This window comes from Urocitellus parryii, chromosome 3, assembly GCF_045843805.1.
Source record: "Urocitellus parryii isolate mUroPar1 chromosome 3, mUroPar1.hap1, whole genome shotgun sequence".
In the NCBI taxonomy this organism is placed as follows: Eukaryota; Metazoa; Chordata; class Mammalia; order Rodentia; family Sciuridae; genus Urocitellus; species Urocitellus parryii.
The window spans coordinates 155,869,992-155,940,085 of NC_135533.1; the positions used below are offsets into that span (position 1 = coordinate 155,869,992).

The following is a 70,094-nucleotide window of genomic DNA, read 5'->3' on the forward strand; positions in this document are numbered from 1 at the left end:
GTTTAGTGTCACAGGAACTTAAAAAAAAAAAAAAAGTCTTTCCAGAAAGGAGATTTTCTAAGCACATAAGGCCAGGTCAAAGAGAATGATAATTTTTATGGAGATTACTGACAACCTTCAAAAGCCTAGCTTTACTTAAAGCAAGGATAGAAGCCAGATCAAGAAGGTGGGCAAAAAGTAGGTGATGAGGAAATGGTAAATCTAGCTGTGAAAAGGAGCTAGAAAATCAAGTGGAAAATTTTCTCCCCATCCACGGAAAGATCTGCTCACACGTTAAGACTATGGAGGTAGAGGCCCAGGGAGAGAGTGAATAATAGTGGAAAACTCTTACGTGATGCTTAATATGTGCCAGGCATTATTCCAAGCACTTTTCATGTATTAGCTTGTTTAATACAGTTACTTCTACCTAGGAAGTGAGTGCTATTATTATTGTCAAGATGAAGCAAAGAATGATTTAAGTTACTAGTCCAAGTCATCCAGCTAGTCAACTGACTAAACCAGGACTTGAACTCAGTAGTCAGCATCAATGTTATTGGTATTTAAATTGCACCTGAGATTAATACAATATGAAAGCATCTTTGTGGATTCACAAAAAGGCACTATGCCCTGACATTTCCCTTTAATTTACCCTATAATGGACATCACCTATCTTCCTACAGTCTAAAATGTGTTGAACCTGGAAGGATGCCAGTGGCCAAAGAAGTTTCATTGGCAGAGGGATATAAGTTATGATTTGGTTCTCTGGCCTCTTCCCCTTTCTGGGCATGCTTTCTTGTTTGTCCAATTCAGGGATGTTTATTACCAATAATCGCACACCAATGACCTGATGATTTTCACAACTCAGTCATTCAACAAATATTTGAACATCCACTTAGGGCCAGGCATTGTGCAAAACAGATAAGAAACCTGGTTTCTTAAAATTTAAGTTCCAGTGGGGGTTGAGGGAGGAGACAGTTAGGAGGGCATAGCTGGAGGTGCGTAAGCAAGGGTGAATGGGAGGAAATTAACTGAGGGAAGCAGGCAGAATCCGGAGCAGGCGAAGCCTTCAGGCCACTCCCGAGGCGTTTGTATTTTACTTGCAGCGATTCAGAGCCTATAATGGACAAGTTATACCAGGCTGTAGACTCGTGAATGCAATCTTCGCTTTCCCCATCCCCCATTTGTGCCAGCTGGGTCACCTAACCACCCAGGGTCCCTTAGACTATTAAACCACCTAGAGCACGCTCCATTCAGTAATCTATGGGTCAGCTCGCTCCCGGGGTCATCTCCTCTGTGAGCAATCTCGGCCCTTTAGGGCCTGTCCGCCCTTGAATGTCCCTTTGGCCACTCGGTCGGCCAGGTCACCTCAGTGCCACGCCTCCCTGGCCCGCGATTCAGCGAGCACGTTACGCTTTGTTCCCAGAAGCAGGTTTTCGGAACGCCGCTCCCTCTCAGCTCCAACTATTTTCCTGCCAACGCTGGAAGACTCCTCTGCGGCAGCGCCCCCGGCGGCGCACCGAGGCCCAGGAAGGGAGTGCCCGCGGTCAACGCCTCCTTAAGCCTCCTCCCGGAACGCGGGAGCGGGTGCTAGAAGCCCACGCCCCGGCCACCGCAACCGTGTTGCTGATTGGTTATGACGAGCGACGTCACGGGGAGGGCCCCGACGGCCGCTGGGAGCCGGGGTCCCGCGCGTGCGCAGACAGAGTGCGCTGAGACGAGGGGGAGGTGGCCGGCTGCTTCTCCCGCGTCCGCCATTTTGTTGCTGTGGCTCTTGGGAACAGGCTGGGCAAAGCCGTCCCGGAGGCGCCACGCTCCCTGGAGTCCGGTGCTTCGTGGTCGGCGGGTGTCAGTGCAGACCCGTACGGCTGCGGAGCCGGAGCTTTCCAGGTCGCGATCCACTGGAACCACCCCCGGTACGTCAGACAGCCCAAGAACCCCAGGGCGGCCTCGGCTGCGGCTCGACTTCGCCCACCCCGACCGGGGGCTCTGCCCTGCATTCCCTGGGCCGGCTCTTTCAGTGAGGCGGTCCCGGAGCAGGCGGGCGGCGGCAGAGGATGCTGCGAGCCCGGAGCCGAGAGGCAGGTGCTGGCCCGGCCCTCTAAGCTTGCCTAGAGGTGTGCCGAGAGGTCCCTTTCTCGGCCCCAAAGCCGTCTGTCGGGCAAAGGCTTCCAGAACAGGCGAGAGCAGCCGCCGCCCCGACTCGCCACAGAACCCCGGCCGGGCACCATGTCCTCCGCCAGGTTCGACTCCTCAGATCGCTCTGCTTGGTACATGGGACCGGTGTCTCGCCAGGAGGCGCAGACCCGGCTCCAGGGCCAGCGCCACGGCATGTTCCTAGTCCGCGACTCCTCCACCTGCCCCGGGGACTATGTGCTGTCTGTATCCGAGAACTCGCGCGTCTCCCACTACATCATCAACTCTTTGCCTAATCGCCGTTTTAAAATCGGGGACCAGGAGTTTGACCATTTGCCGGCATTGCTGGAGTTCTACAAGATCCACTACCTGGACACCACCACCCTAATCGAGCCAGCGCCCAGGTACGCGAGCGCTTGGGGTTCCCGGGCGTGCAACCGGCCCGACTGCTGAGGAGGGTCGAGAATGGGCTCTGTTGAAAAGAGAGTGTATATAAGGGGCGGGGGTGAATCGATTCTGAACCTGAAGGCGTTTCGAACGAACAGCTCATCTTAGGGTCTGGGTCAGTGGATGAACGGATGCTTTTTAAACACATTTAACAGTGATTGCATAGTCCCATGCATACCTTTTTTTTTTTTTAATAACCCTGTTTTGGCTCGTAGACTTCTTTAAAAAAAGATTGCCGCTGCAAGCCTTCTCCCCATCTCCCCGAAAATTCTTATACATACGTTTTGCACACCATTCAGTATTCTTGAACCCCCAACAGAACTCACAACTACAAGGTTAAGAAATGGACTACAGCCTTTCAAACAATTGCTTTATTGTTCAAGAATAATAATAATAATATCTTTATCTGAAGTATCAGAACTATTTATTGATGTTCTGATGCCAGGTTTGAAGCAGGCCAGACGACCTCTTTTACTATACACTTAGAAACGAAAACGTGCATTGGTTTCAGCAATGACATTTTCAGGAAAATTTGTATTTCCTCCCCAGAGGTGAACCATTACTAGGCTAAACATCATTTTGGTTAATTACCAAGATGGAGTGGCACTTATTCTTTTACTAGTTCAATTTCATAAATACTTCCTGTATTGAGTCTAACAGTTTAACAACTATTTTAAAGCTAAGAAAGAAGTGAGAATGATACTGACCATCAGGCTTTCTTTTTTCAAAGTGAAATACGTTATTTTATTTGATTATTTGCTTCAATGGGTATCTTATCAACGAATTCTTTTATTTATACCAAATGTCAGTTGAAAAATTACCTAGAAATTTTTTAAAATTAATTTCTATGGTGCTGGGGATCAAATTCATGGCATGGCACATGCTAAGAAAGTGTTTTACCACTGAGATATGTCACCATCCTAGAATTTTAAAATAAAAGGTATTTTCCTGCTCAGTGTCTTTCTTAAAACCTCTAATTAAAAAGGATCAATATAGATTTTTTTAGGGTGAGATTCACAAACAAGGTATTATTCTTAACTTTAACATTAAAAATTATTATAATTAAGAGCACCTATTGTTTATTTGGGAAAGAACTAAAGAAGCAAGCCATGACTGTATTATAGACTTCAAGATTAACTACTGATCAAAATAGACTTAAAGAAAGGGGGGGAGTGATTGTAAGTCAAATTCTGTATAACAAAGACTAGGACACCAAGAATCTGACTGGTGAAACTTGGTTTTAACAGCTGCTGGTAGGTGCTATCAACTTTGAGCACAGTGTAATTCCTGTATGAGGGATTAGACCCTCTGTAATGAGATTGGTAGTATATTTAAGAAAGTTACTTCCTCTAATTTGTTAAAGTGAATTACGTAATTAATTTCAAGTCTTTATTAAGCCATGCTGTGTGCAAGGCATGTGCTTACATTGAGGTGACAGATCCTAAATATTGCTGTTTCAAAAACTGAAGTAATGGCTTGATCCTCTTATAGAAGGAGGAAAAGGAATATGCTGCAGTAGCATCCCACTACCCACAAAATCCAAAATTATCCATAAACATGTCTTCTCAGATATCAGATATAATTTTCTTTGTCTCTTTTCTTCTTCAGTGAAGCTCTACAAGGCTGCCTACCCATTCCCTCTTAGTTTTCCTTACCTACTTATACCTTTTTTGTACCTTTGCTAGGATATTCCTCATTGCCTCATTCCCCTTTACTTTAGTGTCCTCACAAATAATAGGGTTTTTCCCTGATCCTCCTCTTCAAATTCAGCTTTGTTTCTCCTCTATTCTGTGCTTTCTGCCCCAGACATATTGCTGTTTTTCATTTTCACTGATAACGCTGAAGATGGTCACAATTCTGATTGAATTGGACCCTATTTGAATTTACTTTGTCGTACTGAATTATTGACATGCTACTCCTACGTCTGAAATTCGGGAATAGATTTAACATTTAGTATAAAGCTAGTGGTTAGTATATAAAGCTAGCCTTAGTATAAAGCTAGTGGTTAAGCTGGGCAAGGTGGTTATACACTCATGGCTGAGGTGGGAGGGTAGCTTGAGCCCAGATGTTTTGAGATTAGCTGGGGCAACATAACCTTGCAAGATGCCCTATCTCCCTCTCCCTTTTTAATTTTTTTTTTCTTAGTATTTGGGGGTGGAACCCAGGGTTGATGTACCACCGAGCTACATCACCAACCCATTTGATTAATTTTTTTATACTGATCTCACTAAGTGGCTCAGGCTGGCCTGCAACTTGGAATACTCTGCCTCTGAATAGCTGGAATTACAGGTGTACACCACCATGCCCAGAGAGACTGTCTCAAAAAAATAAAATTAAAATAAAGCTAGTGGTTAGTAGAGCCTTGGCCAATAGAAAACTTAATGCAATGCTTCTTTATATCCCAAACAGGATAAATTAAGTAGTTTAACTTTTCAGGTATCAAAACTGAGCTTTTTTTTAATATTTATTTTTTAGTTGTAGTTGAATATAATACCTTTGTTTTATGTATTTATTTTATGTGGTGCTGAGGACCGAACCCTGGGATCTTGCACACTCTAGAGGAGTGCTCTACCACTGAGCCCCAGCTCCAACCCCCAAACCTAGGCTTTTTAAAGTCAGAGTTTTCTTGTCCCTTGGTTAATAGTTCATTTTTTAATTTTGTTTAGCTCAACTTCATAACTATAGCATCTTTGTCAGAAGCTAAAGACTCGTGCTTATATTGTTCTAGAGCAGAGGTGTTTCAGGAATGCTAGCCAGGAGCTCTGCCACTGGGGCTAGAACCCCAGCCCCAAGGTTCATCTTATTGTTTTTACATTTATCTACGGTATTCTTATTATATATTTTAAATTATTTAACTCCAACTTAATTGATTTTTGTATTATTGTATATTTTAAATTATTTAATCTCTGAAGAGTGTCATGTTGGATAGCTTTTGTTGTTTTTGAATGAATCTAAAATATTCTCATTGTGCACATTAGTGTGATTTTTATATGGTTAATCAATTAATAAACAGAAATCCTGTGGTGATTTTTTTTTTTCCCTTCATTTTGGGCACACTTTTTTTAAGATTTTGTTTAGGGCCCCGCATGGTGCCATACCTCTGTAGTCCCTCTTGCTTGGTAGCTAAGGCAGGAGGATAACTTGAGCCCAGGAGTTGGAGGCCAGCTTAGGGTAACCTAGACCCTGTCTCAATAAAAAGGGTTATGTTTAAGTTGTAGTTGATATTCACCTAAGCTCTAGTTTTTTTTAATATGGTCTGTTTCCAATCAAACAATGTTTCAAAAGGTTTGCCTGGGTTTGAAATACATTTCCCCTGGTTTAAAAATTTGAAAGTGTATTTTGTATAGCTTACTTTGCTTATAAAATTTTCCAGTTCTAAAGAATGAAGATAAATGCAAGCTAGGAAAAAAACAATCTTGACAAAAATTTACCATTAAAAACAGGGAATTTGGGCTGGGGCTGTAGCTCAGTGGTGTAGTCCCTGCCTCACTTTTGAGGCACTGGGTTCAATCCTCAGCACCACTTAGAAATTATTTGTAAATAAAGATATTGTGTCCATCTACAATAAAAAAAAAAAAAACTGAGGGAATTTGATCCTTTATGAAAGTCATGTTTTGTTTTGTTTTTTGTCACTGGGGATTGAATTCGGGACTCAACCACTGAGCCACATCACCAGTCCTATTTTGTATATTATTTAGAGACAGGGTCTCATTGAATTGCTTAGTTCCTTACTGTTGCTGAGGCTGGCTTTGAACTTATGATCCTCATGTGTAAAGTACCTGAAGCTATTTGGTTTGTGACTTTCTCTTGTTTAAGATTCAAATCCAGAGAATTTTTATGTAAAGGTTTTCAATTTTAAAGCAGGGCCTGATGGCTAACACCTGTAGTTTCAGTACGTGGAAGACTGAGGCAGGAGGATCACTTTGAATATAGGAGTTGGAGACTAGCCTAGGCATAGACCCAGTCTCCAAAAAAATATAAATATATGTGTGTACATATATATACACACAAACATACACACATATATATGTAAATTTTTTAGTTGTAGATGGACACAGTACCTTTATTTATTTATGTGGTGCTGTGGATTGAACCCAGTGCCCCAGGCATGCAGGGCAAATGCCATACCACTGGGCCACAACCCCAGCCCATATATATATTTATATTATTAACTTTGATCTGAACTATTGGACTAGAATATTTACAAGTATCCTTAAGACTAAAGTATTTTCGTTTGTCTGGTAAGTAAAGTTAGGGCCACCAGTCTAGTCAGCTTGCCTGGAATGATAGCTAAGCATGTGAGAATAGCATGCAAGAATAGGGAGGTGAAGAGGCTTGGAAAGTGTACCATGTGGCACACAATGTTTCTCCTTTTATGTTTAACAAACTAAAGTTAGGTATTTGGAGTGCCTGAGCTTTTGTAATCTCAGAAGAAAAGAGAGAGCCCAAAACTACACTCAAGGCATATGGGAATAAACCATGGTTTTTGTCTTTGAGAAGCTATGTCTATTGAAAAATTGAAATAGAATGCCATAGGAGGGAGGTCAGCTTTGCGTAAGGGGTCAGAAAAGACTTGAAAGAGGAGGTTGGAAAAGACTTGAAAGAGGAGGTACTCTTTCAACAAATTCTTAAAAGTGAGAACAAGTATATGAGGTGGAAGAGTCGTAACAGTGCCTGCTGGGAAAGGCATAAGAGTTGTAATTAATGTGAGTGATGGACGCTAGGCAGGAAAGATAAAGGTTAACTCATAAATGGTCTCTTGTGCCTTGTAAATAAGTTTAACAGTGAGAACCATCTAAGTTTCTAAAAATAATTTGTCATGATCAGCTTTACTGTTTTTTTTTTTTTTTTTTTTTTTTGGTGTGTGTGTATATATGTGTGCGCATGTGTGCCCCCACTGAGGATCAGTTTTACTTTTTAGAAACTTCTATGGTTTGGCGCTGGATAGGAGACTATCTAGTGGATGGGGCTAATTAAGGGCTGTTATCAGAGAGGGTCCATGAGAAGCTGAACTGAGATCAACTGTCCTGGGAATGTAAAAGTGGTACCGACAGCCTTTCTGGGATGGTGTACACAGAAGGTAAGAGAAGAATAGTATGACTTCAGAGAGAATTAAGTAGTGGTGCCTTTGAGAGTAGAGAAAGGATTAGAGTGAGGGGATTGATTGTTTCCAGTAGGAAGATTTTTCTTGAGGAGCCTATACAGAGCAAGATGTTATTTAGCAATGGGGACTGAATAGATAGATTTGGGAATGAGCTGAGGAGGAGGAACTGTGGAAGGTGGTGGACAGTTATTAGTAGTGGCCTTGAATGCTCTGGGAAGGAATGGAAGGGAGCAGGGTATTAAATGCCACTGAGGTAGCTGGGTGATAGAGTAGCTCAGTGATAGAGTATGTACTTAGCTAGCATGTAAGAGACCCTGCGTTCATTTTCTAGCATCAAAAAAAAAATTTTTTTAAAGATAAATTCCAATGAATGGTAAAGAATGGTTACCTAAAGCAATTAATTAAAGAAATGGTTAGCCTTTTTGGAATTGATTCTTCTACCAAGTGTTTTCGAGGTTTTTTTTTTTTTTTTTTTTTTTTTTTTTTTTTTTTTTTACTGTGAAATATTTTGTACATACAAGAATGTATGTGTGCGGCTGGAGTTGTGGTTCAGTAGTAGAACACTTGCCTAGCATGTGTGGGGCACTGGGTTCCATTCTCAGCACCACATATAATTAAATAAATGAAATAAAGGTCCATCACAGTTTTAAAAAAAATTTATAAAGAATGTATGTGTGTAATAAAATATCTTTATCACCCATATATTCCCTTTTTTTTTTTTTTCTTGGTACCAGGGATTGAACTCATGGGTGCTTAACCACTGAGCAACATCCTCAGCCCTTTTCTTTATTTTTTCTTTGGAGATAGTCTCTCTCACTAAGTTGCTGAGGCTAGTTTTGAACTTGTGATCCTCCTTCCTCAGCCTCCAGAATTGCTGGGATTACAGACACGTATCACTGCACCCAGCCTGTGTATTCCTTTTGGTATACTGAGGATTGGATCCTAACTTTACCACTGAACTATGTCCTCAAGCCCTTTTTAGATTTATTTGCAGTGCTGGAATCAAACCCAGTGCTTGTACACAAGACAAGTGCTCTACCACTGAGCAACATCCCCGACCCTTTTTATTTCTTATTTTGAGAAAGGGTCTTGCTAAATTGCTCAGGCTGAACTCAAACTTTCAATTCTCCTGCCTCAGCCTTCTGGGCACTGGAATTATAAGCGTGTGCCACCACACCCAGTGGTTATTATTATTATTTTTAATACTTTTTAGTTGTCAATGGAACTTTATTTATTTATATATGGTGCTGAGAATCGAACCCAGTGCTTTTCACATGCTAGGCAAGCGCTCCACCACTGAGCCCAACTCCAGCCCCTATTTTTTTTAAAGGATTGTTTAAAAAAAAAAAGAATATGTGGCAAGAACACACATAGTCTGCAAAGCCCAAAATATGTACCATAAGGTCTTTCACAGAAGTTTTTCGACCTTTAAAAAGCCTGGGCCAGCAGAGCTCTTGCTCTGTGCCTGTGAGGAACAGTGGTGTGCTTTGTGGTCTGTAGGGGGACCGAGAAAGGAACATTTGAACCTTTGGGACTCAGGTTTATTTCTAATGCAGAACTAAATACATAATGCCCTCTTCAGTGACTTTCAACTTTAGGGTGGGGCTAGTCTTTTTTGTGCATCACCTCCTTCCTTGGTTCTCCTGGCCCTTAGCAAAAAACGTACCCCTGGATTCTGTTGACTTCTATCATGATATCCTAGGTGCTTTTCTTTTCCTTCCAGCCCTACTTCTGTTGAATTATCTTCTTTTTAGTACTGAAGATTGAACCCAGGGGAACTTTACCACTGAGCTACATCCTCAGCCCTTTTTATTTTGAGATAGGAGCTCACTTAATTGCTGAGGCTGGCCTTGAACTTGTGATACTCTTGCCTCAGTCTTTGGAGTTGCTGGGATTGATGATAGGCATGTGCTACTGTGCACAGCACTAAATTGTCTTTTGAGATCAAGACTTGGTTTCAAGTCAACACATAGTAGGACCAGTGAATAACTAGGCAAATCGATTTTATTAGTTGATTAGTCCTCACTGAAGCTGCAATATTGATCTATGTTATAGAACTTCTTTTTTGGGGTCGGGGAGGCTGGGTCTGAACCCAGGGTTACTCTACCACTGACTTACATCTTCTATCCTTTTACTTTTTATTTTGAGAAAGGATATAACCAAGTTGCCTAGGTCCTCACTGTTGTTGAGGCTGGCCTCAAACTTATATTTTTACCTCAGCCTCCTGAGTCCCTGGGATTATACACATGTACCACTGTGCCCTGCTCATAGTACTGTTTTTGTGGGGTTTTTGCTTTGTTGTTGACAGCGCTGGGGATTGAACCTAAGACCTCGTGCTTTCTAGGCAAGCACTTTTACCTCTAAGCTACATCTGCAGCCTGAACTATTTCTACCTGTACAAATTAATTATAATAAAATACCCTTGGATAAGTTCTGAGATAGAGCTAATTGTTCCTGTAGTAAATTGTCTGAAATCTGTGATACTCAACAAATTTCACAGACTTTGTGGCTCTTGAAATAGGAAGAGGGATATGCTTTCTGGGTGTGCCTGTATATGTGCTAGTTAGGAAATGTTGGGAATATTTCACATACATTATGTCATAAATTCTCATGCACCTGAAAGAAGTAGTTTGTCAGGCTGGGATTGTAGCTCAGTGGTAGAGCACTTGCCTAGCACATGTGAGGCACTGGGTTCAACTCTCACCACCGCATTAAAACAAAAAGGTATTATGTCCATCTACAACTAAAATATTTTTTAAAAAAAGAAGAAGAGGAAGAAGATATAGTAGTAGTTTGGTTAGTTGAGAGGTTAGGAGTGAGGACTCTAGGGACTACCACTGATGGTAATGGTAGAGCGCTTGCCTTGTACAAGTGAGGCACTTGGTCCTATCCTTAGCACCACATAAAAATACAAAAGTATTGTGTCCATCTATAACTAAAAAAAAAAAAAAATTATTAAAAAAAAAAAAGAATGAGGACTCTAGAATCAGACTGCCTGGGTACAAATCTAACCTCTGCTTTGGCTTCCTTATGGGTAAAATGGGGATAACAGGGCCGGGCATGATGGTGCATGCCTGTAATTCCAGGGGCTCAGGAGACTGAGGCAGGAGGATCATGGGTTCAAAGCCAGCTTCAGTAACGGTGAGGCACTAGACAACTCATTAGACCCTGTCTCTAAATAAAATACAAAATAGGGCTGGGGATGTTGCTCAGTGGTCGCGTTCCCCTGAGTTCAATCCCCAGTACCCCCCCCCCCAAAAAAAAATTTATCTCCCAGGATTGCTGCAAGGATCAAATAATTTAATGTCTTCAAAGGCTGCAAATAGTGCCTGGCAAAGATAATAAATATTAACTCTTTTTACTATTGCTACTGCTACTACTTGTGCTATCCATTTTTTGCATGTACTGATATTAAGTAGTGGACCCTTGATTAATAAGAAACAAGGCCTTTGAGGTGCTTGTAAAACTAGTTTTTGCATTAAAGAATGATTTGGGTGCTGAGGTTGTAGCTCAGTGGCTGAGCGCTTGCCTGGCATGTGTGAGGCACTGGGTTCAATCCTCAGCACCACGTAAAAATAAACAAATAAAATAAAGGCATTCTGTACATCTACAAAAAGAAAGGAAGAAATAAATATGTAAGTTTTGCACATTGTGAAGGCTGCTTTTTTGGAAAGCGTGTGGCATTATGTATCAAACTGGGGATTGAACCCAAAGGTGGTTGTACATGATGTGAATAAAAGGTTATAACAGAGCAAGTGTGTGTGTGTGTGTATGTATGTGTGTGTGTTTGTGCGTGCACATGACGTGTAATTTGAGCCACATCCCCCAGTCTTTTTAATTTTTTGAGACAGTATCTCACTGAGTTGCTAAGGGATTCTCCTGCCTCAGCCTCCCAATTTGCTGGGACTTATAGGCATGTTCCATCTTGTCTACAACTGTTCTTATTTAATCTGGTAATTTGAGTTTCCAGAATCTGGGATTTATAAAAGGTATAGGGAAAATAATGCCCAGTACTGGGGGTATAGTTCAGTGGCAGACTGCCTGGTTAGCATGCCTGAGGCTGTGTTGGTTTGATCCCCAGAACCAAAAAAGAGAAATAAGGGGCTAGGATTGTGGCTCAGCGGTAGAGCGCTCGCCTAGCATGGGTAGGACCTCGGTTCGATCCTCAGCACCACATAAAAATAAAGGCATTGTGTTGTGTCCATCTATACCTAAAAAAAATAAATATTAAAAAAAAGGAAAGAAAGAATAAAATAATGTACAAAAAGGTTTGTAACATTTATGGTTAAATATGGAGAATTAGGAAAACTAAATTTTCTTGGATGCTTCATTGAGTAGGCCCACAGAATGGAATGTGATCATGATGAAGACCAGAAATGTGTGGAGATATCTGTGCTGTGATATTAGGCAGATAAACCACAGGTATATACAGAACTCTATTTTAAGAAAGCTATAAACTGGGCCAGTTGGAGTTTGGGAACGGAAAAGATGGGAAGGATAATTGAAGTTTCCTTGGGGCAGAAACTACAGGTTTATTTCTCTCTCTTGCCTCTCCTTGCCATGACCCTCTCTTTGGGGGGGAAGGATGGACAGTGCTGGTGATCAAACTGTGGTTGCACTCTTGGCACTGAACTACATCCCCAGCTGGTACTTTGCTTTTGTAGCTGGCTCTGGGAGTGCTTTCTACAAGGCATTTAGCAAATATATACATGTTGAATCTGTAAGCCAAATAAAGGTGGTGGTGCTTGTGGACTAATGCTTACCTAAGAGTTCTTGGCTTGTGAATTTTGCAGTGAAACTTTCAAAGGTGTTCATTTCGTTTTGTTTTGTTGTTTGTGTCAGGTTTTCACTATGTTGACCAGCCTGGTCAAATTTCTGAGCTGAAGTGATCCTCCTGTCTCAGAGTCCCATGTAGCTGGGACTACAGGCATGTGCCACCACACCTGGCACAGGTGTTCGTTTTAAAGATCAGATGATGGGCTGGGGTTGTAGCTCAGTGATAGAGCACTTGCCTAGCATGCGTTTGAGGCAGTGGGTTCAATCCCCAGCACCACATTAAAAAAAAAACTAAATAAACAAAATAAAAGTATTGTTTCCATCTACAACTAAAAAATATTTTTAAAAAATAAGGATTAGGGCCTGGGGATGTGGCTTAAGCTGTGGCGGGCTCGCCTGGCATGCATGTGGCCTGGGTTCGATCCTCAGCACCACATACAAACAAAGATGTTGTGTCCCGAAAACTAAAAAATAAATATTAAAAAAATTCTCTCTCTCTCTCTCTCTCTCTCTCTCTCTCTCAAAATAAATAAATATTAGGTGATAATTCCTTTTTTGTTTTGTTTCGGGGATTGAACTCGGGCACTCAGCCCCTGAGCTGCTTAGGTCCTTGCTTTTGCTGAGGCTTGTTTTGAACTCGCAGTCCTCCTGCCTCAGCCTCCTGAGCCACTGGAATTATAGGCATATGCTACCATGCCCAGCTAGGTGATAATTCTTCTACAAGATGGGATATGTAGCTTTTTTTTTTTTTTATTTGAAAAGCATATAAGCCCTTTTCTGGAGACAGAGGTCTTTGTCATCATCTTTTTGTGTGTCCAGGGAAGTGTGCAGGATGTGAGCCATTAGATTAGGGCTGGGAGGAAGAGTATGTGATGATTGTGACAGTGAAGTATATTTTTACATAATTACACATACATGGAGTATAACTTATTCTAATTAGGATCCCATTCTTGTGGTTATACATGATGTGAACAAAAGGTTCTTATAAAATAGAGTTTGTATGTGTATGCTTATGACATGTAATTTGAAAAGCCATATTCAGAATATTAAATTTCATTACAATAAAGACTGTAGAAAGTACAATATAACAGAACCTTCTTAACTACTGGGACTTTAGAGAGGGAATTATTCATTACAGAGAAGAGTGGCTTATTAAATTTGACAGACACTAGTATAGAGTAAGATTTTTGTCTACAGTGATATATTCTCTCTCTCTCTCTCTCTCTCTCTCTCTCTCTCTCTCTCTCTCTCAAGGTATCCAAGCCCGCCAATGGGATCTGTCTCAGCGCCCAACCTGCCTACAGCAGAAGAAAATCTGGAATATGTACGAACTCTATATGATTTTCCTGGGAATGATGCCGAAGACCTGCCCTTTAAAAAGGGTGAGATCCTGGTGATAATAGAAAAGCCTGAAGAACAGTGGTGGAGTGCCCGGAACAAGGATGGCCGGGTTGGGATGATTCCTGTCCCCTATGTTGAAAAGCTCGTGAGATCCTCACCACATGGAAAGCATGGAAATAGGAATTCCAACAGTTATGGCATCCCAGAACCTGCTCATGCATATGCTCAACCTCAGACTACAACTCCTCTACCTGCAGTTTCCAGTACTTCTGGGGCAGCGATCAACCCTTTGCCATCCACACAGAATGGACCTGTCTTTGCAAAAGCAATCCAGAAAAGAGTACCCTGTGCTTATGACAAGACTGCTTTGGCACTAGAGGTAAAATATATTAAGTTTGATCTTATGGATCCTTTGATATTGGGTGTTTTTGTTTTTGTTTTTGGTACTAGGGATTAAAATCCAGATGGGTGCTGAACCACTGAGCCATATCCAGCCCATTTTATTTTAATTTTGAGACAGGGTCTTGCTAAATTGCTGGCTTTGAATTTACAATCCTCTTGCCTCAGCCTCCTGAGAGTCACTGGGATTATAGACATGCGCCACTGCCCCTGGTTTAATTTAGATTCTTTTTTTTTGGAATCCGGGATTGAACTTCGGGACACTCAACCACTAAGCCATATCCCCAGCCTTTTTTTATATTTTATTTTATTTTTTTAAAGATCTTTATTTTTTTTTTAAAGTAAGAGTGAGAGAGAGTGAGAAAGAGGGAGAGAGAGAGAGAGAACCTTAATATTTATTTTTCAGTATTTGGCGGACACAGCATCTTTGTATGTGGTGCTGAGGATCGAACCCGGGCCGCACGCATGCCAGGCGAGCGCGCTACCACTTGAGCCACATCCCCAGCCCTTTATATTTTATTTAGAGACAGGGTTCACTGAGTTGCTTAGTGCCTGGTTTTTGCGAAGGCTGGCTTTGAACTCACTGATCCTCCTGCCTCAGCCTCCTGAACCCTTAGAATTACAGGCATATGCCACCTCTGCTCAATTAAGATTATATTCATGAGAATTAAAGAACTGGGTGATTCTGGAAGATGCATGGTTAGTGTTTCTCCCAGATTCTTGTTTCCTGTTCCTTGTTTCTCCCAGATTCTTAACCTACTTGCTCTTTTTTTTCTGCTCCCCAAGCTTTATAGATTTAGTCTCACAGTAGTTGGTTTTCTTTGCATAAGGAAATTTGATAATTAGATAGAACCCCATTACCTAGAGCAAAATCAGTATACAGATACATAGCCACTTGGTTGGATCAATATTTCTAACATTTGGCTGGATGCCATGGTGTACCCCTGTAATCTCAGTGATCTGGAATACTGAAGCAGGAGGATTGCAAGTTCAAGGCCAGCCTCAGCAATTTAGCAAGGCTCTAAGCAACTTAGTGAGACCCTTTTGCAAAATAAAAAAATAAAAAGGGCTGAGAACTTAGCTTAGTGGTAAAGCACCCCTGGCTCAATCCCCAGTACAGAAAAGATTTTCTAACATTGTGATTAGCTGAGAAATATGAATAAATATCTTTGATTCTGTCTTCAGTTAGGCAGAGGAATGGTTTAAAAATATATCATTCTTCAGGCTGGGGATGTAGCTCAGTGATAAGAGTACTTGCCTAGCCTGTGTTAGGGGCTTCAATCCCCAGCATTGTAAAAACCAAACAAAATATGTGAGACCTAAATATTTATTGCTTGTTAAAGATTTTATAATTTATAGCAGGAAATAGAACTTGAACATTTTAATTACTGAGTCATTTTCTAAGTAAATATTAACTGCTATTTATTTTGCTTATTTATGGTGCTGGGGGCTGAGTCCAGGGCCTCACGCAACAAGTAGTCCACTACTGAGTACACTCCTAGCCCACATTAAGTACCTTTTCAAAAAGACTTCTAGCTGGGCGTGGTGGCACATGCCTATAAACCCAATGATTTGGGAGGCTGAGATAGGAGAGTCAAAAAGTCGAGGCCAGTCTCAGCAACTTAGTGAAGCCCTGTTTCAGAATACAAAATAAATAGGGGTGGGGGTATAGCTCAGTGGTAAAGTGCCCTCTGTTCACTCTCCAGTATCAAAAAGATTAAAAGATGATAATAAAGACTTCTGCAGCAGTGACACATGCCTGTAATCCCAGCAACTCTAGAGGCTAAAGCAGGAAGATTCCAAGTTGGAGGCCAGCCTGGTAAACTTAGCAAAATCCTGTCTCAAAATAAAAAAGGACTGGGGATATAGATACAGATCAGTGATAGAATGCCTTTGGATTCAGTGCTCAGTACCACAAAAAAACAAAAAGGGTGAGGGGAGGTTAGATGTCAGAATTCCCAGGTCTTTCATATAGTGTTTACCTGAGGGAGATCTTTACACCCCTGAGCTTCTCTGCCTTTACCTATAAAATGCAAATTACTATAAAATAATGTATGCAAATTGCTATTATTGCTATCCTCAGTAGGCTGTTGTAAAGACCACATAAAATGATGCTTGTGAAAATGTTGTGTAAATCAAAATGTTCCTGTATACACACACACACACATACACATACACATACACAAACACACACACACACACATAAATCATTATGGTATGATTATAATGAGTGCTCTTCTTTAGCATTATCAAATTACGTATGTGTTAGAGAAATAGATTGTTAGTAACTATTCCCTGTGTATTCATTTGAAGGTCAAAGTAGGGAAGGGTTCAGAGAGTCCTGGTGCATCACAGTAGGGTAATATAATGGAGCCAGTCACTTCAAGAAAGCAAAAGTTAAACCACAATTCAGTCTGCATACAGAAAAAGTTAGCTATAATTTGTTTTATGTGTATTTTTCCATTGGTTGTCCTCAATTTTCTGTGGAGCATTAGTAATGTCTGAGTGAACTATACCTGAAACTTTGTTTCAGGTTCAGTGATTATAGCCCTCTCACGTTGGCTGTAAGGAATGAACAAGCAGCAGGGATCAGAGACTGGGAAGGACCAAGGGAAGAACAGGAAAGAATCTAAAACAAGCTGCTTCCACCCAGATAGTCCTGAGCGGGCCTTCTTCAGCTTTCTTACCCCCACATAGACCTGTCTTTATATACATGTATACCTCTGGCCTGGTCCACATTTCATAACCTTTGAATATATGGATGCACTTGACACTATTTAATACCTTCCAGTTTGCTTTGTGGTTTCAGCTTTTTGAGGCATTTTCACATCTCTCATTTTAGCATGGGATTCGTAGTAGGTGTGACTTGTGTGTTAGACTGCTGATTGTTGGCATACTAGGGTGAGAACCTTGAGGTTTGAGGTGCTCAGTCAGAATTTTATGCACAAGGGTGTTGTAGGGATGAAAACCAGATATTGTCAAAATCTAAACCTTGATGAGTAGGTAGGTAGGTATCTAAGAGGTCCAGAAGTGAGAGCCTGATTAATAGTGTATATATTTTTTTTAAAGAGAGAGTGAGAGAGGAGAGAGGGAGAGAGAGAGAATTTTTAATATTTATTTTTTAGTTCTTGGCGGACACAACATCTTTGTTGGTATGTGGTGCTGAGGATCAAACCTGGGCGGCACGCATGCTAGGCGAGCGTGCTACTGCTTGAGCCACATCCCCAGCCCAAATAGTGTATATTTTAAGATAACCCACATACTTGGCCTTACACAGCTCTTCTAGTCTCTCAAACCTGAGAGAGATCTCCACACCTGTGTCCTTATGACACTAACCTAATCATGCAAGTTTTATAAGGGGCCACAGTGTTTCACCGAGTGTAAATGGGATCCAAGAAGTAGTCTTTTGCCACACTTCACTTAATGGTATTTTTCTGTATCTTTAAATGAGATTTGGCTAAAACAAATGTTTCTATAATTATGTTATCTTCTACAACTATGAGGATAGTGATGTCTCTCAGATCCTGTTTAAAACAACTTTCTTGGGAACGGATGCAATTAGGTTACCAGGAAAAGTATTAAAATGAAAATGAGTAACAGTGACACAAGTAGGACAAAATGTGCCAATAATTGAAGCTTCCTTATTCCCTTGATAAAGAAGAACAATGGCTTAGGTGAACTGTATTCCTTGAATTATTTCACAAACTTTTTTTTTTTCCCCATAAAACTCGACTCTTGTAAGAATCTTCCTTCAAATAGTGAGTGATTTAAAAACGGGTCTGTGTTTAGCCATTTTCTTTCTTCTTCTTCTTCTTTTTTTTTTTTTTTGCTGCTTTCAAGAAATGAGTTGATCCAGTTATTTATTTATTTGAAAGGGAAGTCATGATGACCTGTGTAAGGTAAATTGAGGTGGGCGTCTTACATACTAATCCCAGCGACTCAGAAGGCTGAGGCAGTAGGATTGCAAATTTAAGGCCAACCTCAACAACTTAGGCCTTAGGCAACTTAGTGAGACCCTACTTCAAAATAAAAAAATAAAAAGGGGATCATTGACCAGCAGAAAATGCTTGGAGGAAGGATGCTGTTGTTGTTTTTAAAACAAACCCAATAAAAAAACAAAACTGTAGTCAAAGTTGCGTTCCCTGACACTGAAGAAACAAGGTGATTAGGGAGATATTGTGGAACTGTGTTCAAGTCCTGGCTCTTACTTGTGTAATCTTGAGCAAATTATGTATAAGGCTAACGTAACATATTTGTTGGTTGGTACCAGGGATTGAACCCAGGGGCACTTTACCACTGAGCCACATCCCCAGTCCTTTTTTATATTTTATTTAGAGACAGGGTCTTGCTGAGTTGCTTAGGGTCTCATGAAATTTCTGAGGACGGCTTTGAACTCTTAATTCTCCTGCCTCCTGAGCTGCTGGGATTATAGGCATGTTCCACAGTGCCTGGCTTGAAGTGAGTTTTGAAGGATGAATAGAGGCTAGCTGGGTAAAGTGGGGGAAGGCATTGCTGGGAGGGAAGAGCTTGCATGAAAGTGATTAACACCACTGAGTATCTGCAAGTAGGTCAGCACATTTGGGCATGCCTGGCAAAGGCCAGAAGTAGCAAAAGACAAAGCAAGGAAAAGTGGGCTTTTGCCATACCACACGAGCTGAGGAGATAACAACTTTCTTGTAATGCCTTCATTTGAGAGATAAAGCCACCAGTTTCCCACAACTGATGGAAATTCCGAAATTTGTAGGCAGTTTGCCTTTTTTTTTTTTATATTTATTTTTTAGTTGTACACAATACCTTTTATTTTATTTCTCTATTTTCATCTGGTGCTGAGGATCGAACCCAGGGCCTCGTACATGCTAGGTAAGCGCTCTACCACTGAGCCACAACCCCAGCCCTGGCAGTTTGCCCTTTTTATTGATTGATTTTTAAATTTACAGCAGATCCTTGGTTTCCCTGTAATAATATTCTCACTGGTATTCCAATATGCTTTCTGACTGAAGAAGAAATTTCTTAGTATCTTTAAAATTGTGCTTAGTCTTGGGTACCCACACTCAAAGAGTGTTTATTGTATGAAATTTTTGTATCAAGTATTTAAATTGAAAGTGGGTTGGTGCTATGGGTTAAGAGAACAGTTGATGATATGAGCTGGGGGTTTGCAGGAATCTAAGTCAGTGAAACAGATTCTGTGGAGGGAGAATAACAGTTACTTAGGCAGCAAGTGAAACTTTAAAAGTAATTCAGGATAGAGTGATATAAATCAAGAAAAACAAGTTTGTCATCCCATTCCTTATCTTCCACCCCCTGTACTGGGGACCAAACCCAGAGGTGCTGTACCCTGGGCTATATCATTATTCTGAGACAGGATCTTGCTTAGTTGCTGAAGCTTGGGACTCTCCAGCCTGAGCCACCCTGGTTGTTGAGTTTACAGGCACATGCCGCCCTACCTGGCTAATCAAATTTAAAAATCCTTTAGGTCATTTAGCCATTTTCCTAATGCATTTTATCCATTGGCACTCCAGTCTCAACTTGAACACCTTCTAAAACATTCACTCGTTAGAGCTTTATGAAGTGCTGATTTTGAGGCAGGCTAGGAGCTTGGGATACAGTAGTGAACAAAACCAGATTTCTGTCCTTGTGGAACTTCTTGTATTTATAGTCTCATAAGGTAATTTGTTCTGAATTGTATGACTCCAGTAGTTAACAAGTTCTTATATTCTACAAGTTCTTACCATCCAAAACCATTCCCTTTCTTAGCCCAGTGTTCTTTTTGTTTGTTTGTTTTTTGGTACTGGGGATTTAACCCAGATGTGCTTTTCCACTGAGCTACATTCCTAGCCATTTTTATTTTTTATTTTGAGACAGGGTCTCCTCCTGCCTTAGCCTCCTGAGTTTGCTGAGATTACAGGTGTCACCACCATACCTGACTTAACCCTGAACTCCTAGGCTCAGGTGATCCACCTGCTTCAGCGGGCATATACCCAACTTTTGTGATTGGACTTAAGTCCATGATCTTAAGTTGGCCCTCTTGAATTTTGGGGTTGTTTTGTTTATCTGTATACCATTTATGAATCTTGTACTCCTGATTATGTCATGTAGCATATTGATCACACCCCCTTGATTTTGTGTTCCCTGCAGGTTTTGTAAAATTAATCATTTAGATTTTGGTACTAATGTCCTTTTAGGCAGCCTCACCTGACTTATGTTACATATGTATGAAAAGACAAGTAATGTTGGTCTGCTTTAGCCTATACTTTCTTATTATACTTCCAGACTCCATTTTCCATCCTCAATCCTCACAAACCGTCTGTTTGATGATCACATCCAAAATTTGTCCATTTTTTATTTCAAGCTTACCAGTTTGTTTTATAGAATTTGTTATATTCTCTGTTTTGACATGAGCCAAAAGAGAGCCCTTCTGCCAGTATCCTATGATGTAATTTCTCTGTGGCAGGAGACCAATCTTGGACTTTTGTGCTTGCCGGTGTGTTTGGCCAACACTTCAAAGATATATCTGTCCTTATCAGTCTAAGAACATCCTTTCATCTGGTTTTGATTGATTGATTGATTCTCAGGGTTCTTTGTATGAACTTACCATTGTCCTTAAGATACTTGCTCTTGTTGGATTGTCTTTGCCCAATTTAAAAACCCTTAGCCATTGTATTGCATGTGAATCTTTGTCTTTTTTTTTTTTTTTTTGTACTGGGGATTGAACCTAGGGCAATTTCCCACAGGTCTACATCCTAGCCCTTTTGAATTTTTTGCAAAGTTGCTGAAGCTGGCCTCAAACTTTTTTAAAAATTTTTTTATAGTTGTAGATGGACAGCATGCCTTATTTGTTTAATTTTTTATGCAGTGCTAAGGATAGAACCCAGTGACTCACATGTACTAGGTGAGTGCTCTGCCACTGAGCTACACAGCCCTAGCCGTTGAAATTTTGATCCTTCTGGTTTAGTTTCCTGAGTTGCTGGGATTACAGGTGTGCTCCACCTAACTGGTGTCTGAATCTTTTGAGTTTGGCTTTCCAAAGTCCTATAGTATAATTTCCTTCACTACTGGCCTGGAATTCTTAGTTTTCTACTTACCAATTAATGTTTCATTTGTTGGAATTAAATTTACATTAGCGGGGCTGGGGATGTGGTTCAAGCACACGTGGGATGCGTGCGGCCCGGGTTCGATCCTCAGCACCACATACAAAACAAAGATGTTGTGTTCCCTGAAAACTAAAAGATGAATATTAAAAAATTCTCATTCTCTCTCTCTCTCTTTCTCTCTCTCTCTTTAAAAAAAAAAATTTACATTAGCAGTTCCTTCATTGCTGCTTCTACTTACTGAGATGAAGTAGCCTACAAAGCAAATTTAGATTTCAGTGGTACTGGGTTTTTTGTTTGTTTGTTTTTCCTCACAGGGATCAACGTGATTTCCTTAAGCTGGGTGACCTTATTTCCTGTAGTATTTTAGGTCTCTACAAGATGATTACAAAGCATCCCTAGGGGCCCATTCATGATCATAGCCTTCTTACAATTTTTTGGTCTGGTTTGGTGTGGTTTGGTATCAGGGATTGCTGCTGAGCTACATTCCCAACCCTTTTTATTTTTTTGTGTTGCCCAAAGCTGGCCTTGAATTTGGGCTCCTCCTGTCTTAGCCTCCCCTGTCCTTGGGTTGGGATCACAGGTGTGTGATACCACACTCAACACATTACACCTTTTTAAGTGAGAATCTGAGAATCAGGCATGGTGGCCCAGGCCTGTAAATCCTATCATGTCAGGAGGATCACAAGTTCAAAACACTTTAGCAAGAGACCCTGTCTCTAAAAGGTCATTATGAAGCATCTTACTCATCCCTAGAGGACCATATATGATCACCCTGCCTCTAAATAAAGTACAAAATAGGGCTGGGGATGTGTTTGTTGAGTGCCCCTGAATTCAATCCCTGGTGTCCTCCGCCCCTAAACAAAATAAAAGAATAAGAATCTTCAGAAAATCATTCAGAATTTAAGGTTCTAGGTGTTTTTGTTAGTTTGTTTAATATTTTACTTTTTAGTTGTAGTTGGACACAGTACCAATTTAGTTTTTATGTGGTGCAGAGGATCGAACCCAGGGTCTCGCACATGTTAGGCGAGCGCTCTACTACTGAGCTAACCCCAGCCCCCTTGTTTGTTTTTTAAAGAGACAGAATCTTGCTATGTTGGCTAGGCTGGTCCTGAACTCCTGAACTCAGGAAATTCTCTTGCCTTAGCCTTCCAGTTAGCTGGAGCTATTGGGTGTACAACACTGTTGCCTGGCTCTTGTGGGTTTGGTTTTGTTTTTGGTGGTGGGGGTTATTTTTTTTTCATGTTTTTAATAATACATTTTTCTTCTAGCATATCATATTCTCAGTGGGTTATGAATCAGAGATAGTGGTAGGTACTGGGACTTTAATCCAGGGGCAGTCTTATCATTGAGCTACATTCTCAGCCCTTTTTATTTATTTATTTTTTTTATTTTGAGACAAAATAAAAGTTGGTGAGGCTGGTTTTGAACTTATAATCTTCCTACCTCTAGCCTCAGGATCAGAGATATTTTCCCCAGGATGAGAGGGAATTATTTTTAAAAGATTTTTGTTTCTCTTAATGTGTAAATTGGATGAAAATACTATGAAGTTGGGACTCTACTGTGTTTCAGGCGAGACCTGTTCCAGCCTAGTCTGATCATCCATTCATTCATTCTTTCCTTCTTTTTTGGTACTGGGGATTTAACCCAGTAGTGCTTTACCACTGAGCTACATCACCAGGCCTATTTTATTTTAATATTTTGAGATAGGGTCTCAAGTTGTTTAGGACCTGATTAAGTTGCTGAGGTGGGCCTTGAACTTGCAATTCTCCTATCTCTGCCTCCCAAGTAACTGTGATTACAGATATGCACCACCATGCTTTGCCAGTTTAGTCCTTTATGCTGACCTTCTCTGTTTTCTGTATCTGGTAATAGCTGTTGGGTAAGAAGAACCATCAGCAAGGGATCTCACAGTTTATTTTCATTCCAGTTCCAGGGGCAGGTGGCACCAACCTCCTTTTTTTTTTTTTTTTTTTTTTTAAATACACTTAGAACTTGAGATTTGTATCATTTATTGGCAGTCTTCCAAGTAGTATGTGGCAGAACCCCGATTGAGCCAGTTTTTTGTTCGTTTTGTTTTCTTTCTCTTCTTGCAGTGCTGGGGTTTGAACCTGAGCCTTACACATGCTAAGCAAGTGCTCTGCCACTGAGTCCTCAGCCTTCCAAGTAGGATTACAGGTGTGCACCAAGGCACCCAGATCCTCAATTTTTTTTTTTTTTTGCAATTTTCAGATGTAATTCATATCATATAGTTCATCCATTTAAAACAACAATTCAAGATTTGGCATGATTTAAAATGTATATTAAAAGACTGAGAAGGCAACCTACAAAACAGAAAAAGTATTTGGAAGTCATATCTGACAAAAATTGAATGTTTAGAATATGTAAAGAACTCCTAAAACAAAGGGCTGGGGTTGTGGCTCAGTGGTATAGAGTGCTTGCCTAGCATGTATGTGGCACTGGGTTCGATTCTCAGTGCACATAAAAAAAAATAAAATAAATAAAGGTATTGTATCCATGTATAACTAATAATTTTTTTTTTTTTTTTAATGGGCAAAGGACAGCACCATGGTGCATTCCTATAATCCCTGCAACTTGGAAGGCTGAGGTAGGAAGTTTGCAATTTTGATACCAGCCTCAGCAATTTCACAAGACTCTGTCTCAAAATAAAAAAATGCAAAGGCTAGGAATGTACCTCTGTGGTGGAATGCTCCTGGGTTCCGTTCCCAGTATTGTGTGTGTGTGTGTGATGAACTTTGAGTTTCTGTGTCTCCATATGATAATTCCATATTGTTTCAGTTAATGTGATTTCATGTAATAATTTTGAAATCTGAAATTTTTGAGTCCTCCATCTTTGTTGTTGTTTGCTTCTGAGGAATAGATCACTTTGTTGCAGGTATTTTTATTCTTTTGGATGTATTATAAATGCAATTGTTTTCTTAATTACATATATAGAATCATACCTGATATCTGTATGTTGATCTTGTACCCTGCAACTTTGTTGAGTTTGTTTATTTTTATATTTTTCATGTGGAATCTTAGGAATTTTCAGTATATAGGATTATGTCCTGTGAATAGAATTAATTAAATAGCTAATTTGTTCATTGCAGTACTAGAAATTGAACCCACCAAAACTGTATCACTGAGCTACATCCCAGCCCGTTTTATTTTGCTAAATTGCCAATACTGTCCTCAAATTTATAATCCTCTTTCTTCCATCTCCAAAGCCGCTGGGATTACAGACATGCACCACCACTCCTAATTTCACTTCTTCCTTAAAACTTACATTCTCTTGCATCACAGCATAATGTCCTATGATTCCTTTGACCTCTGCCTCATTCTAAAATAAAATTCCTGTTTTCACAAGAACTGTTAACCAGTAAGCAGCCCTTTTGAACCTTGAAGGATAATAGAAATTATTTATTTATTTGGTTGGTTGGTTGGTTGGTTCTGGAAATCAAAACCAAGTCTTTGTACATGCTAGACAAGCATTTTACCACTTAGCCACCCATTTCAGCTCCGATATTAGAAATTTTGAGGAAGAGACCCAGTTTTTAGTATTAAAAACAAGTTAGAGAGCTGGTCATGGTGATATATACTTATAATCCCAGCAACTTGAGAGGCTGAAGCAGGAGGATTGCAAGTTCAAGGCAGGCTTCAGTAACTTAGCAAGGCACTAAGTAACTTAGTGAGACCTTGATTCAAAATAAAAAGTAAAAAAGGACTGGGAATATATCTCAGTGGTAAAGTGCCCCTGAGTATAGTGCCCCTTCAGTTTAAAATTAATAAATAAATACCTGTTAGAGCTGGTGTGCCTATAATTCCAGCTATTGGGAAGACTGAAGCAGGAGGATTGCAAATTTGAGGCCAGCCTCAGTAATTTTAGAGAATGCAATCTGAGAATATCAGTATGGGATGTGAACGCTGGTAGGGAAGCATACAAACATTGTGACAACCAGTATTTTGGCCTTCCAGGGCCTTGACTACTCCACGAATCAAGTGCCAGAAGTCAGATGGTAGTTATTCCTAGGACACACTCTGGACTAGAGGGATGAAGGAAACTACTGCTGACAGCAGGAAGTGCATGCCCTCTTGCCTTCTCTTACATGGTCTACACTAGACAAAGAACAGGACTTTGTATTTGCTTCCTGGTCAACAGTTTGTTGATCCTAGAATATATGCTCAAATGTTTATTTCCCAATTTCAAATGTAGATAGACAAAAACAACCATTTTGACATTCCTGTCCTGTCCTGTCCTGTTCTTTCTTTCGAGTGCTATGGATGGAACCTAGGGCCTCACACATGCCAGACTCGTGCTCTACCACTGGGCTACTTTCCCTTTGGACAATTCTAATAATGATTTGGATTGTCCTTTGTTGTTGTTGTTGTTGTTGTTGTTGTTTTGAAGTTGTAGATGGACAGAATGCCTTTATTTTATTTATTTTTATGTGGTGCTGAGGATCGAACCCAGTGCCTCACTCATGCTAGGCAAGTGCTCTACCGGTTAGCCCCAGCCCCAGCCCCAGCCCCAGCCCTGGATTGTCCTGTTTTATATGGTGAAAATTTATAAAGATGGTTTTTCAGTTATATGCCTCCTCTTGGTCTATTGATAGGGTCAGTGACATCTTCCAGACTTAAGTTTACTCTTTGAACCAGGTTGATACCCAACCACTTCAAGATTGATCTGCCCTCTAAAGTGAGTGTGATACTTAAAAGATGTCCTGAGTATTATATAGCCTGCTGCCCACAGTTCTGTACAGGCCTGACTGTAGATCAGCTTCTTACACAGTTCTATCAAATAGTACTCAATCTCTGATTCTAACAGCCATTTTTTCTGTTCTATTCATTATTCCTTGTTCTAGTATAAGACAATGTCCTTCCTCTGGATTCATAGCAAAAAGAAAGAAAGAAACTCTTGCAAGGCCAGAATGGCCATTAGAAAACTCAAAACCATTCTTTTTTTCCTAGGTTACTCTTTGACCTCTGTTGCAGGTCCAAGTTCTCTCTGTTGAAGCAATAGCTTCTTGCTCCTGAGCTCTGTAGTGTCGATTAATACTGCTGTTTTTATACTGTGTTGCTACATAACAAACAATGAGTATCTGCCATGTCATATTTCTATAGTGGATTATTTATTGTCCATGCCACAATGGACAAAACTTTTTTGAGGATAGGAACTGACCTGTTCATTTTACAAGCAGTAGAAATTTAGTAACTCTTATTAAATTGATTAGTTAGGATTTGTGGAGAATATCCTGTAAAGAATGCCAAAGTCACCAATTAACTGAGGTATGACTATTCCTGGCAAGGTTCAATATGTAGCTCACCTTTAACTCAGTCTTCTCATTGTCTTCCTCAGCTACTGTATCACCATAATTTATAAGACTTGTGTTTTCAGGCCTCTGCCTCATCTCTCATTCACAAATGCTATTTGTCCTGTCCCTTCCTCATTTCTGAAGGCTACTTTGTTACTGATAAGGTTGATAACCTTGCTTGACTGATTCCCACTCTTCCCTTGGTGCTTCCAGAGGGCATGGCCAGCAGAGGGACCTCTATTCAGGAATCTCCACTCTTATAATAATTACCATCTACTTTCTTGGGTGTTCTAGTTAATAGTTCCCATGTGATATTTCATTTAAATATTGTAAGAGCCTTCTAAAGTCAGAAGGAAACTGACTTGGGGTCACTTAAGCAGTGTGCTACAGTCACAGAGCCACTAAAAATGGCAGAACTAGGGCTTTCAGGCAGTTCTGTCATGCTTTAAAGCTCATGATGGACTGCTTCACTGTTGCCACTTTATATTTGTTCTAAGTTTTTATAGATCTTAGATCTTATTTTTATTTAGGTATGTCTTACATTCAAGTTGTGTCTTTATGTATCCTCAGTACACAATGTAGAACATGGCCTGGGGCTCTAAGCACAGTAAACATCTTATCTGCAAAGACTACTGGGAGCTGCCTGAAGGGCCTTCATGTGTTCTTTGTTTGCATTAGAGGCTTCATGGGGACCTTTGAGTAGTCTTTAGGACTTGTTTGATTTTGCTAAGAGTCACTTAGTTTCTGTCTTCAACTGTGAAAGAACAGATCTGAGATTTCTTGGTATTAGCTTGGTGATTCCAGGCAAAAGCCAGGAATGTGAGAGGTATGTATGTATTTATTTATTTATTTATTTATTCATTTTGTCGTGCTGGGGATGGAGTCCAGGACATCATTCATGCTAGGCAAGAATTCGACTGCTAAGCTACATCCACAGTCCTGGAATGTGATTTTTAACTTCTTGAGATGTTAAAAGTATAATGGCATATCCTTGCACCTGTCATATAGTCTATATCTGGGAAAGAGCTTGGCAAGTTTGAGAAATAGAAAAGAAGCCAGTGTGATTGGACAGGAAAGGCAGAGTGGCATGTAATGAGGTGGCAGAGCCAGATTAGGCAGAACCGTGAAGATCAGAGTGTAGAAAGAAGGAGTTAGAGGGGGTTTAAATAGCAAAGCAGTGATTTAGTTTTGTTTATATTTTAAAAGATCAATCTTTTCTGTTCTAAGGCCCTTAGACCAGCAACTTGTGCCCTTAAGAACCTTTATTAACTGTTTGGCTGTTTATACCCAGCATCAGGTATATGGGCCTACTAGTTTCTAATCGTTTCCCTAATTCTTATACTTTCCCAGAAACTAGTTTGTAAGAGATTCATAACATACACAGAGTGCAGAATGATTCAGCAGTTTCCCTCCTTCAGTGGACCATATGGTAGTGGTATGTATTAGGAGTGAAGAGGTGACTGTAGAAGAGCAGAGAGAGAATGGAGCTTCATTGGGCATGTCTGCCAGAATCTTGGAGGACAAGGTCCTGATCTCACAGAAGCTTGCTTTCTACAAATATCAGTGGGAACTCAACTGGTAGAATTACTTTACAGAATTCCACACAAAAGAGGAGCAGAGGGAAAGGAGAGCGTGGGTGAAATCTTTGCCTTCAAGTGTCACAGAACATCAGAAAGGTAGAGCACTAGAATTGGGCCATCAGGAGGGTCTTGGTGAATGAGAGCAATATCCAGAGTATGATGGATGGGGTTTAGCTGGAGGAAAGGAGGTTAGGAGTTGGAATGATTGGGCTCATGTAACATAGATGGTGGCAGATGGCTCAGAGCTTGGTGGCTGGGTTGATAGAGCCAGGTAGTGAGAGGCTGTGGGAACATAAGGTGGGAGTGATTATCAAGAGGTGAGAGCACATTCACTTAGGCTGGTGGGATAAACTGACCCGAGAAGAGGTGGGAGAGGGCTGCTTGGGGTGGGGTTTTCAGGTAGGCAAGTTTTATTTTCTCAGATTTGCCATATATGTAACTTAGGTCAACTGAAATTAACAAACTTGAGGCAACATATATGTCCTTTGGGCACCTGGAATCTACCATTCCAAGTGTAGTGACCCACCTAGTAACCAGGAAAGGCAGATGTAATGCTTCCCAAGGCCTGTGTTAGAACCAATGCAGTGGCAGGCTCCTGGAGAACTGGCCTTCACGCTGTATGGCCCCTAGCTGTGGCAGGTGGATTTCTAAATTTGCCTCCACAATTGATTTGTTAGACTGGGAGCAGAAGACGACTCTTTTCAAATGAAATATTACATGGAACTCAAATTACAACATGAAAAGTTTATTTTTTTTAGTGGTTCAATGAATTAAATTCAGGGCCTCAGGAATGCTAAGTATGTATTCTGCTGCTGAACTACCCATACCTAAGAATTGCTTTAAAAAGGAATTAGGGGGCTGGGGATGTGGCTGAAGCGGTAACATGCTTGCCTGGCATGCACGGGGCACTGGGTTCGATCCTCAGCACCACATAAAATAAAGATGTGTTCACTGAAAACTGAAAAATAAATATTTTAAAAAATTCTCTTTAAAAAAAAAAGGAATTAGGGGGCTGGGAATGTGGCTCAAGCAGTAGCGTGTTAGCCTGGCATGTGCACGGCGCTGGGTTCGATCCTCAGCACCACATACAAATGAAAAATAAAGATGTGTCCACAGAAAAACTAAAAATTAAATATTAAAAAATTCTCTCTCTCTCTCTCTCTCTCTCTCTCTCAAAAAAAAAAAAAGGAATTAGGGGGAGCTGGGAATATACCTCAGTAGTAGAGCACTTGCCTAGTATGCTTAAGGCCTTGAGTTTGATCCCCAGCACTAAAAAAAAGAGGGGGGTGGTAATTTAGTTTTGTATTGGGCAGGGAAAGTTGGAAATAACATTATGAATGGTAGATTTGGTCTTATTGCCCTCAGCATCCAGTTTATTTATTTATGACTTTGTTTGTTGCAAGTGGTGGTAGGTTTTTGTTTTTGTTTACAGAACACAAAGATAGTTTTGTTTGTTTTTAAGCTTTGACCTTGCTATTTTGCAAGAAAAGCTTTTTTCCATTAAATTAACTTACCAAGACAGTATGCCAAAAAGACTATAGAAAATTTGAATGTGCTTTTTATAATAACTTTATAAAATGTACTTTTAAAAAAAATTAGAGCCAGGTGCAGTGGTACACGCTGGTAATCCCAGCGGCTCTGGAGGCTGAGACAGGAGAATAGTGAGTTCAAAGCCAGCCTTAGTGATGGCAAGACACTAAGCAACTCGGTGAAACCCTGTCTCTAAATAAAATACAATATAGGACTAAGGATGTATCTCCATGATAGAGTGCCACTGAATTCCAGGTACCAAATAGACTTGGACCCTTAAAGCACCTTCCCAGAAGTCTGTGGATCTCCAGAACAGTTTGAAAACCACTTCCCAAATCAAATTCCTGCTTTCTCTTGATGAGCAGACCTTATCTGGTACCTATCCTCTGGCAATAGATAGAATTTCCATCACCCTGCATTTTAAGATGCTCAGAACTGGGCTTCCCCCAGTGACTGCTCCATAAAGGGAGTAAGAATCAGATCAGGGAGGCATCATTGCTGCTCAGAGTCTTGGTGACAACAGTTCCATCTGATATGAATTTGAGTAGAGCAGACATACTCTTGTTGGGAAAAAATTAATTTTTTTGGATAATGCTTGTGATTTTTCATATTTTCAGAACAATACTAACTTTGTCTTCTTTCTTCATCCCTGTAGGTTGGTGACATTGTGAAAGTCACCAGAATGAATATAAATGGCCAGTGGGAAGGTGAGGTGAATGGGCGCAAAGGGCTTTTTCCTTTTACACACGTCAAAATCATTGACCCTCAAAACCCAGATGAAAATGAGTGATTGCTGTTGCCCTGTTTTCTGCTGCTTTATTGTTCTGCCTGTCATAGTCTCCTTTGAAGTGGGAAAGCATTCTCTCTCATAGGCAGGTTACACTGCATTGCCAATGTCCAGCTTTCTGCAGACTGGCGATCTCATACACATTTGGAATGCACACAGCGGCTGTCTCCTGGCATCTGTATTATAGTCGTATTGTCAGAGTAGCCGATTTTAGAGTTTTTTGGATCATAAACTGGAAATGCTGGTGGAAGCACACATGTGGAGAGAAGCTGACAAGAAAAGGGTCTTCCTTCTCATCGCTGCCCTGTTTGTACTTGGGACTGATTCTGTCGTGTTCATCAGAGAAAGCTTGAGACCGTAGTGAGAGATCCTGCATGTCGCTGTTCCACAAAGTGGTGGCTCCACCACCAACTTGTTTTTCTTGAACAACACAGGAAGTGAACATTAAGGAAGAGAGAATTCTGTCCTAGGCACCCTGCCCCCCGGCCCCCAAATCTGGCTTTTCTTTCATTTTCTTTTGGTTTGGTTTGGTTTTGGAAGACTAATTGGACTTGTGTGTTCTGAACAGATTTTTAAGTAGCAGGTTGGATTTTTGTGATAGTCCAGGGAATGGCACTGCCTCTGAGCTTCTAAATTGAAGCTGCTGTAACTAAAGGAATATGAAAAGAACAGCTCTGAAGTGTAAAGGCCTTTATTGTCTTGGTTGTCAGTAGTACCTTGTTTTACCATGTAGAAAATAACACAATAAATCAGTAGTCAGTGGTGGGCCAAGCTATGTACACAGGCCTCTTGGATTAGTTTGTCCCCAAAAACATTAGAGTCAGAGATAATTTGGGGGAAAGCCTTTGCTTACCTTGTTTGCCAGTGATGGGTGGGGGTGGGGTTGAACATTTGGCTAATTTTCTGTCCCAATTTTCAGTAAATGTACCCCTTTAAGTTATATGATTTAAATTTCTTTTAAAAGTGAGGTTAATAGAATCATTGAATTTCATTCACTGAAGCCTACCCAGTCCTTGATGCCCCAGCTCAGTCTTCCTGGGCTGCTGGAGAAAGATGGTGCTGATGCTTCCAAATAAAGGAAATGCTAACTGGAAATTGGTTCATTCACTTGAGGTCTAGTGTTATAGTGACTAGCAAGAACTCTTAACCAGTTTACCATTAACCATTTGTTACTTTATTGTTTTAAAGTATTTTCCTATTAGCTAAAAGAGACCTGTTTTTTATACAAGCCAGCTCTGGTACAAGTGTGGGACTGATGTCTGCTGAGCATAACAGATAAAAATTCTGGAACCTTTACGTAGTTCATTCTACTTTCCCTCTGGACCCTAATGAAGACAAGCTCAGCTCAAAGTGAATACTGCAGAAATGTAGCAGCAACCTAAAGAGTAATTCTAGCATTTATGGGGCATCTGCTGCAACTATAGCCCTATCTCTGGAAGCGCTTAGGTTTTGAGGTTCAGAGTAATGTATTCTGGTGACAGAATCAGCAAAACAACCAGTTTTCCATTTCTTTATTACTTTGTCTTTAAATCAGGCTGATAACTACCATATTAAAGAGTCTTCCTGTGATAAAATAACAATCAGTTGGAAAAAATACCACTGTGGCTGTCTGTCTGTGGTTTTCCTAGAAAATGCTTAAGAGATCAGCTTCCTACCCAATGAGAAATGTGGCCACCTCTTACAGTTGCCTTTTCTGGCCAAGTCCGTTTAGTGGGCTTGTTCTAAGTTCAAGCCCAGCCTTACACCCACAGGTGGTGGGAGTATGACAAAATCCCTACACTGCCTAGAAATACTGCTTGCCTTTCAGCCCATGACCTGGTTCCACCCTGCCTTCTTGGCTCCTGCATCTGAGTGGAGTGTCTAGCCTTGATCAAAGAGGGCACAAACCCTAAGACCTTTTAAAAACAGATATAGCTGAAGGGCTTGGCACCTTTTGATTGTAACAGCTGGCTCAGAGTACAAGTAGTAAATGGCCATTTTAGAAAGCAGGGTTTCCTTTCAGCCAGGTCTGCTGACCAATAGCAAGATCCACCCTGTAGGATGTGCTTCAGAATTAAAACACTCCACAAACCTGGAGTTTGTTTCCATAAAGAATTACTTTAGCCAATATAAATGTCTCCAGGGTTACCTAGGAGATTGAGAGCTCAATCCAGAATAAGTCTTGAGTTCTGAGCTCTCAAGATGTGTGCCAAAAGTAGTAACTTTTTGACTTGAGAACCTTATCAGTTTTGTTTTGTTTTGTTTTTTTAACTAGGTGGAGAAATTCTATTTTTCACACCAAATAGTGGAAAGCAGCACCTTTGCCTTGGCTTCAGTGCTTTGGTTCCCACTAGTCTAGGAAAAAATGTTCATGCTTCATAGAGCACTGCAAATTTGATGCAGAGGTGGGCTTCCTTTTTTAACTGTTCATTATTATTACCTGCTCTGCTTTCCTGTGTTGTAGAAGATGATAATGGAAAATAATTTAAATTAACTCACTATGATTTTTCACCTGGGAAGGAAACAAATTATGTACTAGAAGGTATTGATAGTCTGATTAAAAACTTACTTGTCCTGGAAAGGACCTCCACTACAGGAGTCATCCTTATTATTTGTGCGCTGTTTGGTAACCACCTGACAACATGGTTAACAAAGAGGGTGCATTGATCAGCTGCTGTTGGTGACTTTGGCCGACCAGACTCAACACCTTCTGTGCTCATGGAAAGGAGAAAAGGACTGCTGCACCCTCCTTGGATCTTTGCACCCCTGGCACTGTGCTGGCCTTCCTTTACAGCTGTTTACAGACAAGACAGGCCTGAGACAAGACGGCCACTGCTCTTGTAACATTTGCTCAGAGGAATATGAACATTTTATTTTTAGAAAAGGGATGATGTGTTTTTGTGCCAGGTGTTTATAATTTAATCCTTTAATATTATGTTCATTAACCTCTTAAAATGAGTGAATTCTTGATTGTTTTAACACAGTACCTAAGACTAATGCTTTCTGTGGACATCACTGAGCTCTGCCTCAAACTCCACCCATTGGGACCGGAGAGCCATGTCCCTGGTAACTGCTGTCAGTGTGAACACTGAGCTGGTTGTATGTTCTAAAGGAGTAGAAGGACAGTTCTCTGAGACAGGATCGTTGTCCCTGCAGGAGGAACAGTGGCCTTGCTTCCTGACGGTCTTCACTGTGTGTTTTAAAACAACAACATAAAACTCTTTTGACCTGTAACTTAAAGATCATAAACTTCAGGCAATAATATTTTCTCTGTAAGCTTTTAAAATTATTTTTGGGGATCATAGCTTGTTTTATTTTGTGCTATAAAATTAACAGTATTAAATGACTTATATTCTTAGAATACATTGAGTGTCTTTTCTTAACAGATTAGTGCCTTTTTATTTTTGTATTCCATTTTACGTTTCTGGTCCCAGCATCAAAACCCTTGTTTCCATGGCCTGTTTGTACATTGTCTCAATAAAATTTGCATCAGCCGGTGGTGGTGGCAGCTTTGGTGTTTCAGTGTCTACTCAGTCAGCTCCTACCAAGTTCCCCAGCTGTTAAGCAATGGTGAAACCCCTTGTGTTCCTCAGAGCCCTCCTCCCCCTGTGCTGCTGCCACTGCCACACAAAAGCACCCCCTTTCCCAAACTCTGATATTTGGGTCCTCTCTCCAAAAGAGAAAAAGAATCTTCTCCCATTGTATGGGTATAGTGGGTGCTATAGGAGAGCCTGGTGCTCATTCTTGAGGCAGTGGTTCCTGTGTGTTGTACCACCATGGAGAAATTGGGTGTTTTGGGGTGTTTTTCCTTCTGGGGACCCATATCTGAAGGCTTCTGTTAAGTATTTGTTGAGCATAAGCTAACCAGTATTAAATGGTTTCAAGCAGAAGTCCTGGAAAGCAAGTAGCCCTATCCTAGGCGGGGAAGGATACTTGTTCAGCTTTTTTTTTTTTGGTGGGGGGGTGGTACTGGGGACTGAACCCAGGGGTGCTTAAAACACTAAGCCACATTCCCAGCCCTAGTTGTAGATAGACACAATACCTTTATTTTACTTATTTATTTATGTTTTGTGTTAAGGATTGAACCCTGTGCCTCACACATTAGGCAAGTACTCTCCCACTGAGCCACAACCCCAGCCCCTCCCAGCCCTTTTTTATATTTTATTAGAATTAGAGACAGGGTCTTGCTTAGTTGCTTAGGGTCTTGCTAAGATACTAAGGCAGGCTTACAACTCATGATCCTCCTGCCTCAGCCTCCCAAGCCACTGGGATTACAGGCATGTGCAACCTGACCTATCCTGTCTGGCTTTCTTAAATCCAAATCCTTTTCTGTTTCTGTTAAATATGATCTTCCTGATGAACTTTGGGGGAACTTCAAGGGACACTTGAGGTGTTGGTGAGCCCTCTGACCTCCCTTAAAGACTTACATATCCTTCAGCCAGGTCTCTGTCCCCCACATCCCTGTTATCTTTGACTTCCCTTTATTCTGGTGACTATTAGTATTGAGAAGTCCATATTTTATGTGTGTGAATGTGTGCATGCACACAATACTAGGGATTAAGTCCAGGATTGTTCCACCACTGAGCCACATCCCCAGCCCTTTTTCTTTTTTACTTTGAGGCAGGGGCTCCTTAAGTGCCATGGCAGGCCTCAAAATTAGAATCCTTCTAACCTCAGCCTCCCAAATTGCTGAGATTATAGGTGTGTGCAATTGTGCATGCTGAAAAATCCAAATTTTCTTATGGTAAAATCTCGGTGCCAGTCTGTATGCTTCTAAAATATAGGGATTGAAACCACTGAATTACCCAGTTTTTGTTTTTTGTTTTTAATAGTACCAGGGGTGCTTAACCATTGAGCTACAAATCCAGCCCCACCTCCCTTTTTAAAAAAAAAAAGAATTTAAATTTTGAGATAGGGTCTTGCTAAGTTGCTCACCTGGCTAAGTTGCTCTGACTGGGTTTGAACTGGTAATCTTCTTACCCTAGCCTTGTGAACCAGTTTTTTTGTTGTTGTTGTTTTGTTTGGTACTGGGAATTGAACCCAGGGGCACTTTACCATTGAGCTATCCCAGCCTTTTTTAAAAATTTGAAACAGGGTCTGGCTTAGTTGCTGAGGTTGACCTGGAATTTGTGAGCCTCCTGCCTCATCCTACCCAGTTGCTGGGTTTACAGGTGTGTGCCACTCCAACCAGAAAAACATGACTTAAAATCAAAACTGTGAAGTTATTCTGGAAGAAACAATACTCCAGAGACACCTATGAAGAAGTTTGTTTGGAGAGGTATGTCTTGGCCAACAATGTTGGGTTTCCTGTATGCCAATCCCTGGAAGTGGATCTGATGTATGGCTTTCCCTCCACCTGTCTCCCTGCTGCGAGGTAGCATTAACTTCAGAGGCCAGTGACCAGAGTTAGAAACCTTGACACCTCTAGGCTTCTCACAAAAACCATACAAACTGGTTCTCCCTTGAGGGCAGGTGTATCAGTGGAGGTTCACAAGAGCTGCACTACCCTAAGCTCTGTTGTGCTCTTGAGATCCAACAGCACCTTGTCAAAAAGAAAAAGGGCTGGGGATGTAGCTCAGTGGTGAAGCACCTTTGGGCTCAATCCCTACTATTGTGCCTGCACACATGCACACTGCAGTGAGCCCAGTCCAGTTCCGGAAAAATTCTTGCTTGCACATAAATGGGAAAGTACAGGGAATCCAGGCCAGGAACTGCCTTGCTGTCTTAATGTGCCTTTTTCTTTTTTTGATCCAGATTGTCAGGACCTCACCCCTCTGCCCTTAACACCACTGGCCCTCCAGCAAGCACTGTGTTGATTTCATGAATCTGGGCACTGGAGGTTTTTAAAAATGGCAGTGAGGTTTGAGAACAACTGTGCCAGTGAATCTCTTCATTCTATGCTGCTTTAGGCTCCTGGAAACTATCTCCAAGGGGCTGTAGTTCATATTCTGCCAGATGATGTTTTAGGGCACGGCTGAGATCTGCAGGTCTCTGAACTAGCCCAATCAGAGAACTGGGAATGCGGCCACTGTTGCTGGATCCTGGCTCTGCGTCAAGGTACCTGTCCAGGCAGTTCTCCTTATTCCCACTTGCCTGTGAGGGCGAGAGGAGGGGACCCCAAGGTCCGGATGGACCTGAGCACCATCCATCTGCAGTGCAGTGTGCCAGCTAAACTGGGATGGTATGAGGAGGACTGTGCTGAATGTGGGCTGCCACATGCAGAGTCCTTGAAGGCGTGCTCAGTACCTCCACTGATAACACCTATCCTGGCACTGCTGCATCACCTGGACTTGGACCCCCGAACTCACTGGTTGGTTCTTGTGCCAGGCTCCTTGTCCTCCAGCCCCTTGGCCCCAAATTGACCTGTCTGTCCCTGCTGGTGGTAGTCAAGATGTGGGGACCTCAAGAACTTGGTACCAAGAAGGCTGACTTTGCATTTGGATGGGGTGAAACAGAAGGACCCTGGCCTGGACTGGGGTGGGGAAAGGGCAACCCTACGTAGGATGGAGAGCAATCAAGCTCTGGAGGCCCCGTTCTTTCTGGGTCTGCCTCAGACTCCAGAATGGATTTGACTGGTCTTGTGTACTCCAATGCCCTTGACTCCTGGCGTCCACAGAACTGAAGGACCTCGGAGATGGGGTTTTTCAGGGTTCGGCTGCCTCTGGAACCCGGCAGAACTGGCACATCTGCCTATCTCCTGGTTGAGGGTCCCAGTAGTGGCTGCTGGGTGGGTGGGGGTGGGGTGGAGAGTAGGAAGTGATGGAGATTGAGGTGAGGCCCAGTAACAGAGTTACCCTTCTCCCGCGCAGTTCCTGGGACCATTGCATTTGCCATTTCAGGTCTTAGACTTTTAGCCCTAAGTAACCTGTGTCCTTGTAACCCAAAGAGAGGCATAGGAGTGCCAGGCTCTACAAACGGGCATGGTGGCACACCAGCATCTCTGGAGGCTGAGGCAGAAGGATCGCAGGTTCAAAGCCTCAGGAATTCAGCAAGGCTGTAAGCAACCTGGTGACACCCTTTCTCAAAAATATTAAAAGGACTGGGTCTCGCCAGCTGCCCGCACTGACAAGATGAGCTGGGTTCAAAAGAGCTGGCTGCAACATTAAGCTAAGAAAATGTTGAGAAATCACACAATACAGAAGTATTTTTCATGTGAGGATAAGATGGCTCTGCAACCTTAAGGATCAACTTCCATGCTGAAAGGCATTGGAAAGAGAGTGCACTCAGAATCTCTTTATTTTTACTGGGGGGGGGGGCGCACCCACAAAAGAGATTCAATGGAATGTTCTTCACCAAATAAGGCAGGGGATAAGATTTCAAAGGTGGAGTCTTGCTTTGTGATGTCTTGTTGTCAGAAGATTGATTGGCATCTTGGCAAGTCACACCCATTTCAGATACTATGTGGGATCACAGAGTGAGGGGAGAGACACTTACATCACACAGACCAATCAGCGTGCAATGCCAGACCTGTTCCCTTATAGCTCCAATATGCATAGTTCATACACACAGCCTATGGGTGGCTTGTGACAGCTGGGGATGTGACTCTGGTTAATCACCCTTGGGTTTAATCCCTGGTACAAAAAAAAAAAAAAAAGACAAGCAGGGGGATGGACATTAAAATGGGCATAGGCACCGGAGGGCTGGGAAGTGGGTTTGGCTAGGACAGAGATCCAAAGAGGGCAGTCCCCAGTCAGCTAGGGGGAAGCTGTGTAGCTGCAAAATCCAGGAAACAGAGTGGATATTCTGCCCAGAAACTGCCTCTAAGGCAGGTACCAAGAGGAGCAAGGGACAGGGCTTCAAGCAGTGGGACCCAGCCAGGTTCCTGTGTGAGAGCCCTTTAGGAATGGTGAGTTTCAGCTCATCTGAGCTCAAGGATAGCTCGAAGGAATTTGAGGAGTTCTTAGGCATTACGACTGAAAGAAAAACAGCATGCAAAAGATGAATATGTATAACTGGCCCCAGACTTGCTCTGTTTTCCCTTAATCTTTCAAGAGTCATTCTGTAATATGTAAGTAGAAACATCTGTATATTCTTTTTTTTTTTTTTTCTTTCTCGGCGGACACAACATCTTTATTGGTATGTGGTGCTGAGGATCGAACCCGGGCCGCACGCATGCCAGGCGAGCGCGCTACCGCTTGAACCACATCCCCAGCCCCCTGTATATTCTTTTTAAAAACTTTTAGTTGTAGGTGGACACAATACTTTTATTCATTTATTTTTATGTGATTCTGAGGATCAAACTCGGTGCCTCACACATGATTAAACCCAGCCACACTTTACCACTGAGCTACATTTCAATCTTTATTATTTATTTCTCACTAAATTGCTGAGGCTGGCTTCAAATGTATGATCCTCCTTCTCAGTTGACTCCTTCCTGAGTGACTGGGATTACAGGTATGTGCCATCATGCCTAACTCCAATTTTTTCTTTCACACAGACAACAAAGATTACTTGCTCTTCTGCACTTTCCTTTATCCCTCCCTCCATCTTTCTGACCCCTACCCTCAGTACTGGCAACTGAACCTAGGGGCTCTCTACCACCAAGTTATATCCCTAGTCCATTTAGTTTTTGAGAAAGGGTCTCACTAGGGCTGGGGTTGTGGCTCAGCGGTAGAGTATCACCTAGCACAGTGAGGACCTGGATTTGATCCTTAACACCACATAAAAATAAATAAAATTAATTAAAGATATTGTATCCATGGGGCTGGGGATGTGGCTCAAGCGGTAGCGTGCTCTCTGGGGAGAGAGAGAGAATTTTTTAATGTTTATTTTTTAATTCTCGGCGGACACAACATCTTTGTTGGTATGTGGTGCTGAGGATCGAACCCGGGCCGCACGCATGCCAGGCGAGCACGCTACCGCTTGAGCCACATCCCCAGCCCCCCTCTCTCTTTTTTTAAAAAAAGGATATTGTATCCAACTACAACTAAAATATAAAATATTAAAGAAAAAGGGTCTCACTAAGTTGCCTCGGATGGCCTCAAACTTACTTGCAATCCTGTCTCGGCCTCCTAAGTAGCTCCCCCAATCTATTTTACAGGTTGTTATGGATCAACATACTAAATATCTGTTCCTTTAAATTGGTGTGTAGTATCTCATGAGATGGATGTACAGTCACTCATCTAATCATCTCCTATGGATAGGTTCTTTCCAATCATAGGTGATAACGTGCATTAAAATGATTTTCCCTGAGTGAAAGTGCTGAGTCAAAGGTGCTGGACATTTGCAATTTTGAGAGCTGTTTGGTCAAATTGCCCTCCATAGATATGACCTCAGTGTCTACTTTCACCAGCAATATATAAGAAAATATGCTATTCCAAATCCTCTTTTATGGCTTAACAATATTCTACTATTCAGCAGAAGCAGTTTATACTAGCCCATCTGCCACTGAGGATATAGAGACATGCCAAACTTTTATATGTGGATAATCCTCAGAAAATGTAATAAAGGCCAGAGGGACAGAGCCTACACTCCAGCAGTATGGGCTGGCTCTGGCCCAGCCCTTGCCCTGACTTATTCTAGTCCAACAGCAGCCATAGTTGTTGGTAATGTTTCTTTCCTAAAGACATACACACATGTGGGGTTGGGGTATAGTTCAGTGGTAGAGTGTGTGCTTAGCATGCAAAAGACCTGGGATTCAATCCCCAGCATGCATGTGTGCATGTGTATGTGCACGCACACACACGTACACACACACAAAGATATGTAGCTGGGGCTGGGAATGTGGCTCAAGTCGTAATGCTCTCGCCTAGCATGCGTGGGGCTCTGGGTTCGATCCTTAGCACCACATAAAAATAAAGATGTTGTGTCCACCGAAAACTAAAAAAAAAAAAAAAAAAAAAGACATGTAGCTGGCCATGGTGGCACACTCCTGTAATCCCAGCTACTCAGGAGGCTTAGGCAGGAAGAGAACAGGTTCAAGGCCAACCTGAACAACTCAGCAAGATCCTGTCTCAAATTTAAAAAAAAAAAAAGGTTGAGGCTGCTGCTGGGTAGTAGAGCACTTGCCTGGAATGTGCAAGACCCTGGTTTTAATCCCTAACACTGCAAAAAATAATAGATTAAAAAATTAATAAGCAAATAACAGATGCATGGTTAAACAAAACAAGAACAAAATACCTTACCCTGCTACATTGCTCCTCCTTGACCCCTCCATCCCAATCCTCCTTCATTTCAGGCCCCTATCCAGAACCTAAAGCACAAACTGGACTGGACTGGACTGGCACATTCAGAGTTCCCCAGAATTTGCCTTCCTTCCTCCTTGACTGCCCACACTGTTCCCTCTCCAAAATTGCCTTCTCCTCTCCTCTGATGAACTCCTACAGGCCTGTCTGTCCTCAGTTCCTGCCACCTCCCTCCATGAGGATTGGAAGTAGGACTGACTATCCCAGAGCTTGGAAAAAGAACAAAATAGGCTACAAAGTCAGCAACTCATGGAGGGTTAAAGCTGGCCTGAAGAGACTGGCGGAACTGAAACTGGCCTGGAACACCTAGTTGGAAAGCTCCAGAGAATCTGGTGAGTGCTAGGGATACAGTGGTCAGATCTATGTAGACCTGGGCTGGGAAGAGGCTGGGCTGCAATTGCCAGGATGAGGCAAGGAGTCAAGGATTGGGGTGGGAGATGAGGCTTTGTCCAGTCTCCCCAACCTAGGGAATCTTCCAATCTACACTTCCAATGAAAAAATAACCATGCTGCTAGGGACATCATTCAACATAGATCAGATGATGGTCATGATGTACCAGCCTCTCAATGTTTACTGGGATTAGTTAGTTAAAATGATGTCTCCCCAACAGTAAATCCACCTCAGCCTTTAGGAAAGGCCAGAATCTTGTTTCCCACCAGAACAAAGTTCAGCGAGGGACCTTGTAGACATCAGACTGGCCTCCAGGGGGCAATAGTGTCAACCCCAACATTAGCTATTGAAGTTCCTTATTAGCTAAAAAAAGGACCTTCAGCCAGCACTGAAAATCACACCATGGAAAACACACAGCCACAAAAGCCCTATGGGATGGAGAATGCCTGTAATCCCAGAAACTGTAGAGGCTGAGGCAGGGGGATGGCAAGTTCAAGGCCAGCCTTAGCAGCTTAGTGAGACCCTCAAAACTTAGCAAGACACTGTCTCAAAAAAGTTCTAAGGATAAATTCCCATTAATTTGATCCTCAGTACCACAAAAATGAAATAAAAATAAAAAAAGGACCTGCATACCTCTTCTTGGAAACCCTAGGGTGATAGAAGTAGGGAACGGGAAACTGACAGAAGGGAGTAAAGGTAAAGAAGTCCAGGACAAGCTTGCTGCATGGTGGGGTGCTCCAGGACTGGAGGTGCCTAGGGATTCATCTTTCCCAAACTATATGCTGATTCCTGTTACTGCTTCTCCAATCTCAACCCCCACCCTATTTTTGGGGTGTCTGCTGGATCTGGAGGCTCTCAACTACCCCAGGTCACCTCACCACATTTGGTACTGTAAAGGCTGCTAGAATGTTGTTGCCTTTCTAAAATGAATCTTGGGGCAAGATCAGGACAACAGGCTGCCCAAGGCTCAGAGCCTTCCTGGGTCCTCCTGGGCTCTCTAATCCACATGCACCAACCCCAAACTGGAGGACCCTTTATGAGGCACTTTTCCTAACTGCTTTTTTTCTATGAAGATCTTGCATCTTCTGACCTTTGGGACAGCAAGAACCTTGAGCCCAGACCCCAGGGCCAAGGGTGTCATGATAAAATTGCCCTATATCAGGGACTGTACTTGTACCATGTCAGAATGTCTCTTGAGGTTATCAGCCTCCTCAGGCCCCCACTTCTTGGCCCCACAGTTTAATCACTGGCACCCCAAACTCAGCAGCCTGCACCCCACTTCCTGAGTACCCCCTATGTTCCATGCCTGGCTCTGCACCTGTGAGGATGTCCTGACAGCAGTCCCAGAGGGAGGACACTACAATTATATACCATGTGTCCTAGGGAAGCTGGGGCAGAGGGGTTCACTGACTGCCAGTATCACAGAGAGGAACCTGAATTCTGCACTGGAGACCATGCAGCCTTGGCAGGCCTCTACCCTACTACTCCCACACCTCCACATTTTAGTCCAGCACAGCAGAATAAGCCTGACAGGGTTCAAGTCTTGGCTCTGCCATGTTCCAGCTGTGTGGCCTTGGGGAGTCCCCAAGTTTTAGGGCTGGGATGTGGCTCAGTAGTAGAGCACTTGCTTAGCATGTATAAGAACCTAAGTTCAATCCCCAGCATTGCCAAAACAACAATAACAAAAAGGAACCTTAGTTTCCCCATCTATAAAATGGAGATGATACAAAGAGAGCCTTCCTCTTGGGTTATTGTGAAGGTTAAAAGAATAAATGCATGTGTGGGCTGTGGCTGTGGCTCAGAGGTAGAGCGCTTTGCCTTGCACATGCAAGACCCTGGGTTCGGTACTCAGCACCACATAAAAATAAATAAAGATATTGTGTCCAACTACAACTAAAAAATAAGGGGCTGGGGATGTGGCTCAAGTGGTAACGCGCTCGCCTGGCATGCACAGGGCGCTGGGTTCGATCCTCAGTACCACATACAAATAAAGATGTTGTGTCCACCGAAAACTAAAAAAGTAAAAATATTAAAATAATTCTATCTTAAAAAAATTTAAAGGGGCTGGGGATGTGATTCAAGTGGTAGTGCGCTCGCCTGGCATGCGCAGAGCGCTGGGTTTGATCCTCAGCATCACATAAAAATAAAATAAAGATGTTGTATCCACCGAAAACTAAAAAATAAATACTACAAAAATTCTCTCTCTCTAAAAAAAATATATTTTTTTAAAAAAGAATAAATGCATGTGAAGTCATAGCCATGGTTATTTATGTGGTACGCTCTCTTTCTGGCTAGGGTTGGGTGGTATAGGGGTAGGGCAACAAGATTGGCTAGTTGAAGGCCAAGGGCACCAGGCCCAAGCAGCCCAGTAATGGGACCCCTCCTGTGGCACTGAAAATCACACCATGGAAAACACACAGCCACAAAAGATTGGCCTGAGCCTAGTTACATGGGCCCCACATCACCTGCCCTGAATGTGACCCATGTAGGCCCTGGTTCTGCCACCAGGCAAGATTCAGCAACCCTCCCCTGCAGCCACCTTCCCATCTGTAAAATGGGTTGGGAGGAACTGGAGGGCCATGCTTGCCTCACAACAGAATTGGTGGATCCTGATGTGTTCGGTGATGGATGTGACCTCACTTCCTTGGAATGTAAGTTATACATTAATGCATTCCAATGGTAACTATGGCTGAGCAGGGTGGTCACAAGATTCCTGAGAGTTCAAAGCCAGCCTCAGCAATGGGGAGGCACTAAGCAACTCAGTGAGACCCTGTCTCTAAATGACATACAAAATAGTGCTGGGGATGTGGCTCAGTGGTTGAGTGTCCCTGAGTTCAATCCCTAGTACTTAAAAAAAAAAAAAAAAAAAAAGTAGCTATGGTTCCAGTGTGCTGAGGGGACAAGTTCTACCTGACCACATTACAGGGATGGATTAGAAGAGATGGACATAATCAGAACAATGAAACATCCAGGTGCTAGGAGCCAAAACAAGGTGGCCTGATCAGGTCTAGAGAGGCTGGTCAGGGAGCACTTCCTGGAGGAGGGAGCACAAGGTGCACCATGATTTATGGAGAACCAGGAAGTTCTGAAATAACGACAGGTGGAAAAAGAAAATGTAATAAAATAGCATTTAAAACAGACTGCGAGGTTGGGGTTGTGGCTCAGCGGTAGAGCGCACGCCTCACACGTGTGAGACTCTGGGTTCCAGGTTCGATCCTCACTCAGCACCACATAAAAATAAATAAGTGAAATAAAGATATTGTGTCCAACTACAACTTAAAAAAAAAAACATAAATATTTAAAAAAAAAAAAAAAGACCTGGTATGTGATGTGTGGTGACAGGGTTGGAGGGAGTGAAGGGAACTGAGACTAAACTCCTCAAGCAGGTAAAGGTCTGCGAGCGAGCGGCTGAAAGCATGAATTGGGTTTTCTTGGGGAGGTGTCACCTAGAGGATCAGCTTAGGGAGCCCACGGATGGTTTGGAGACCCAGTGCCAGCACGCGGCCCAGTTTGGGGTCCCAAGGATCACCCGGGATTCAGCCGCGGCCAGGGTAGTCCACGTGCAGGACTTATGAGTCCCATGAGCTTCTCCATGCCCCGGAGACTTCCATCGCGACTCCAAGGCCCCTAACCTAACCCTTGACCCCTGGCGGTTCCCCACCTGCACCGCCCGCTTGGGCGGTGCTGGGCGCAGCAGGCTCCCCGGCCGCAGTGCCGCATCGCCGGCCCCGCCCCCGCCCGCTCTCCCCCCGCCGGCCGCGGCCCCATCGGTTCCAGAGCCCAGGCCAGCGCAGAGCCCAGGTGAGTGCCCACCTCTGGGACCCTAGACCCCGGAGCCCCCACGGCTCCACCCAGTGTCCGGGTCTCGCCGTCCCCACGCGTGCGCTCGTGGGTCCCGGACCTAGGGCCCCTGCGTTGGGGGCGGGGTGTCTGAAGCTTCGACCAAAGAGGTGGTGGACTGGAGCGCCCCTCTTCCTTATGCCCTCCTGTGCTGGTACTCCCTCCCGGCTTCCAGCAGAATCTTGCAGTGTGCCAGTACCCCCCTTCCTGGGCTGCAGAGTCTGGTGCCGGTACAGGGACACAGCCGGCAAGGCTGATGGAAACGCATTTCCAGAACGAGAGAACTGCACGTGCAAAAGCAGGGAGAGTGGACAGGTTGGCACCAGGGCTCCATGGGGAAGGGGCCAGAGCTGAGTCCCCCTTAACTTGAATGTAGGAGTGAGGAGCTCAGATGCCATCCCCAGTGTGCCTGAAAGCCCTGAAGGCCCAAGCTGGGCAGCCTGCCCACACCCGGGAAAAGTGGGACCAGGAAGGGGAATAGCAGAGGAGTGGGGACTGACTCTGCCAAAGGTCCAAGGAGGCTCCTACCCAGCCTTACACCCTCTGGGACTCTAGGAGCCCTGGGGGGCAAATAGGAGCACCTTTGTGAGGTAGGGATAATTCAGTACCTCCCTCAGGGGTTAATGGGAGTCCCTGAGACAAGACACAAAGTCCTGGTGGGTGGTTAGCTTTGGGCACTCTTGGAACTTCACAGCTGTGGGCAACTTGTAGACAAGAGACAACAGTCTTCAAAACTTGGGGGGTGCCTTCTGCCATGATCATAGCAAGGACCTTTGCTTTTGAGTGGGGGTGACTGCAATCCAAGCTGGCTAGCACCCTGTAGGTGGAAAGCCTATCTGAGAGCCTCAACTCCTGGAAAGGTGGGGAACAGCCTGACCAAGCCCACAGTAGCAAGACCAGGTCTGACCATTTCTGGGATTTATGGTCCAGCAAGTGAGTCCTGAGACCAGGCAGGAAGGAGTGGGCAGGGCTGAGGCACAGGTAAACCCAGAAGCAGGGGAAGGGTTCCCTGGTGCCCAGGGAGGGGGCAGGTGGGGCAGGTGGCAGCTGAGTTTTATGGACATGCCTTGGTGACAAGTGGGGGAAAGAGCAAAGGTAACCTAGTGACTTTGGGTGCCTCCTCACCTGAAATGGATGTTTCAAGGGCAGGTAAGATCGGGCCAGGCAGTGGATGGGCCTTCCCCAACTTTGTCCTTCTTTCTTACTGCTCTCCTTGCTCTCAGGCACCCACCCAAGGCCCCTCATGGAATCTGGACTAGATCAAGGGTACCTTAGCCCCACCTCAAATTAGACTTCAGGAAGAACTTCCAGGGAGGAAACAGAGGGGAATGGCAGTGGGGTGGACTGAGGAAAGGTCATTTGTAAATAAGACAGTTACACTTTGTCCTGGGCCCTCCAAAGTCCATTCATAAGCTGCATCTTCCAGAAGACCCACCTTATGCCTTGAGGACACCTTGGCTGTACTGATCTTTCTATTGACTAGGTGCCCCATCCCCCCAGCCCAGTGCCTTACAGGGCCTTAGAGTGATGGGGGTGAGGCCATGCTCTTCTTAGAACTAAGGCAGGGAAGGGGGTGGGAGGACACACAAATTCCCCTACCTTCTGCTTAACCTTGATGAGACCTTGGCTCCTCAGTTTCTCAGACTTCTGTTGGGCATGACCTCAGTGCCACTGGGCCAGGGGTGGGGGTGGGGGAACCTTTATGGCTGCTAGGCACGGGCTGTGGCAGGGCTGTGTGCCTGGCTTCTTTCTCCCCCAACCCTATTAGTCCCGGGCTGGCCGCCCGCTCTTGTTCACCACAGAGCTGGGTTTCCCTGGGGACCAGTGGACTGGCCTACCCCCACACTCCCGCCACAGCCCCTCCTGGCCACAGCTCACACTGGGAGGAGGGGTAGAAACTGAGCCACCTCCTGGACCCTGCCCTGCCTTTCAGGGCCTAGCAGCCTCCGTCCACTGCTGGGCTGAGAGGAAGGAATTGTGTTTGCTTTTGGAGGAGGTAGCTGTCCAGAGACTGCCAGCCAGGGTGGAGGCTGAGGCCAGAGGGAACCCTGTGTCACTCCCATTTGAGGAAGAAGAAATCCAAGGACCAGGAAGGCTCTGATTGCTCAAGGTAACCCAAGGTTTGACTCAAGAATGGTGGCCTCCTGGGAAAATAGATGGTCTCAGAGCTTCCTCCAAGACTGTAGGATTTGGAAAAGGGAAGTAGAGGGCTAGGGGCCTGAGGAGTCAGCAGAAACCGGGGATGATTTTTGGACAAGGCAGCCACGGGACTGGACAGAGGGTGGCCAACATTGGAACAGAAGGGGTCTCCTGACAGTGGGCATAAGCCATGTACAGTTGAGATGGGGGATGTGGGGTGCTGAGCCTCAACAGGCCTCAAAGGGGAGGAATCCTTCAGGATCCCCTACATGCAAGACTTAGCTCAAATATAGGACTCTCCCAGAAACCCCCACAGTCTGTGTCTCTCTGTCTCTCTCCTCCCTCCCCATGAAAGCTTCATCCTAATATGGCCAGTCTCCCCTGCAGGTCCTAGAGGCAGTTCCAGCTGGCATGGCAACTCCAGCATCTCTAAGAGCAGCAGGAGACCCAGCCCCATGGGGGTCGCCCTAGACCTCCAACAGACCAACCATCTGTGGCCCTGCCTGCCTGCTGATCCTCAGGTCACTCACCATGGGTGGCTGCTTCTCCAAGCCCAAGCCAGGTACCTCCTCCTCTCTTACTGCCTCCTCCCTCCCTCCTGCCTCTCTCTCTCTCTCTCCATTACCTTCCTCCCCCTCCCTTCTGCACTCTGCCTGCCTCCAAAGTAGGTCAGGCTAGGCAGGAGCCCCAGAATGTTAATGTGCTGAGATAGGAGGTGGGTAGGGGATCTGGAGAGGTTTTCCAGGTGCTCCCTCCAGTGATAGGCCCTCTTTTTGGGGGCGTTTGAGTGCTAGTGGTGGGAAAAGCAGCTGGATCTTTGGGGGCTTTGAGTGCTGGTGGTGGAATAGCAGCTGGATCTTTGGAAGGGGAGGAAAGGATTTCTCCCGTTGCTGAGTTAGGAAAGGGGGGCTCTAGGAATGCCTTTGGCTACTGTGTGACCTCTCTGAGCCTCAGTTTCCCTCTCTTTAAAATTATTCTACCCTCCCTGACCTCTTGAAGTTGCTGAGACGGTACAGTGGGCAGGTTCCTACCAAAGAATGTCCCTACCTCTTCTCAACCCCTCTGAAACTTAGGCTATCATCTGGACATGCTTTCCCATTTATACAAGAAATTTTTGCCATGTCTAAATCAACTGGCTCTACCCAGGGTGCTAGGGGAATCCACATCTACTTTCCACTGGAGACCCTGTCTGTGGGGCTCTCCTTCAGGCCCCCAATTTCCTCTTTCTTCCTCATAACATCTCAAGAGGTAGGGCATGCAGATATGTCACAAATAGAGAAATTGAGGCCTCAAGAGTCCTCTAGAACTCAGACAATGCTCCACCCACATTTATGCAAGCCACCCTATCCTGGGCAACTTGCCCCTGCCAGCTCACCCCAGCTCCCTTTACCTGATACCCATCAGCTCCATTACCTTGGAACTTATGAGCCTTTTCTTCTTTTCCTAGGTTCAAGGGAGAAGTTGAGGTGGGGAGGAGAGATGTTTATGCCCTACCAGGCAGGGGGACCCACCTGCACCTGTCCCAAAAACTACACTTCTCCTTTGCACTGCTGTCCTGTGAACAGCCAGATCTGGGCCGGGTCCCACCACCTTCTTGTTTGGAAATATAGCTTAGGAAAATGACGTCCACTGTCTTTACCTCAGCCTTCTCCCAATATAAACAGACAGAAGGATGCTAGCTGGCCCCAAACTGGGCACCTGTGGGACTGCTGGGCTGGCAGGAGGTCCTGGGCAAAAGATGTCACCTATAAGTTCTTTCAAAGGACCCCCAAAGGGCCGGTCTGCATGGGTCCCCTCACCCTAGTATTTCCAATATGGGGTCTAGACATAAGAACTTGGGCTCTTGAGCCTCAATTCGGCCGTACGGCTTCCAGGCTGTGTGGCTTTGGGCAGGTGATCATACCTCTCTGATCTACTTTTTTCTCATGTGTAAAGTGTGGTTGTGCTTAGCACAGGACCTTGCACTCAGGAAGCACTTTTAAAATAGTATTGGCCCTTTTTCTCTGAGCTGGATTTCCTGCTGCCAGGATTCCCCTGTGGAGGCACAGTCCCCAGGTGCTTAAGCTAGACAGGTCAGGTGTGAGGCCTAGGGAATTTCAGGGTGTAGGAATGAGAGTTCAGCTGGGGTGAGCAGGGACAATAGAAAGACCCTGGTTCTGTGCATGAGCAGATCCCCCCACCTACCCTTCTATTGCTGCTCCTGACTTAATGTCTTCCTGTTAGACTTGCATCAGTGAGTGTGCCTTGGAGCCTTCTGGCAGGAGGTGGAGGATGAAAACTGACTGGCTTGGCTGTTATCTGGCACTCCTGCCAGGCTGTTCCTGTGGACTCCCACAGCTGTCATAGCTGATGTCAGCTGAGTCTGAAGTATTTTTCTTTTTAATTCTTCCAAAAACATTCTAACACCATTACATAAAGTGTGGAAAATGGGAGGAAACTCCCCACTGGAGGACGACCTTGTGTGGCTATGTGCTCATACACTCTTCCTACCATGAACTGACCTTTGCCACTATCCCCTGCCTCGCCTGGGCTGAGTTGGGGGATGGGACATGCAGATGAAGGGCAGGAGGTCTAGACAGAGTGGGGAATTAGCTCAGAATGAAAGGAGGGCCTTGCAGGAGCTGGGCTGCCATGGGAGGCAGCACCAGAGCTGTGTCTGGGTATGGGGGTAGGAGTTAGCCAAGGCCTAGAAGAATGGCAGCCCAGGCCAAGCAAATGGTGCAGGCAAAGGCCAGGGTATGTGACTCAGCATCCACCCGGGGTTCTTGGGTCTTTTTTGTTTTTAGGAGTGTCAGGTCTGAAGTAGAAGGGAGCAGAGGTCTGGAGGCTCTGGTTCCTTGAGAGAGGCACCTCCTGCTCATGCTGTGCCAGAGGCTTAGTTTCCTCCCTGCAGCAGCAGCCCAGGAGGCCGGATTATCACTGCTAAAAATTCTGTTTATTGTTCCCTTCTAATTAGAAAAATACCCCAGGCATGCCATAGGGAATTTGGAAAATGTGGGAAAGTATAAAGAAGAAAGTGACAGTCTTTGGCTACCTCCTAAAGTAGGCCACGTGGGTATAGTGAGAAAATGTCTTCTGTGTGGAGGCCATGGATGGGGGCCCTCTGTGCCTTCTGCGCTGTTCAGACCTGTTGACATGTACCTTTACCTCATGGAATTCATTCACTCCCAGGGCCCCAGACCCGTATATAAAGACACCGAAACCCAGGACTTGGGAAATGATGAATGAATCTCAAACTTGTGAGAATAATTATTTTAAGAAGTTGAAGCCAGGCACAGTGGCACACACTTGTAATCCCAACAGTTTGGGGGACTGAGGCAGGAGGATTGCAAGTTCAAGGCCAGCCTCAGCAACTAAGTGAGGCTCTAAGCAACTTGATGAGATTCTGTTTCAAAATTTTTAAAAATTTAAAAAAGGATTGAGTGATATAGCTTAGTGGTAAAGTGCCCTGCTTTAATCCCCAATACAAAAAAAAAAAAAATGTTGGAATTTGTGTGTGTGTGTGTGTGTTTGTGTGTTGGTGGTGATACTAGGAATTAAACCTAGAGCTTTCCATACTCTAAGCAAGCATTCTATCACTGAGCTAAATCCCCAGCTCTGTTCATATTTTTTTAATTTTGAAAAAACCATTTAAACCTATGGTAAATTTACAAGAATAATACAATGAATCCTTAGTTTCTAATCATCCAGATTGACTGTGAACTGAGCTGTACCCAGTGTGGGACCTCATATTTGTATGTACATGAATCGTCCCCTAAATGTGTCCCTGAGCTGCTAGGGACATTGTTGTCCATCAGAACATGTATGACACAAGACATCAAAGTTCTTTCCTCCAGAGATCCTGGAGGGGAGGTTTAGGGTTGGAAGAAACTCTGTTCTGTGACCCTCTCATTAATTTTGACATCGAAAAAGAAAATGTGCAGAACTGCTCAGTGATACAGCATTTACGTAGATGCACAAGTTCCTGAGTTTGATCACCAGCACTGGATAAAAAGAATAAAAAATAAAGAAAGAAAAGAAAAAATGCAGAAATGAATTCAAGCTGACCAAGAAATCCCCTTCTTATGCCCTTCCTCCTCTGTCTCTTTGCTGGGGTACACAAGGCTTTCTGGAGAAATTGAGGGGAAGGGCTGAGCCTCCTGAAACTCAGAGGGGCTGGCCTCTGCCCCCGGCTTTTGGGGTGGGCAAGAAGATGGGGTGGGCTGAGGGGCTCATGATATGGCCCTGCCCACAGTGGAACTCAAGATTGAGGTGGTGCTGCCTGAGAAGGAGCGGAGCAAGGAGGAACTGTCGGCTAGCGGAAAGGGCAGCCCCCGGGCCTACCAGGGCAATGGCACAGCCCGTCACTTCCACACTGAGGAGCGCCTGCCAGCTCCCCACCCCTACCCTGGCCCTCAGGACTGCGTGGAGGCTGCCGTCTGCCATGTCAAGGACCTGGAGAATGGCCAGTGGGTGCTGGGCCTGGGAGGAGGGATCAGAAGGTCCAAGGTGGGAGGGCAAAGGAGAGGCCATGGATGAGGAGAACTAAGGTGAGGGGATTTGGAAGGGCCTATGACCTGCTTCTGCCCTAGTCATGGTCCTTGGGCTTCTGATGTTCTGGGCCTGCTACCCATGAGGCTGGACACTAAGAAGAGGTGCCCCCAGGAGGAGGTGCCTGTTGTCTGTCCTGACCTCTGAGTGCAGCCTTTCCCCAGGATGCGGGAAGTGGAGCTGGGCTGGGGGAAGGTGTTGCTGGTGAAAGACAACGGAGAATTCCATGCCTTGGGCCACAAGTGCCCACACTACGGTGCACCCCTGGTGAAAGGTGAGAAGTCCAGGGGTGCATATGGGAGGCAGGGGTAGGACCTTCCTATAGGGGGCTTGGCTACTGCACCATCGATGCCCCTGCTCTACCAGCCCCTGGGTCAATTTGACTCTTCCCTAGGCCCTGGGTCCTCATCTATTAGTGAGGTCTCCTGGGCTATGAAGTGAACCAGAAGGTGCAAGGATCCTTGGAGAAGAGCCCCCGATAGTAGCTCCAACCTAGTACCACACTGTTCCAGGAGTGTTATCCCGTGGCCGGGTGCGCTGCCCCTGGCATGGTGCCTGCTTCAACATCAGCACTGGGGACCTAGAGGACTTCCCAGGCCTGGATAGTCTGCACAAGTTCCAGGTGGGGCTGGGAGTGTGGTATAGTGGGAGCCTGGGAGCACAGAGTTGGGGGCTTGAAGCACTCCAAAGTCTGATCCTGAGCAGTACTGCCCTTGCAGGTGAAGATTGAGAAGGAGAAGGTGTATGTCCGGGCCAGCAAGCAGGTGAGGAGTGGCTCATGGCTCAGAGGAGGGGAGGGCATCTTGACTCAGAGAATAGCTTGTTCAAAGGCCCTGCAGTGGGAGAAAGCCTGGCATGTGTGACTACGAGCAGAGTGAAGGGCTGCATGATGGGGAGTGGCTGGGCTAGAGTAGCAGAACCTGATCTGCTGAGATAACCCCAAACGCACCCCACCCCCAGGCCCTGCAGCTGCAGCGAAGGACCAAGGTGATGGCCAAGTGTATCTCTCAAAGTGCTGGGCACAGTGGCAGCACCAATGTGCTCATTGTGGGTGCAGGTTAGTATTGAGGTTATGATAAGGAGGGTGGAGGTGGATGGTAGGAGGTAAGGTGGATGGTAGGAGGTAAGTTGTCTGTTGGCTATGGCCTCCTCCCTTCAGGTGCTGCTGGCCTGGTGTGTGCAGAGACACTGCGGCAGGAGGGCTTCTCGGACCGGATTGTCCTGTGTACGCTGGACCGGCATCTCCCTTATGACCGGCCAAAACTCAGTAAGGTGTGGCTTTAGGGCAAACAGTAACCAGGCACAGGACAGTCAGCACAATGCAGGGCCTGAATCCTTAACCCTCTGGGTCCCCTGTCCAGCCCACTTGGAGCCTTGCTTGTCACCTCTTCAGAGTCTGGCCAGCTGCCAACTACACTCAAATCTGGCTTACCTGTGGTGCCCCCAAAAGATCTCAGTTTGTTGAGTTTTATCCTACAGCCCACATGTAACTCAGGGCTGGCCTCACCCTTCCTGGGGTCCATGTCCTTTGGTATAAAATGGAACAATGGTAGCTTGACACTGTCTCATATTGGCTGTGTCCTGCAGTCCCTGGATGCACAACCTGAACAGCTGGCCCTGAGGCCCAAGGAGTTCTTCCGTGCCTATGGCATCGAGGTGCTCACTGAGGCTCAGGTACGAGATTGAGGATGGTAAACTGGCAGAGAATGGGTTAGTGGGAACCATGAAGAGCATTGGGCCATATGGACCCCTGGGAGTGTTCTACCCTTCCAGTTTCACTGCCCAGGCCTGGGGAGCAGCACCGGACCGTCTTACTAGCAAGATCATGAGCACACACAGGGCCTAGGGAGAGAGAAGATCTCATTCCATCAGGGATGGGAGAGTCTGGTAGGACTTGGGAATATGTAGAGGGCTTTGAGAAGAAGGTGATGTTTTAAGCTTGAAAACTGAATCCTAGGCAGTGTGGGAAGAGACCTCACCGGACATGCTCAGATCTGGCTGGGATCTGGGCATGTTGCAGGACCCAAAAGTGGATGACAAGACACAGGTCCATACCCAGGCCAGCACTTTACCTGTTGGGGGTTGCAGGTGGTCACAGTGGATGTGAGAAACAAGAAGGTCGTGTTCAAGGACGGCTTCAAGCTGGAGTATAGCAAGCTGTTGTTGGCGCCAGGGAGCAGGTGGGAGGGTGTCTTTATTGCCCTCCTTCTTCACTGGGTGGGGCACCAGCCACAATGGGAGGGTCTCACTGAGGCTGCCATATCTCAGCCCTAAGACCCTGAGCTGCAAAGGCAAAGAGGTAGAGAACGTGTTCACTATCCGGACGCCTGAGGATGCCAATCGTGTGGTGAGGCTGGCCCGGGGCCGCAATGCAATTGTCGTAGGAGCTGGTTTTTTGGGTGAGAAGCTGGGGGTGGCAGGGTGGTGGGCAGGCTTTCATAGCCAGTCCCTGGGCATGCTGGATCTAGGAGGTGCAGGGTACAAGATCTGCCAGCCCCTGCCCATCATCTCAGGTATGGAGGTGGCTGCCTATCTAACTGAGAAGGCCCATTCTGTATCTGTGGTGGAGCTTGAGGAAACACCCTTCAGGAGGTTCCTGGGGGAGCGTGTTGGCCGTGCACTCATGAAGGTAAGCCTACCCCAATCCCTTGTCCCTTGATATCCTGAGTGTCTAGTCTAGCCCCTGACCAGGCTCTCATCCATTGCCCACCTGCCCTGACAGATGTTTGAGAACAATGGGGTGAAGTTCTATATGCAGACAGAGGTGTTGGAGCTGCGGGCCCAGGAGGGAAAGGTGGGCCTTTCTCCTGTCTTTGCTGCTTTCTGTCTTCTCTCCCTGAGCCCAGTAGCTGGTCCTATCTGCTCACCCACCCACCCACTCCCTACAGCTGAAGGAGGTTGTACTGAAGAGCAGCAAGGTCATTCGGGCTGATGTCTGCGTGGTGGGCATTGGTGAGTGGATGGGCAGGTGGGCATGAATAATCAAAGCCACCTGCACAAGTTCATAGATGACCTTGAGTTAGCCCCTTCTCCTCCCTGAGCCTTAGTTTCCACATCTTTAAAATGGTGACCCCAACAGTACCCACTTTCTAGGGCCATTGAAAAACACACATACCTGGCTTAGCCCAGGCCCTGCATGGAGCATGTGCTCAATGACTGCTGCAGACTAATAATCAACTCCATACCCTGCTCTGTGTTGGATGAAGAACACAAACTTCTTACTGTTCTACTCTACCAGAAGTGGCAATTTGGAGAAGTGCAAAGCTGGGAAGTAGCAGCACAGGGGTTGGAGAAGCATGGCCTCCTGACCTCTCCAGGGGGCTTCAAGGAGTGCTTCTTGCAGGAGGCAATACTTGAGGCCTGATGGGAGGCACAGGTGTCTGTGGAGTGCAGGCAAAGGGGACAGTATGCATGAAGCCCCATGGTGGGAAGCCTGTGGATGTGATATCTGGGGTAAATTGGATGTGATATCTGGGGTAAATACAGCAGGTGAAGGGTGTGGAACACAGAGAGCAGTGAGGCCAAAGAAGGGTGGAACCAGAGTGTGGACATGGCAGCCTCTGTCCTGCTAGGTGCGGTGCCTGCCACGGGTTTCCTGAGGCAAAGTGGCATTGGTCTGGATTCCCGAGGCTTCATCCCTGTCAACAAGGTGGGGCTGGGTGGGGTGGGAAGGGTGCTGGGCTGGGGGTGGCCAGAGGTGTAGGTCAGTCCCCTGTCCTATCCATGAAGCTCTGGCTCTCTCCTCACAGATGATGCAGACCAATGTCCCAGGTGTGTTTGCAGCTGGTGATGCTGTCACCTTTCCTCTTGTCTGGAGGAACAATCGGAAAGTGAACATCCCACACTGGCAAATGGCTCATGCCCAGGGTATGGCCAGCCCTGAGGCAAGTTGGGGGGCTATCCTAGGGTTTCAGCCTCCCCCAGGATCATGCCTCAGTTGGTCTCCTTTCCTGGATCCTATGTTATGCATTCAAGGCTCTCTAGTGGCCTCACAGCTGGCCTCCAGGTGATCAAACCAGTTTACACAGCAAGCTCTGTGGCTCAACTCCAGAGACTCTCTTTCAGAACCATCTGGATGTACCATTTAGCCAGGGTCAACCTCCCATCCTAGTTTTCTTTCCACTAGTCTCCTTTCCTTTTGTCTTCAAGGATACATCCCACAGAATTTCTGACTTACCTGTACAGTCATGTCTCTCCTCTGAGGGAGAGAAGGATTTAGTAGGCCAGCTTCCCAGTCAGTGCTTTTAACTCCCTTGGACTAATCAACTATCTCTATAAACTCAGTTGTCTTCTGCAGGCCCCATCTAGTCCAGGCTCAGTGGGCACACCGTTTCTGTGGAATAGCTTTCCCTTCCTCACACCACTAACCATTAATTCCCCAAACCTCACCCACTGCACACACCTGGTCTGGGCCCCAAAGCTAGAGGGGCCAGTAAATTAACTAACTGAGTGCCTCAGAGAAGAACTCCAGACTCCCAGCCTATGATGGGTACTAGCTCCTGCACCCAACTTCCCTTTTCTCTGCGTTTGCAATTATCTGAAGGTCTGAAACCCCACTCCTAGAACTGATTTCTATTCAAGTTTTCAAGGTCTAAAGTGGCTGCTACGTTGTAAGGAAACAGCCAAATAGAATTCAGGATTTAATTGGGAGGGTCCAGAGTATTCTGATGTATGTCCAACTTTGGGTCCAATGGGGGCATATAGAAACTGGGAAGTCACCCCTGCTATTCTCTTGGGGTCCTGCATGTGACTGTCATTTCTGCTTCCCTGGCTCTTGTGCTCCCTTCTCCTCCCTCTTTGGTCCTAATGTGTCTGATTAAGTTGTCTATGTCCATAAGTGAAATGGTGAAGCGGCCCACAACCCCATGAGCAGACCTTCCAGAGAGGCAGGGCATGTCTGTCATTCAAGTTTTCCAGAGACGCAACCTAGTAACTAGCTTGGAGCCAGGTGTCTCCTTGGTACCTCAGGAGGGCGACCGCCTGTGTAACAATGTACTTCTTGATCTCTAGGGGATCCAGGAATAGCAGCTATGCCTGATAGGGGTCCCTAGAGTGCTGGGGCAGGCGATGTCAGGATGGTGAGGGCAAGGGTCAGGGTTCACATGGTCATGGGTTCTACAGGGCGGGTGGCAGCCCAGAACATGCTGGCTCAGGAGGCGGAGATCAGCACGGTGCCCTACCTATGGACTGCCATGTTCGGCAAGAGTCTGCGTTATACGGGTAACAAGATCCTTGGATGGGGTGGGACCATGATGGCTCTGGGAAGAAGCAATTAGGAACTCTCTGGGGGAAGGCCTAGGGACTACCTAAAAGAAGTAAACAATCGGGGAGGATGTCCTGAGAGGAGTTAAGAAGGCACAGGGTGGGGAATTTGTGAAGTCCATCTCCTTCCCTGGCTTATGTGGTATCACCTACCTGTTCGGCCCTACAGGCTACGGAGAAGGCTTTGACGACGTCATCATCCAAGGGGATCTAGAAGAGCTGAAGTTTGTGGCTTTTTATACCAAGTGAGAACAACTGGGTGCAATGGGGGTACAGAGCTGCTCGTTTGGGAATGGAGAGTCATCCCAGAAAAGTGCTCCTGAGGAGGGGGCTTAGCTAAAAAGGCGGAATAAGTGGCAAAGGGAGGCAGACAGCTGGACAGGAGGCACTGCAGAGGAAAGATGAGGAAGAGATCACTAATAGCTGACTTTGTTGTGCATTGGGCCAGATGATTTATCTTCAAAACAGCTCTTTGAGGTGGGTGTTGACAGCCCACTTACAACAAGAAAAGCCACACAAAGAATGGTGGTGTCAGAACAGGACCCTAGTCCTGAACCCTGCTGAGGATTGGAGCTTCCCTAGGGAAATCTGATGCCTGTGCTGGGACAAATAGGGAGGGATAGGTGCTCAGGAAATTCCTGTGACCCCAGGAAAGATCCCTCCCTGGGTCCCAGTGATGAGGAGTGTGTCTTCAGGAAGGAAGGCTTTTGCCAAGCAGCACTTAGGCTTAGCCACCCTCTCTCTGCAGAGGTGATGAGGTGATCGCTGTGGCCAGCATGAACTATGATCCCATCGTATCCAAGGTGGCTGAGGTGCTGGGCTCTGGTCGTGCCATCCGGAAGCGGGAGGTGGAGTGAGTGTGGGCTTGGGAGGTCTTGGGGTGAAGGAAGGAAAGCCCTGAAGGATTGGCTTAAGCTGTCATGGCAGCCAATGTCTCCTAAGTTATCCAGGACCCTCGCTCTTGCTCCCCATTTGTCTGAGGTTTCCAGGGCTAAGAGGGCAGAGATTATACTTTGAGAGAAAGCTGGTGTACTCAGAGGGGAGAGATGGGAAAGGGGTGTGTGTCCCAGGGCATCACCACTGCTGCAGGGAGAGTCAAGGTCCACTGCTTGCATCCAAGTACCTCTCCAGCCCTGGTATCCCTCACTGAATGTGGTTTTTCTTACCTTAGTAGAAACACAGCTAGTGATGCCCTTGGGTACACCCTGTATAGAGATGTGGGGTGGTTATGTGGGGCCTGGGAGGCACTGGACGCCAGCCATTAACCTCATTCCAATATGGTTCCAGTGAGAGTCCTCTGTGTACAGAGAGCTCCTAGGGACTGGGGAAAGCCTGCAGGCCACTAGGGGGCTGGAGGAGGTTATGGGTCATGCTAGGCCTTAGTCTGGAAATAATGGAGGACCAAGAACAGACATGACGAATGACATACTCTTTCCCTGGCCTTCTCTGTTTTTCCCTCTTGGCTTCACAAAGGCTGTTCATGCTGCACAGCAAGTATGTGTGTCCTCTGTCCTTATTATTAACCATTCTGAACCTTTCCCACTTCAGCCCCAGAGCCTCTACTCAATGATCTACTCCTCTCTGCCCAAGTACATTTCCCTGCTGGGCACCAAGGACAGGGCAGACCACTCTATTCTCAAGAGTCAGCTGCTAACGGTGCCCAGAGCAGGGAAACTGCCTTCTTCTTCCCTTATCCTATCTCTCCTCATTCCTGCAGGACTGGCGACATGTCTTGGCTCACAGGGAAAGGATCCTGAGTTCGAGTGTGACTTGGGCAGGCATGCTGGGGTACAAGGAACAAAGGCCAAGCCTTGGGGGCAGGTGCCAATCTTCAGTTTCCCAGCATCCCGCAGGGCAGAATTTGAGCCCTCCCAATGCTTGCCTTTGGCTGCCTGGATCCCTTCCAGGACGGCCTCTGCTGCCTCCAGAAGATGCTCACCCATCAGGGCCTCAGCTGCCACTGACATCTGGCACTGGAGGTGGGACAGGCCATGTCTCTTTTCCCTCTGTTGGGACTGGTCCCCTGGAGGACCCTGCAACATGTTAGACATTATCTTAAAATTAAAATGCACACATTTGCAGATCTGTGTGATTCCAGTGTAATTGGGCCAACACAAGGACAAAAGCAGACCACATGATAAACAGGTTCACCAAGGAAGTTAAGCTTGTGAGCACCCTAAGGAGATAGCAACTGATGCTCTTCTTTCCACAAGGTCAGGGAAAGTATCTCCAACAAGTGCCTTCGGACCTTAATTTGAAAAGAAGAGCATTTAAATAAAAAGGGACAGCATGTGCAAAGGACTTGGGATAGAACACACATGTTTCTTCAGAGGTCAGCTGCAGCTCATGCCTAAAACTTTGGGGGCTCTAGGAGCTGGGTCCTAAGACAGATACCATGCTTTTCATAGCACTTGGAGCTTTCTGAATCCTCATTTAGCAGGTGAAGAAGCAAAGGGTCTGCTATTAAGTGGAATAAGAAGTCTGAGGCGCTGAGCTAGACTTGCTTCCCAAAGGGGAGATAAGGCGGCCGGGGGCTGGGGGCGGAGGAAGACGGGGCGGGTGGAGGCTGGTCTCGAAGAGCAAGCAGGAAGAGAACAAACAGCTCGGCCGCCAGCGACACGGAACCTTCCATCTAGGATCCCAGGAGCTGCAGACGATCTAAGCAGGAGCCACGCGTAGGCGCAGGGCATGCCGGGAACTTCGAGTCGGCCGCCGCTTAAGATTAACCGGCGGGGTGGGCCTGGAAGGCGCCGGGAAGTGCCGTCCTGACAGATTTGGGTGGGGCCACCGCATTTACCGGAAGGGGAAACCTGGGCCCTGTATTTCGCCAGAAGTGCTTTCCGCAGTGTTACACGCTCCCGGGCAAGGTCGGCCACCAGATTCCACATTTACCCCAGCTGTCATGAGGAGTGCTAGACTCGTCGGGAAGTGTGGGTTGCCTTAATCGTGACGCTAGCCGGAAGTGCGGCGCCGTTGGCGCAGGGCTCGCTGGGAAATGTGGTCCCTTCTGGCGGTCCGGGGCGGTGGCCGTAAGACCTGCAGACAGGGTGGCCAATCCGGCGTGCACCCGGGATGTCTGGGCCGGGTGGCTCCGGGGGCCCGAATGGGGCCGGGGCCCTGGCAGGTGGGGCGCGCTCCAAGGTAGCTCCGAGTGTCGACTTTGACCACAGCTGCTCAGACAGTGTCGAATACCTGACGCTCAACTTCGGGCCCTTCGAAACAGTTCATCGGTGGCGGCGCCTCCCGCCCTGCGACGAGTTCGTGGGTGCCCGGTACGGCGGGATTCTGAAAGCACTGGGAGTGAGGAGGTCCCAGGATGGGGCCTTGGGGCGAGGCTCGGGCGTCAAGTCCTGGAGTAGAATCTGGTAGTGGGTCGGGTGGTGTCCAGGGCAGAGAAAGGTCTTTCTAGGTAAACCCAGAGTTGGGTGACTCTTATTTCTCTATAGTAGGGGTCCCACTAACTTTGTGGTGGGGTGGGAAGTCTAGAAAATCCTCTGGTGGTGTCGAGCATCCCCATGTACAGGGTCCTTTGGGGTTGTGGTGGAATGTAGGTCTCTGTAGTTCTTGGCAGTTGAGAGATATTTTCTAACTTCTGTGGCAGTACCACATGTAGTCCCATTCCTTGGGTGCCACCCACTAGTGTCCTGGCTTTACCACCATCCACCTCTTTTTTCTTTCTAGGCGCAGCAAGCACACAGTGGTGGCCTATAAAGATGCCATCTATGTATTTGGTGGGGACAACGGGTGAGTCTAAGTATCAGGTGTTTGGACCAGGTAGGGAGAAGAGTGTGGTCTCAGATTGGACCTGTGGAGCTCCACTGCTATCTTTCCAGACATTAGCTAAGTACTGTAAGCTTTAGTTTACCCTCTTTGGGGTTACCTGCATTTACGTTGCAGATTGTGGTGAGAATTAAATGAGATCCTGCCCTCAAGTCCTCCTCACAGCATTTGGTGGGTAGCGCATGCTCAGTCCCTCTTGTTTTGAGTGAGTAGATGTAGGGGTTTTTTTTTCCTACTTTTATTTTATTTATTTATTTTTATGTGGTGCTGAGGATCAACCCAGCGCTTCACCCATGCGAGGCGAGCACTCAGCTGCGGAGCCATACCACAGCCCCAGATGTAGCTTTTTTTAAAATATATATTTTTTAGTTGTTGATGGACCTTTATTTTATTTATTTATATGCAGTGCTGAGAATCAAACCCAGTTCCCCACACTAGGTTGATTCTCAGCATGCTAGGCAAGCACTCTACCACTGAGTCACAACCCCAGCCCTAGATGTTGCTTTGAAAAACACATATGTACCCTTGCTGCCAGCCTTGCCAGTCACTTTTTTCTTTCCTCAGACTTCCCTCTGGGCTTTATCCACATGCTTACTCTGAAGCCAAAAAGTATGGAGCAGTTTTATTTATTTTGTACATCTTCCACTTTTTTGTGAATGTTTTCCTGTATTGCATAGACTCCTAGCAAATAACTTGATAATGATCTAATGTTCAGTTGGTGGGCACACCTCCATTCACATGAATTGCCACCAGTTAAATTGTAGTTAGTTTCTCTGTGCTGAGGGTAGAGTGCCTATACATTATCCATCCTGCTCATGAGTCCTAGTTCTGCCTCTCAGCCTCAGAACCTGGCCTAAAGCCCAGAAAGGGCATTGTTGGGGTTGGGGATTTAGCTCAGTGGCAGAGCGCTTGTCTAGCATGTGCAAGGCCCTGGGTTCGGTCCTCAGCCCTGGAAAAAAGAAAAAAAAAAACCCAGAAAGGGCATTGCAGCCTTAGTCCAGTAGGACTCCTTGGGGGCGCTGACCTGAGGTTGGAGGGGTAATTTGCAATCATATCACGACCTGCACACTAGACAGAAGGGCCTCCTTGGCCCTGATCCCCTGGTATCCAACCTGTTTCTGCTAGTCTCTTTTCCCAAGGGCAGTCAGGGGGATCTATTTACAAATACAAGTCAAAGTATATTCCTCCTCAACTCATAATCTTGTGACATCTCTCTACCTCTCTGAATAGAAGCCCAAGTTCTCAAGACAGTCTGTGATACCTATACACTTGTGCCTCCCACTGTTCCTCTGCCTATTCATTTGCTGCATAGGGCCATGCTGGCTGCCTTGCTACCTTTAGATTGTTCCTAGTATGCTCCCACAATAGCTCTTTACATTGGCCATTCCCTCCTTTTCACACTTCCTGCCTCTCTTCTGATCCTCCCTTTGAGTAAGGCCTTTCTTCACTTCCTTTACCTTTTGCCACCTCCATTTGTCCCTGAAGCACACAGATGTTGGATGTAATCTGTGTCCTCTGCTATGTCAAGGCCTGTGCTCCTTTCATCCCAGTATCCTAGCACCTAGATAACTCAATAAATGTCAAAAAGTGGGATGAAATAAGAAAGTGGCATCTATTCAGAGATAGTTATTGGAGCCTTAACAAGAATCTTCCTGGGGCTGGGGATGTGGCTCAAGGGGTAGCGCGCTCGCCTGGCATTCGTGTGGCCCGGGTTCGATTCTCAGCACCACATACAAACAAAGATGTGTGTCCGCCAATGACTAAAAAATAAATATTAAAATTCTCTCTCTCTCTTTCTCTCTCTCCCTCTCACTCTCTCTTTAAAAAAAAAAAAAAAATCTTCCAAACCAAAAAAGGCCTTGATGTCAAGCACAAGGTAGTAGGTGGGAAATGGGGAACCTCTGTCCTCAGGAGTATTCTGTAGCGGGTAGTTGTGTAATAACTATGGAGCAATAAGTAGAATAGTCTTTGCTATGATGTGTCAAAAGATAAAATCACCACAGGGCTGGGATTGTGGCTCAGCGATGGAGTTCTTGCCTAGCATGTATGAGGCACTGGGTTCAATTCTCAGCACCGCATATATATAAGTAATGGTTCATCAACAACTAAAAAAAAAATTTTAAATAATATAAAATTACAACTAATTAATTATAGAGCTCTTTGGCTTTTATTTTTGATTCATGAATTGAGGCAGCCTCCATTCTACAGATTAGAATGAGAGTTCTCACTATACAAGAGCAACCCAATGGGTCTTTTAAGGTGGGAACAAGGAAACCGAACAAAAAGCTGATTGGTTAACATTAGGTTACTTCAGGTTACCTTTTTTATAAGGGTTAAAGCAGAGGGGATTTCCTTATTACACTAAAGGAGGTAGACTGGAATTGATTGTTTTTAGGAAAAACTGATCTGTATTGGGATCTCTCTGCTTCTTTAAAGTTCCAGTTTATGAAGCATTTGGCATGAATACCTTCTATTTTGGTTTGATTTCTAGCTTCCCATAATTTTTTTTTTTTTTTTTTGTGGTGCTGGGGGTTGAACCCAGGGCCTTGTGCATGCAAGGCAAGCACTCTACCAACTTAACTATATCCCCAGCCCAGTTTATTCTTTTTTTTTTCTCCCATATTTTTGTTCAACAAAGGAGACACTAAGAAACAGGTTACAAGGTGTTGTGATATACAAAGCATGATGGTGCATGCCTATAATCCCAGTGATGACTCTGGAAGCTGAAATGAGAGGATTGAAAGTTTGAGGCCAGCCTCAGCAATTTAATAAAATGTTGTTTCAAAATAAAATAAAAATAAAAATAAAAAAGAGAGAAGGAAACAGGAAATTTATCTTCCTTAGGTTGCAACTCTGTAGCCTGTCAGTAGACTGTCAGATCAACGAGATCAAAGAAAGATGGCCTCCTCCTGGGGCAGGATTGTGGATGGGGTGGGGAAAAAAGGAGGATGGGGAGGAATTAGCCATAACATTAACTTGTCAGCTCCTGAATTCCTGGCTGTATGGCCTCAGACACAACCTTTTTTTTTTTTTTTAATTTTTTTAGTTGTAGTTGGCACAATGCCTTTATTTTATTTTATTTATTTTTATGAAGTGCTGAGGATCGAACCCAGCGCTTTACCACTGAGCCATAACCCCAGCCCCCAGGCACAACCTTTTATCTCCCAGGCTGTTTGTTCTTCTTTAAAATGGAGTTTGGGGGCTGGGGATGTGGCTCAGGCGGTGGCGCGCTCACCTGGCATGCGTGCGGCCCGGGTTCGATCCTCAGCACCACATGCCAACAAGGATGTTGTGTCCGCCGAGAACTAAAATAAATAAATAAATATTAAAAATTCTCTCTCTCTCTCTCTCTCTCCCTCCTCTCTCACTCTCTCTTTAAAAATAAAAATAAAATTTAAAAAAAATGGAGTTTGGAGGGCACCCACCTAGTATAGATGAAATGAGACCACAGGGGACACCTGGCATAAGCCCCACCTAAAGCTGGTGCTGGGCTCCTGTTGCTTTGCAGCCCTGTAAGATGGTACAATGTCCAGTGAATTTGTTTCCCATTTTATTGTATATTTAATGTAATTGTTATATTGGTTTTGCAATTAATAAAGAGATGTTAGAAAGATCAGAGAGAGGCAGAGAAGCATCTCATTGTGGTAGTGCAGCATCTGAGGGAAGGGGGTTAAGGCAAGTGAGTGGGGATTCTTGAAGCTGGGGTGAATGATGAGTCTGGCCTTTGGACTATTTCACATCCTCATGGCAGCCCCTGAGTAGACTCCTAGTGGCTGGGATCATGCTTTGGTTCTGACTCCATGTGGGTTAACCTTGCCTGTGTGGCAGCTGTGGTTCCCAATATCAACTGGGAAGCCTTCTTGGTAGTCATCACTCTTGTCCCTCAGGCATCAGTTGGTTGTCTTACCCTGGCCAGGTCCAGAGGTAAGTGAGCCACCCCAAAATGGCCCTTTCTGTTATCCCTTGCAAGGTCTGCATGCAATACCCATCTCTAGAGTCCTGGTAGGGCAATGCCCCACAAAGCACACCTGGCTAATGCCACCCTCTCTCTGGCTGCCTTTTAGGAAGACGATGCTCAATGACCTCCTGCGTTTCGATGTGAAGGACTGCTCCTGGTGCAGGTGGGCAGCCTTCCATGCTCTAAGACTCTGTCTTTCCTTCTGTGCTGTGCTGGGACTGGTTGCTGGCAAAATCAGCTGATCCTGGAGAATCAGAGAGAAGGATCAAGGAGGAAAGAACCAGAGCCCCTGGGCCTTTGGGATGTCACAACCAGAGTATTTTCCTGCATTTCCCGGGTTTCTGTTCTAACTACCACAGTGATTGATTATTCTGTGATTGAAACTAAGGGGTCTATTTGATCTGTCTGTGAGTCCCCAAATTCTGCTGCAGGAGAGCCCCTCAGTTACCAGAACTTCTCCTGGGCCAGAGATTCCTGTGAGATCTGACTTGAGGCAGGGGAGGGTATCAGTTAATGAGTCCTCTCAGGATTGACTCTGTTGGTGCAGGAAGCCACCCAACGGCTAGCAGCAATGTCTTTTCTCCCTTCCCTGCTCCATGGGGCCCATCTTCTGCCAGGAGACCCCACACTGGCAGTAGGGTTAGGGTCTAGCTACCCAGAAAGCCAAGACATATGATTCCAAGTTCAAGGACAGCCTGTATAACTTGTTGAGACCCTATCTCAGCATGTACACCCTTACCAACCCCTTCCACACAGACATCTGTCTCAGCTGTGTGGCCTCCAGTGAGAGACACATGCCCTTTCTGAACACTGCATATTTGTGCCCATCCGCAGTAGTCCAGCCCCTGCCTGGGAGCAGCTCACAGCTGAGGGGGAAATATGAAGTATCTCCTAGAATCAGGAGATACTGGGCTTTCTGAGCTCTACCATTTTCTCAACAGAAACACAAACCCATGGAGCCCATTGTGGCACCACACTCTATTCTGTGGGCCATTCCCTTGGTCCCAAGCAGCCCTTTGGGGTGGGGTCTTATTGTCCTTTTTGCCAGAGGAGGATGTCAGTGCTCAAAAGATGCCAGAACCCTTAGCCACACAGGGCTGCACCACTTGGCATCACCTACCATATCCCCAGGAGCTTTGATAGCACTTGGAATAACTGTAGAAGTAAATATGTTTTTTTTCTCTCTTTATGATACAGCTGTTAACTGATTGATTTTAATTTTTAAAGTCATTAAAGAGCCAGGTGGTGCTACACTGTTGTAATCCATCCCAACAACTTGTGAAACTCAGGCAGGAGACCAACCTCATCAACTTATTGAGACCATGTTTCAAAAATAAAGCCAGGTGCCATGGTATATGCCTGTAATCCCAGTGACTCAGTAGGCTGAAGCAGGAGAATCATGAGTTCAAAGCCAGCCCCCGCAATTTAGTGAGAACCTAAGCAACTTGGTGAGTCCTTGTCTCTAAATGAAATATAAAAAAGAGGCTGGGGTGTGGCTTAGTGGTTAAGAGCCCCTGGTAAATAATAATAATAATAATAAAATAGACGGGCTGGGGATATAGCTCAGTTGGTAGAGTGCTTGCCTAGTATGCACAAGACCCTGGGTTCAAACCCCAGCACCACAAAAAAAAAAAAAAATAAATAAATAAAATAAAATAGAAATGACTGGGGATGTAGCTCATAGGTAGAGCACCAAAAAAAAAAAAAAAAAAAAAAGAAAGAAAGAAAAGGAAAAATCACTGTTAAGGCTAGCTGTAGTGGCATACATCTGTAATCCTAGCTACCGAGAAAGCCAAGACACATGATTCCAAGTTCAAGGACAGCCTGTATAACTTACTGAGACCCTGTCTCAAAATAAAATTTAAAAAAGACTGGGCATGTAACTGAATGGTAAAGTGTTTGGTTAGCATGTGCAAGGCCCTGGCATTAATACCCCACTACTGGGAGGGAAATCACTCTGAAGACTTTATAATTCTTTGTCAAACTTTTCCCAGAAAATGAGCAGCACCAAATAATCAGTGCAAATGGGTTTTTAGTTCAGTAAATAAAATTTAGTGACCCCATGCTGCAGAATACTTAGAGCTGCTGAGAATGGCCCTAGTCAGTTCTAGTGTGGCAGGGGGTCACTAGTGATGTTCTACTGTCAAGTTGAAAATGCAAGTTACAAAATATCCATCTCATTGAGTTTATTAAACAATTATTTGGGGGGCTGGAGTTGTGGCTCAGTGGTAGAGCACTTGCCTAGCATGTGTGAGGCACTAAGTTTGATTCTCAGCACCACATAAAAAATAAATAAAATAAGGGCATTGTGTCCCATATATAACTAATTAAAATATTAAAAAAAAATTCTTTGGGGCTGGAGCTGTAGCTCAGTGGTAGAGCACCTGCCTTGCACATACGAAACACTGGGTTTGATCCTCAGCACCACATAAAAATGAATAAATAAATAAGTAAGTAAGTAAATAAATAAATTGTGTCCATGTATAACTAAAAAAAAAAAAAAAAATTGTTCACAGACATGGTTCAGAGTTATGGAGGGAGGACTCCTAGCTATTGACAGTGATTTTCTGACAATGGAATTATGCAAGAGATTTGGTGCCCATTGCTTTTTTTTTTTTTTTTTTTTTTTAATTTCTATGAGCCAGGTGGGATGGCTAATCCTAGTGGCTTGGGAGCCTGAGGCAGGAGGATTGCAAGTTCAAAGCCAGCAATTTAGCAAGGCCCTAAGCAACTTAGTAAGACCCTATCTCAAAATAAAAAATAAAAATGGCTGGGGATGTGGTACTATTTACTTAGTACCAGGGTTTATTCCCTGGTACTAAGTAAATAAATAATAAAAAATAAAGTTTCTATCAGATGTGCCACTATTTTTTTTTTAACAGTATTGGGGGTTGGGGATAGAAGCCAGAGGCACTTTATTCCTAATCTACACTCTTAATTCTTTTTTGAAATTTTGAGATAGGGTCTTGCTAAATTGCCCAGGCTGGCCATGAACTTGTGTTCCTCTGGAATTACAGGCTTATATCCCCACACTCAGCAAGTAATCACCTTTGAAATGCAAAATTAAAAGGAAACTAGGTGCCATGGCCTACCTGTAGTCCTAGCACTCAGAAGTCTGAGGCAGGAAGATCTCTTGAGCTCACAAGCTCAAGGCCAGCCTAGGCAGTAAAGAGACATTTAAAAAATTGAAGTGTGAGGGTTGCCACCCTGTGGGGACATGAACTATCTGGCTGATCTTGGTGATACCACCCTTGTACCTACTATAGGGCTTTTACCACTGGCACCCCACCAGCCCCTCGATACCACCACTCAGCTGTTGTCTATGGGAGCAGCATGTTTGTTTTTGGTAAGTAGCCTTCTACTCCCTGCTGGGCCTACAGCTGCCCTGTCCTCCTGCCAGCCTTCTCCTAAGATGGGTCTTCTCATATCCTAGATATCCTAGCAGATACTTTCTGTTCACTCCTCAGCTTTGTCCACTGAATTGCTTTGAACTCCTGTACTGGGCAGGGGACCCCTTTCCCTAACTGTCCTGAGCCCATGGGGTTGGGTCATCTGCCTCTGTGAGGGCTGGAGCAAGAAACAGTGTCCTGTTTATCTCTGTATCCCTAGAGCCCAATACCAAGGCAGGCAGATAGTTGGTGCCCCGGTAATGTATAGGTAGATTTTCAGTTGGTTCACTTCAAGTGGGGCCAGATTCTGTCCCAGCTCCTGGAGTTTGAAGATATGCCATGAGTGTGATACTTTTGCTCTCTCTTTACCAGGGGGCTACACTGGAGACATTTATTCCAATTCTAACTTGAAGAATAAAAATGACCTCTTTGAATATAAGTTTGCAACTGGCCAGTGGACAGAGTGGAAAATTGAAGGACGGTGAGAGACTGTGGGACCAGGAGGAGCCTGGATGGCAGCAGGCCTGAACTTGGCTTTCTCTTATGTTTCAGACAGGAAGCCCAAGGCTGGGAGAAGCCTGAGGGCATGAAGTAGTCAGATAGTCAGGAGTGGTCACTTACCCCAGGTATCCATATTCAGTTCTGGATGCCCTTCTTTTAGAAGAAACCTGATGCGTTACTTTGTGAGTACCCCCTTTGGTATTTTGTGGAAGCTGAAAGATAATACTCTGCCTCTGTGAACATCTGAGTTTCATTTTTGTTTTTGAGGTGTTGAGTATTAAACCCAGAGTTTCATGCATCCTAGACAAGTGCTCTATCATTGAGCCATATCCCCAGCCTTATATCTAGTTTTTGTATCTAGCTATCATCCAGGCCTCACAAACCTACTTTCTGGTTCTGTTGCTCCTTCCCAGTGCCCCAGAAGTGGCCCTCAGAGCTCCATTGTCAGGAATATGTGACCTTAGCAGTCCAGCTGTGGTTTGTATCCCACTATGTGGGACTGTAAGCTCTGTCCTTTACTGGATGGCTTCCTTCTTCACTCCCTTTTCACTTTAGGTTGCCAGTTGCCAGGTCAGCTCATGGGGCCACGGTGTACAGTGACAAGCTGTGGATCTTCGCTGGCTATGATGGCAATGCCAGGTAGGCAGTGGCCCGGCCTGTGTACCCCATCTCTGAATGTATGTAGGAACACAGTGAGCTTTCCTGGAATTTGAGAGCTCAGTCTAGGAAAGGTCAGCCAGGTGGATTTTGAGTGCTACTCTGGGGGATTCCCAGGAGGGGGCATGGTTGGAGGAGAGGAATTTGGGTAAATGGAGGTGAGACTGCTGAGTGGGACCTGCCGCTAATCCTGTGGCCCCTTGATTAATCAGATGAAGTTATTTGGGTACCACCAGGAAGAGGGACCCTGAGGGGCTCAGTACATGGGTGGGTGGGCAGTGTCAGGGCATAGACCCAGCCTTAGGTTCCTGCCTATATCACAGGCATTTTCCTTCTAAATTTAGTAAATTAGTTTTGCTATATTTTTCTGATTACAAAAGTAGTATGTGCTCATTCCAAACTATAGCATTGTAAAAATTCCTAGTGATACAGTGGTAGTGGTGATTTTTGTGGTATCTACAGTCTTCTCCTTGCTGTGGGGGAGAATAGCTGAAGAAGCTGTGGCCCTGTTCCACTGTGCCAGATGTTGTATATGAGGTTACTTGTTCCTATCTGGGTAGGGGACCTGGAATGGCAAGGATTTGGTGCAGTTCCTGCTCCCACACCCAGCTCCCATGTCAAAGCTTCACAGGTAGTCCCCTACTTACATGGCAGGTTGTTTTTCCCTGCATTCATTTGCCCTGGCCAGGGCCTGGTCTACCCTAACAGCCAGATCCAAAGGAATCTGATCCCACTGTCGTAATGCAGGTTGAATGACATGTGGACGATTGGCCTCCAGGATCGGGAACTCACGTGCTGGGAGGAGGTGAGGTGCCCAGAGAGCTGTTGGGATAAAGACAAGGGCTGCTGGGGGGTGCAAGAAGCCAAGGTAGGGTGGCAACAGAGGCTGCTTTCTTGCCTTTGCCAAAGCCCAGCTTCACTGTCCTCCATGACCTGGCAGGAACCTCAGGACCAATTCTAGCACCAATTGCACAGTGACTAAAGACTTTTAAGTCTTCGGGCTGAGGAT

General features: G+C 45.0%; 3 protein-coding genes across 5 annotated transcripts in view; all 3 read left to right on the forward strand.

Annotated features, from left to right (window-relative positions):
• Positions 1-1,698: 1,698 nt before the first annotated feature.
• On the forward strand, positions 1,699-33,963 carry Crkl (CRK like proto-oncogene, adaptor protein). Its single transcript, XM_026401665.2, has 3 exons — positions 1,699-2,516; positions 13,694-14,159; positions 30,345-33,963. The coding sequence occupies exons 1-3, from the start codon at positions 2,206-2,208 to the stop codon at positions 30,477-30,479; spliced, it is 912 nt and encodes a 303-aa protein (XP_026257450.1). The 5' UTR covers positions 1,699-2,205; the 3' UTR covers positions 30,480-33,963.
• A 13,567-nt stretch (positions 33,964-47,530) lies between these two features.
• Positions 47,531-58,557, forward strand: Aifm3 (AIF family member 3). Of its 3 annotated transcripts, XM_026401659.2 has the most exons (20): positions 47,531-47,570; positions 51,243-51,456; positions 51,703-51,812; positions 52,051-52,160; positions 52,258-52,302; positions 52,499-52,595; positions 52,698-52,810; positions 53,126-53,212; positions 53,627-53,718; positions 53,807-53,937; positions 54,052-54,167; positions 54,261-54,332; positions 54,427-54,490; positions 55,111-55,187; positions 55,288-55,405; positions 56,660-56,758; positions 56,970-57,045; positions 57,549-57,653; positions 58,274-58,294; positions 58,518-58,557. In XM_026401659.2, the coding sequence occupies exons 1-20, from the start codon at positions 47,540-47,542 to the stop codon at positions 58,555-58,557; spliced, it is 1,818 nt and encodes a 605-aa protein (XP_026257444.2). In that variant the 5' UTR covers positions 47,531-47,539. The 3 variants fall into 3 exon arrangements, with proteins under 3 accessions (XP_026257444.2, XP_026257445.2, XP_077651723.1); XM_026401660.2 differs by lacking the exon at positions 58,274-58,294; XM_077795597.1 differs by lacking the exon at positions 58,274-58,294 and having other exon boundaries at positions 47,540-47,570; positions 51,216-51,456.
• Positions 58,558-58,892: 335 nt separating this feature from the next.
• The window catches only part of Lztr1 (leucine zipper like post translational regulator 1), an 18,764-nt gene continuing 7,562 nt past the window's right edge, over positions 58,893-70,094 (forward strand). The window contains exons 1-7 of the mRNA XM_026401657.2: positions 58,893-60,072; positions 60,482-60,544; positions 64,645-64,701; positions 67,805-67,884; positions 68,300-68,408; positions 68,984-69,067; positions 69,833-69,890. Coding sequence (XP_026257442.2) covers positions 59,873-60,072; positions 60,482-60,544; positions 64,645-64,701; positions 67,805-67,884; positions 68,300-68,408; positions 68,984-69,067; positions 69,833-69,890 — 651 coding nt within the window. The 5' untranslated portion in view covers positions 58,893-59,872. The remainder of the gene's footprint in view (positions 60,073-60,481; positions 60,545-64,644; positions 64,702-67,804; positions 67,885-68,299; positions 68,409-68,983; positions 69,068-69,832; positions 69,891-70,094) is intronic.

Bases quoted from the DNA above. Each gene is read 5' to 3' on its own strand.
- Crkl (XM_026401665.2), top strand. From the start codon at position 2,206: ATGTCCTCCGCCAGGTTCGACTCCTCAGATCGCTCTGCTTGGTACATG. The intron at 2,517-13,693 runs GTACGCGAGCGC...CTCTCTCTCAAG, and splicing joins CTAATCGAGCCAGCGCCCAG to GTATCCAAGCCCGCCAATGG. The intron at 14,160-30,344 runs GTAAAATATATT...TCATCCCTGTAG, and splicing joins AGACTGCTTTGGCACTAGAG to GTTGGTGACATTGTGAAAGT.
- Aifm3 (XM_077795597.1), top strand. From the start codon at position 47,540: ATGGGTGGCTGCTTCTCCAAGCCCAAGCCAG. The intron at 52,303-52,498 runs GTGAGGAGTGGC...CCCCACCCCCAG, and splicing joins ATGTCCGGGCCAGCAAGCAG to GCCCTGCAGCTGCAGCGAAG. The intron at 53,938-54,051 runs GTGAGAAGCTGG...CCATCATCTCAG, and splicing joins CGTAGGAGCTGGTTTTTTGG to GTATGGAGGTGGCTGCCTAT.